We start from the raw sequence: 67,247 nt of genomic DNA, 5'->3' as shown, positions 1-67,247 counted from the left end.
GGGCTTGTCCTGGCTCCGGCCAAGATTGTCTCCAGAGGAGGCAACCCCTGGGTGGCCGTCCTCTACACCTGGGGCCTCGCACAGGTAACATCTCCCCCCCCCCCAACTAGGCCCTAAGAACGAAGCACAAGAGGTGGAAATGGTTGTCTTTGGTGTTCCTCTCTAGCTGGGCCTCCAAATGTGGCAACTTTAAGACTTCTGGACTTCCACTCAGAATTCCCCAGCCAGCACAAGCGAGATGGGAATTTTGGAGATTGAAGTCCACAAGTCTCAAAATCACATTTGGAGACTCCTGCTCTGTACAAGGAATCCTCGACTTACGACTGCGATTGGGCCCCAAATTTCTGTTGCTCAAGTGAAACGTTTGTTAAGTGAATCTTGCCCTGTTTTACAACCTTTCTTGTCACCATTGCTAAGCGAAACACTGCGGTTGTTTAGTTAGGAAGAGTGAATCCGGCTTCCCCATTGATTTTACTTGTCAGGGGGTCGGTCGCAAAAGGGGATCAAATGACCCCAGGACACAGCGACCGTCATGAGACAGTGGCAGCCAAAGTTTGATCACGTGACCCTGGGGATGCTACGACGGCCTTGAGTGTGGAAAAACGGTCATAAGTGATTCTTTTCAGTGTAACTGAATGGTCACTAAATGGACATTTGTAAGCCTAGTAAGAGCTGCAGACAGGATCTTGCCAGACTAAAGCAACTCCCTGCATAACTGGAGAGAGAGGGAGACTCCTGTGAGCTGCCAGGGAGCTTGCCTTCCTCCTGCCCCCCCCAGGCACTCCGATCTCCACTGCCTCTTTGCCCTCGGGGAAAGCAGCCCCTCCCCAAACTGTCTTCCCTCCCCTGGTCCACATCGGGTGACTCCGGGGGTCCTCAAGGCAGAAGAGACCCTCATTATGCACCAGTCCCTTGTCCAGTTCTTTGCTCCAATGGCTTGCCCCCTTCTGGCCCTAAGCAGGGGACGGTGCCAGAGGGCACAGGAGGGCCTGGGCAGAGCTGTGAAGGATGGAAGATGGGCACCTACCTGCCGGCTGGGGGAGGGGCTGGGGGGGCTTTTCCGGGTCCCTCCCCCGCCTTTAAGGAGCTCTGCCTTCCTCAGCTGGTGCTCCTGGTGGGGAAACTCAACACCATCGCTGGCATAGTCACCGTCTTCTACCTGGTCGCTTATGCTGCCGTGGACCTGGCCTGCCTGGCACTCGAGTGGGCCTCGGCCCCCAACTTCCGGTGGGTGCAGCTTCCCAAGAGGGAGAAGGGGGAGGGGAGGCTGTGGGTTCAGGTGCGCCCTCAAGTCCCAGAAGGGATATGGGGTGGGCCTTGCCAGCCACATCCATCTCTCTCTCCCCCTCCTCCCCCTCTTTTTTTCTTTCTTTCTCCCTTTCTTTCTTTCCTTCCTTCCTTTTTCTTCCTTCCTTCTTTTCTCTTTCCTTTCTTTTTTTCTTTCCTTTCTTTCTCTCCCTCTATTTTCTTTTTTTCTTTTTCTCCTTCCCTCCTTCCTTTCCTTTCTTTTCCTTCTTTCTTCTTTTTTCTTTCTTCTTCTTTTTTCTTTCTTTCTTTCCCTCCTTCCCTCCCTCTCCCTCTCCCTCTCTCTCCCTTTTGTCTCCGCAGCCCCACCTTCCAGCTCTTCTCCTGGCACACCTGTCTTCTGGGCATCCTCTCCTGCCTGGTGATGATGTTCCTGATCAGCCCGGCGGGGGCCTCGGGGAGCCTGGGGCTGATGATGCTCCTGCTGGGCTTCATCCACCTGCGCTCGGCCGCCTCTTCCTGGGGCTACATCAGCCAGGCGCTCATCTTCCACCAGGTGCCGGGCAGGGGCTGGGCTGGGCTGGGCTGGGCTGGGCTGGGCTGGGCTGGGCTGGGGGAACAGGACCCAGAAGGGGCTGCTCCAGGGTCAGGCGGGAGTCTGTCTGTCTCGTCCGGCCGGTGGATCCTTTCGGGGCAAGGCCGGCTGAGCAGGACGAGGGGTCTTCCGTGGGAGGGGAAGGGGCTGTGCCGATGCGTACATCATGAGGGGCTCTACGGTTCAAGGGTTGGGGCAAGCGTGGGTGGCCCAACTCACAGCCACGATTGTAAGTCTGTCACTCAGCCGGATTTGACGAACTTTTTTCCCCGTGGTTGTTAGGTGAATCCCTGGTTGTTAAGTGAAAAAACGCCATTAAGCCCATCCGGCTTCCCCCGTGGAAGCCGCCTTGGAAGGCCAAGCATGACTTGGTCATGTGACCCCGGGACGCTCCCACCGCCGTAAATCCGCGTTGGTGGCCCAAATTCTGATCCGGCGTCCAAGGGGATCCTGCCGTGGGCATTGCTTTTTATTTTTATTTTATTTTCCCCCCTTTCCAATTCATTCACAAACGTACGTTCTTATAATAATTGCTACTTAACCTTTGTCTATTCATCATTAATCTCTATCATTATTTTCTTACAAATATATAGAATACATTTCAGGTCACTTTCTTGCCACCCTGTGCCTCCATCTTATTTTGCAACAACCTTTGCTCCTTCCCTCTTCTTGGCCTCCCTTCTCTGCCTTCTTCTTTCCTCTCCTCTCCTCCCTCCTTTCTTCTTCCCCACTCTTTCCCCCCTCCTCCTCTCTCCCCCTCCTCTCTTCCCCTCTTAATTCCCCTCCCTCCCTCCTCCCTCTGCTTTCTCTCTTCCTTCCTTTCCCTCCTCATCCCCCCCCCCTCCCGTTGCTCTTACTTACTTACTGTCTCTGGTGGGCTCTCTAATGGGGGGGCCTTTCAGCAATCCCAACTTTATATTTTCATAGAAATAATTTCCTCTATTACATTTTAGTTCAGGTGATATTAATTCCACTTATGTCATTTTTCCACTTGTTTACTTGCATTTTAGTGTTTTCTTATTTCCCTTCCTCCTAATTTGCTGCTGTCATTTTGAATGGTCACTAAACGAGGAGTTGTATGTCGAAGGCTACCTGTAATGCACAGGATGGGGGCAAAGCAGGCATCCTAAAAGCAGGACGGGATCTCCTTCGGGCGGCCGTGTACAGGGAGTCCTCATTTAGTGACTGTTTGAAGTTACCAGGGCACTGAAAAAGGGACCTATGACCATTTTTCACACTTATGACCATTACAGCATCTCCATCTTACATGATCAAAATTCAGACGCTCGGCAAATGACTCATATTTATGACGGTTTCCCTGCCCCGGGGACCTTCTGACGAGCAAAGCCAATGGGCAGCCTGGATTCACTTAACAACCGTGCTCCTAACCACCACAACGGAAGGTTGATTCACTTAACTATTGTGGCAAGAAAGGTCACTAAATGAGGACCCAGATGGTTGGAGGCAATAGGCTGACTCCGTAAACCGCTTAGAGAGGGATGTGACGTGCTGTGAAGCGGCATATAAGTCAACGGGCAATTGGTAAGCGGAACAAACTCACTTAACGATGGTCTCACTTAGCAACGTAAATGTTGAGCTCCGTTGTGGTTGTAAGTCAAGGACCGCCTGTGGAGAAGAAGGCAGTGTGGACACTCCGAGCTGAAGACCGGGGGGGAAATGTCTCCTGTGGGGCTAACGGTGTGTGTGTGTCTCTTCCCTTCTTCCTCCTCCTTACCCTCCACCCCCCAAAAAAAGGTCCGGAAGTACCTGCTGCTCCTTGACATCCGGAAGGACCACGTCAAATTCTGGCGCCCGCAGATCTTGCTGATGGTGGCCAACCCTCGTGGGGGATCCCAGCTGATGAGGTTCATCAACCATCTGAAGAAAGGGGGGCTCTTCGTCCTGGGCCACGTGGAGATCGGGGACCTGGGTAGGAGCATGGGGGGGGGTCCCTGCAGACTCCCGGGGACTCCTCTTCCATGGGAGGCCATGGATCCTGGGGGGGGTACGTGGGGGGGGGGTTGCAGGGTTTGGAAAGACTGAACCCCAGAAGCATGGGAGGAAGGGGCATCTTTCTCCCCCCCGGCCTATGCCCCTGCCCTGCCGTCGGTGCCACCTTTGCTGCCTCTCCCACAGATACGATGCCCTCGGACCCCATCCAGGCTCACTACAATTTCTGGCTCAGCCTGGTGGACAAACTGAGCATCAAGGCCTTCGTGGACCTCACCTTGTCGCCCTCCGTCCGGCAGGGGACGCAACACCTGCTCCGGATTACGGGCCTGGGTGAGGAGGGGGCTGGAGGGTTGTGCCTGGAGAGGAGGGCCTCTGGGGGCAGCCTTTGGCGCCGAGGAGCCTGACGTTTCTTTGATTCTGCTATTTTGATAGGCCTTTGGGAGGTCGGCCTTGATTGCCCCTGGGTGCCCCTGAGAAAGAAGCATAAAGAGGCCCCTTGAAGTCCCGCCTTGTGCTCCCCCCCCCCAGGTGGCCCTGCCCCTTCCCACCCACAGATCACAGCCAGGTGTTTTGGGGGAATCAAACCAAATCAATCTACTTATTCCTTCGTTCATATCCTTTATTATTTCTACGAATGAACCAAGGTGGCAAACAGACCCATATTCCTCCATCCTCTTATCTTACCATCACAGCCACCCTGCCAGCTTTGATGCCTAAGGTGGGACTAGAACTCACCGTCTCCTAGTGATTGGCCCCAAGTCAGCCAGCTGCCTTTCCTGCTTAAGCGGCACTAGAATTCCCAGGCTCCTGGCGCTTTGCCTGATCACCCAGCCAGCTTTTGTGCCTAAGGTGGGACTACAACTCACAGTCTCCTAGTTTTTAACCCAGCACCTTCACCACTGGGCCAAACTCTGCCACAGGATGGCTTCTTGCACCCCCGTTCCTTCATTTGGGAGCCACTCTCGGGACCTCCAGAAGGGGAAGAGGAAAAACCAGTGGTTGCACTAAGGGGGGTGCGGGGTGGGGACCTCCTCCGTTGACGTGGTGAGAGTGCTCCCCCCTGCCACACTAAGCCAGGCTGCCCTCATTCCATAGACCAATATATGGGTGTGGCGGGAGGGGGGGAGTTAACTGAGACTATGAATCCCGGTCGGGGTGCTGTGCCTGGATCTGCCCAGGTGGGGGGTGGGGACCCCGGTTGGTTCTCCCTTTTAGAACCCGCTCGGGCCGCCTGAGTCGACGTGGTTTGTGTGCTTCCTTCCTGTCTGCAGGTGGGATGAAGCCCAACACGCTGGTCCTCGGTTTCTATGACGACTGCGTGCCAGAGGATTACTTCCTGCAGGACCCGGCCTTCAGCCAAGCCCGGGAGAACGATGAGTTTGGGGTGGACCTGGCGGCCCTGCAAGCCCACTTCCCCCCCGTGCGGGTGACGGCCAACCAGCGGGCCCTGAAGCCCTCCGAGTACGTGGCCATCATCTCGGACGCGGTGAAGATGCAGAAGAATGTGTGCCTGGCCCGCTACTTCCACCTGCTGGATAAGGACCTGCTCTCCTCTTCGGCGTCCAAGAAGCGCCTGGAAGGCCGCTACATCGACGTCTGGCCCCTCAACCTCCTGCGCCCCAACACACCCACCTACGTGGACATCTGCAGCCTCTTCCTCCTCCAGATGGCCTGCATCCTCACCATGGTCAGCTCCTGGAAAGGAGCCCGCCTGCGTCTCTTCATCTGCGTGGAGTCGGGGGACGGGGGCTGGGTGAGCAAGGAGGAGAAGCTGCGGGAGTTGCTGACCAAGCTGAGGATTAAGGCCACCATCAAGATCGTGACCTGGGACCAGGTGGCCAGCTGCCAGAGCCACCCGCACGCTGGGGGGCCGAGCCCTGTTGAGGTTCAGGCTCCCCCGGAGGATCTCCCCAAAGAGAAGCGCTCGGGGGAAACGTTCCTGAACGCGGCCACTTTCCGTGTGACGGACGAGTATTTGGCTTCGGTCAATGAGCTTCTGCGGAAGCAAGGCGGTCAGACGGCCGTGCGGTTCCTCTACCTGCCGCGTCCCCCCGCAGACACCTCTCAGTACGAGCGCTACCTGGAGCAGCTGGAGATTCTCACCACCGACCTGGGGCCCACCCTGCTGATCCACGGGCTCACCCCCGTCACGTGCACCGAACTGTAAGTGGCCGGCAGCAGGCCCTGCATTCGTGGCCGGCCACGACCCTAAACGCCTTGTCGCCAATGAACAAAACGTGCCTTTGTCTCTGGAGTGGGGGTGTGGAGAAAGGAGGAGAAAGCCGGGCCGAGCACGGCTGCGTTGAAGACGTGGGGGGAGAAGGGGACATTTGGGGCAGCTGAGAAGGCCTGCCGAATCAGGAGAGGAGGAACAAGGACTGCGATCTGCAGGACACAAATGTCTTCCACTATTTCGGGACACTTTTCGTCTTAATGGGTCTGAGGGTCCCAGCCGGGAGATCTTCCTGTAGTACCCCTGGAGGCACGAGGGCTTCTTCTCAGCTCTCCCCCAGATTTCCAGAGCCGGAAATAATTTCCTCGTCCGTTTCCTTGTGCAAAAAGGCCTAGAGGACAAGCGGGCACCGATATTCGGGTGAAGGAAACATCTTCCAACACCTTTGGATTTCAAGGCAATTCGTCCTCAACCAGAGGTCTCTGCGCTGGCTTGACCAAGACTGCCCGCCTCCCCAGGTGTGGAATTACAACGCCCATCCATCATCGTGGGCCACTCGAGGGTGGCTGTGTTGGCGGGAACGATGGGATTTGCAATGTGGCTATACCAAGAAGTGCATTCTGCGTCATTGGGGAACCGTTCGGATGGGGAACGTTGTGTGAAGCTTCCGATTTGAGTTTGAGGTGGGTCGTTTCTGGGCGTGTTTTGAACCCATGACAGCCCTGCCTCTGGCTCGCACACCTTTGTGTTCCGAATGGTTGAAACAACCCCTTTCAGAGGCCTTGATCGAAAGCAGTCCAGATTGAGCGAGCGTCCTTTTCGGCAGCCACTCCTCCTTCAGCTGGAGCAGAACAGGTGGTTTGAGAGGGGAACCTCTTTGCACCCCAGTTCTCCCCCTCCCCCATGGTGGTCAAGCTCCTTTGCCCCTCCCCAACCCTGGCTGGGGTCTCCACCCATGCCATTAGCACAGCGGATTAGAAATGAAAACACACTTAACAAAAAGGGAGTTTTTAACTTCTTTCCTGCAAGCGATGCTTCTACTAACCACTAACTGGCCCCAGAATCAGCTGCCTCCCAAGCCAGGGATGGGGGGGGGGGTGAGGGGGGCACCTGGGAAAACCGGGTGCGGGGATGGAAAGGGGGAGGGTCGGCGGGGGAGTCCCAGCACCAACAGGGAGGGGAGGGGGAGAGAGCAGCTGCTCCTGCGGAAGAAACCCAGGCAATAAAAGCGAAATTCTTGAAGCGGAGCGTGTCTGCCTTTAAACTGCGGCGTTTTCAGGTTCCCCCTGCCAGGGGTCCATACGCCATGGAGGATCAGCGAGGAAGGGAACGAGGGCCTCAACAGGGGGCTTCCTCCCAGCACCCTCCGGAGCAGTGGTGGGTTCCGGATCCCATCACAAGCGGCACACTGCAATGGGGCCGGGCATGCATTGCGTGCACTGCGTGTCCATGCGTATCCACTGCCCACGATGCTCCAGCTGCTCGGTGAAGCGTCGCACAGGCACCGTACACTCTGTGCGCAAATGGCCCAGTTGGGCCAAATACAGGTAAGGGCAGCGGAGGGCGGGTGGAGCACCGTCCTGGAACAGTACCTGGTGCTCCCAGCAGGCACAGGTACAACCGTCCTGGGGCATACTCGTCCTACCCAGCACTGCTCCGGAGGCAGGGGGCTGCCTTATCCACCATTCTTCCCGGTGAGGGCTCCGGTTCCCTTCCACAGCATCCTCGGATGCATAGCTTTCTGGAAGGGGCATCCCACTTTCGCCCGCCAGTCCTTCACAGCAGGTACCCACCCTGGGACCTTCCCTGGTCCTGCAGGTCCTCACGTTGCCACCGGTTGAGCCATTGAAAACCACGAGCCTTAGACTATGGACTATCAAGGGGGCCTTCCTGGTGGCTGTCACTTCAGGCAGGAGGCTTTCGGGAGGAAAACCGGGATTTAGCCTCTCAAAACCACCCCTACCTGGGCTCAGCCTGAGGAGATTAGAGGGTGAGGGGATGCAACCCCCCCTGTCTCCCCCTGGAGATTTAGGATCACATGGATCCTTCATTTTTATAGGTCGCCCAGCTCTGGGGGGGGGGGGGGGATGAGCATGGGGATCTCATCCAGGGAGGAGGGCCGGGATGGGGATGGGAAAACGTGGTGGGGCTGCAGCACCGGAGCCGATCCCGATGTAAGAGGGGACACTGGTTGCTCGCCAGCCCCGGCATCCCTGCAGGGCTACAAGGAGCCTGTCCTGGGGGGCGCATTGGCCGCGCAACAGGCAGGGCGCTGCCTTCCCACAGCCCAGTGGAGCGCCCGACCACCCGCAGAGGCTCCGGTGGGGCGGCTGAGGCGCAGGAGGAGCCCAGTTTGGGGTGGGGCTGGCGGACTGGACAGCTCCCATGATGATGCAGCCCCTGAGGAGGCATCAGCGGCGAGACCAGTGGGGGGGCCTGGGACTACTGGGATGGCCGGCAGGAATCGCCCAATAGGCTGCTTTTCAAGACCCCTGTTCGAGTTTGGCAAATTTCAAAGCGGGCGGACTTCAATTCCCAGAATCCTTTCCGGCTGGGGAATTCTGGGAAGTTCACCAGTCTTCATTTATTCTTTCTTTCTTAAAAACTGCCAGGGTTAAAAAAAACAACAACAACGCCTTAGGTTCATGCATAATTCAAGCGATGGCTTGAGATCGAAGGACGTGCTGTCAGGGAATGATGGGACCTGGAGTTCTAAATAGTGGAAGAGGTACAGCCAAGAAGGAGCCCGGACGTTGCACAGTAACTAAGGCTAGAGCGTCACTCTTTACTTTCGTAACTCTAGGACCTCCGCCAGGTCGCTTTTGCCATAGAGGCGGAATATATAGAGCGGCGCTCCCTGGCGGGGCGGAGGGATGGCCGCCTGACACGGCGCCGGGTCCGAATACAAGTGCGATTCTCCGACATTCGACACGCAGGTATTAATTCACACAAGGACGCCGCGCTGCGTGGGTGCAAAGAACGGGCCCGTGGGGGGTGGACACACGTGTCCTTTCGGGCTGGGCTCCTTCCAAGATGGCCGGCTTCCACATGCGGTGGCGGCCGGAAGCGCCCCTCTATGCCTAAAGACAGAAGGAAAGGCTGGACGCTCTAGGAGCACGGCCCGGTCTCCATAGCCAGGCGGAAGCTCCCTGCCCGTCAGTTCCGGCCTGCAGGTGTGCCTTGCCAGGTGAGTCCAGGTAGCGCGGGGAAGCCGGGCAGCCCGCAGGAAGGAGCCGCCTCTCCGGATGCGCCCGGGGCCTGGTCTGCGGGAGCGCCCCAATCCCTGGCTCCCCCTCCCATCATCCCGGGCCACCCAGAGTGAAGGGAGATGTAGTCCAGCTGTCTGGATGGAGAAGGTTCCCCCTCCTCCTCCCCCAAATCTGACTTTCCCTCGAGGGGCCTGGAAGAAAATCAAGCAGGATCTCCTGCTTGAGCAGAGGGCTCGACTGGAAGACCTCCAAGGTCCCTTCACATGCTAAAAGGCTGCAGTAGCTCAGAAGCCCCCCCTCACTTTTGGGGTGCAGTCTTCCCCTCCCTCCCAAATCCCCCTGCACCCCCCTAAAGAGCCTTTCCCAGCCCCCCTCCCAAACCTGATATTTATTTATTATCTAAAATAAAATAATAAATAAATATATTGGCCGCCTACCTTATCCCCAGGGTGACTCTTGAGTGGGCTTACATTTGTACGGTGGCATCAGCTTTATCTTTTTAATAATAAAAGTATACAAAAGTTCATATAAAACACTAGAAATGCAAATGCGGGTGGATCTTGACTTACGACAGTCCATTTAGTGACCGTTCCAAGTGACAACGGGGACCTATCTTTGCAGCATCCTCCCCTCCATGGTCGTGTCTGTGACAGTCACAGCCGTCCCTCTGGGGGGGTCAGGCGATCCCCTTTTGCCACTTTCTGGTGAGCAAAGTCCAATGGGGAAGCCGGATTCACTTAATGACCGTGTGACTTGACTTAAGCACCAAAGTGATTCACTTTACAACTGTGGCAAGAAAGATTGTAAAATGGGACAGCAACGTTCCCTTCACAAATGTTTCCCTTAGCAACAGAATTTTGGGGCTCAATGGTGGTCGTAATTCAAGGACTGCCTGTACTCAAGGCTAAGGAAAAGATGGGAAGGGAGGGAGTAGGGTGAGCAGAAGGGGAGGGCGGGAGTCTGGTAAGATATCAACCACCCCAATGTGAAACCCCATCCCACCCCCCTTGCAGCCCCAATCCAGCCCCCGGAGTTGGAGTCTTTAAGCCCTCCAGGAAGGTAAAGGAGGGGGGGGTGTAGAGCTGACATCCCTCGGGGGTGGGGGAGTTTTTCCAAAGAGACACCTTATTAAATTTGTATGCCGGCAGCCTGATCCTCCTTGGTTTTCATTTATGGAATTTATGCAACATCTTGTCTCGCTGTCCAAGAAGACTTTGGGCAGGTTTGGGTTTGTTTTTCCTGGATTTATCTTTGGGGATGTAATGTGGGGCCAGGATTGGACAGAGGTGGGGGTGTGGCTGCCTCCCCCGGATTCCTTGAATCAGCTGCCAGCGTGAAGCCCTGCGAAGTACAGCAGATGAGCCTGCCCCAAACTCCAGGATGGTCTTGGACCCAGTGTTTGTCCACACTTAATGGGCTGCTGCAGCCCTTGGGACGAGCACCCGAGTGTCTCTTTGGTCAGCTGGACCTCTCACCCAGCCGCTGGGTGTCTGAATGCTTATTTTGGGTGTGGCCATGCTTGAGTGAGAATTCAAGTCGTCTCGTCCCCCCCCCCCCCCCCAGTGCAAAGATAACTATCCCAAAGGTGGATTTTCAAGAGGCAACTGGACTTTCTGGTTTTTTTCTTGAAGACCTTTTGCTTCTCATCCAAGAAGCTTCTTCAGCTCTCTCTGGATAGTAGGTAAGGGGAGTCAGAGCTGAAGAAGCTTCTTGGATGAGAAGCAAAAGGTCTTCAAGAAAAAACCAGTTGCCTCTTGAAAAAGTGCCTTTGGGACAACCAGGACCAGGAGGACGGAGAATCTCCAGAGACAAAAAGGTAACTTCTTTTTTTCCTCTTCGGATGACTCAGTCTTCCCTTCCCTTCTCAAAAGCTTCTCTTTCAAAACATGGTTTCTATGATGCCACCCGTCATTCTGAGCTAATGGAAAAATGGGGGCAGCCACGACAGGAGTTTTCAGGCCGCTGAAAAGATACAGGGAGGTTTCCGGTTTTGTTCCTGGAGTCAAAATTGGCCCCACGGGCTGGGTGTTGCAAGCAAGTAAGTTGCAACGCACAGGTACAGTATAGGTGGTACCTTGCTCAACAGTAGTAACTGTGAAAGGGATCTTGGAGTCCTAGTGGACAACCATTTAAATAGGAGCCAGCCGTGTGCAGCAGCTGCCAAAAAAGCCAACACAGTTCTAGGCTGCATCAACAGAGGGAGAGAATCAAGATCACGTGAAGGGTTAATACCACTTTATAAGGCCTTGGTAAGGCCACACTTGGAATATTTGCATCCAGTTTTGGTCGCCACGATGTAGAAAAGATGTGGAGACTCTAGAAAGAGTGCAGAGAAGAGCAACAAAGAGGATTAGGGGCCTGGAGACTAAAACATATGAAGAACGGTTGCAGGAACTGGGTATGTCTAGCTTAAGAGAAAGAAGGACTAGGGGAGACAGGATAGCAGTCTTCCGATATCTCAGGGGCTGCCCCAAAGAAGAGGGAGTCAAGCTATTCTCCAAGGCACCTGAGGGGTAGAGCAAGAAGCAATGGGTGGAAACTAATCAAGGAGAGAAGCAACTTAGAACTGAGGAGAAATTTCCTGACAGTTAGAACAATTAATCAGTGGAACAGAAGTTGCCTCCAGAAGTTGTGAATGCCCCAACACTGGAAGTCTTTAAGAAGGTGTTGGATAGCCATTTGTCTGAAATGGTACAGGGTTTCCTGCCTAGGCAGGGGGTTGGACTAGAAGACCTCCAAGGTCCCTTCCAACTCTGCTGTTGTATTGGTGGAGTAGGAGAGTTGGCTTAGATGTTGTGTCACACGATCCCCTTTTGCGACCTTCTGACAAGCGAAGTCAATGGGGAAGCCAGATTCACCTGTCAGCCCTGGGACTCACTTAACAACTCCAGTGATTCATTTAACAACCGTAGCAAGAGAGGTCGTGAAACGGGGCAAAATTAACAGCAGAAATCTTGGGGACACTTGTGGTCGTAAGTCAAGGACTCCCTGTACTGGAAGGCGCCGCCACCCCTCTGTCCTTTGTCCTCTTTCAGGCCGTCCAGCTTCAGGCATGGCATTGCTGTCCACCGTCCACCTGGGCCTTCCCCCTCCCGGCCGGTCGCATCGCTTGGCCCTCGTCTCCGGGCCCTACCACTACCACCACTACGGCTGTGACGGGGTGGACGACCGAGGGTGGGGATGCGGCTACCGGACCCTCCAGACGATGTGCTCCTGGCTGTTGGCAGCTGGGGGAGAGGAAGCCGCCCACCGCCCGGTTCCCTCCCTGAAGGAGATCCAGGATTCCCTGGTGAAGATGGGCGACAAGCCTCCCTCCTTCTCAGGCTCCCGGGACTGGATTGGCACCGTGGAAGCCGCGCTCTGCATGGGTCGTTTTTATGACGTGCCGGGGAAACTGCTCCACGTCCGCCTCGGCCGAGACCTGGAAGGGGAGCTGGAGACGTTGTATGCCCACTTTCAGGGAGGTGGGGGCCCCGTGATGATGGGGGGAGGCCGGGACCACTCCTCCAAGGGGCTGCTGGGGGTCTGCTCTGGCCCCGAGGGGCACCACCTGCTCGTCCTGGACCCTCACTTCTACGGCAGGGCAGGATCGCTGAGCCGGCAGGAAGCCCAGGAGAAGAGTTGGGTTTCCTGGCGGGCGCTCAGCTCCTTTGAGGAGACCTCCTTCTACAACCTGTGTTTGCCCCAGTTCAGGGCCAGGCGCCCCCCCGTGTGAAGGAGGCGTCCACGCGGAAGGCCTGGGAGCCCTTCATTCCCGGCGGTTTGAGCCACTTCCCAGGGACTGGCTGTAGGTGGGCATCCCATGCTTGGCACATGCTGGGGGCCTCGACAGGGGAGGAAAGGCCCGAGCGGCAGCTCCTGCGTCAACCAGGATGGGGTCCAGCCCCAGGGAGCCCTTCCGGGGAGCTTCCCTGCCTACGCCCTGCAGCTTGGAGACCGATAGAGACAGCCACGTTCTGGGTGGCTTCCTGTTGCTGGGGCTGGCCTGAACCTGCCTTCCCTCCCTGGCCAGTGATGTAGGAAGAGGGAAGGACACAGCCAAGCACTCCAGTGTAGGAAACAGTTTTATTATGTATAATAAAGGACCGAACAAAGAGGAAACAGCTTGTCCGGACCCCGAATAATGATCATAAACAGGGGTTTATACCCCACATGACGTATATACTTGCTGATGGTTACATTTGACATATATGGTATGATAAGGAACTGAAAGCGCTTGGTACATATCTTAATTACCGTAAGGGGACAGAAAGGAAAAAGGGAGGGGGCCATATGCATCCGATGGATTATATCAACTATAATGTTTAAAGGGAGGAAAAGGAGAACAAGCTAGCAAACAGGATACATTTGTCTGGGTCAGCTTGCCTCATTGCAGATAAAAATAATCATTCATGTCAGCAATTCTTACAAGAAAGGAAATAAGGCTCTGGACTTGACCAGACTTTTTCGGGCCTGCAGCCTTCAGCCTGGCTGTTAGACCTAAACCAAAGTTTTAGCCTATCTCATCAGCACCCCAAAGACGCTCCGTTAAAGACCAGAGGACGAAAATGGGTTCATTTTAAACTGACTGGGATTTGAGGAGAGTCCGGGCTGTGTGGAACCGGCTGGTTTGGTTACTTGGGGGTTTAATTGCTTTTAAGTGCAGGAGCTGCCCCCCCCCCCAGGTGGCCTCTCCCGAGAGGAGCTTCCTTTTTGCTAGAGCAAGGGGGCCCAAACTTGCCAGTTTTAAGGCTTGTGGGCTTCAGCTCCCAGAATTCCCCAGGCCGGAAAGGTTTACCAGAATTCAGCATGGATCGGACGAGGAGAAATGTGGCTACGCTGCCTCTGTTCCACTTTCTTAATAAACGGTGGGAACGGGGTATACATAATATATCCTCAGCAAAGGGGGGGGGGAGAAGAGCTGGCTGGGGAATTCTGGGAGTTGAAGTCCAAAAGTCTTAAAAATTTGCTCAATTTGGAGACCCCCTGCACTAGAGAAAGGGGTGTGGCTTCGGAGGGAGAGAAAAGGGGGAGGGGGGTCTGCAGGCAAGAGCAGCCAAGGTGGCTCTTAACAATGAAAACTTTCCTACCTAAATTTAAAAAAACAATGACGAAGCAGAAATTCCCTTTACTGTTACTAAAAAGTGAAAAAGAACACGTTATTCTTGGACCGCTGCCATAACTGTGTGACCGATTGAGACACATATATCATATATCACGGTCAACCTGATGTGACAGTCACTGGAATGCCATTGGCCTGTACAATTGGTGAATTGTTTTTTGTAGGGATGAGGAATGTCGTCTGAGCAGGAGAGAAAATTTCCAGCATTCCAGGGGGCAGGGAGGGGACACTCGGGGAGGGGAGGGGAGAGGTGTGGGATAAATTGGAGAAGGTAACAAGAAATGGGGGCTGGTCCCTCCCTCTTTAGCCAGTCAGCCCCACTGCAGCATCTCCAATGTCACTCGGTTGATATTCGGTGGCTCGGCAACAGAGTCGTCTTTGCGATGGTTGTGGTGTCCCGGACGTCTAACCACCTTTTGTGACCTGATGAGGAAGCCCAACAAGGAAGCTAGATTTGCTTAACCGTGTTGTTAACAGCTTGCAGTGATTCACTTAACAACCGTGGCACGGAAGGTCGTAAAATGGGCCAAAAACTCACTTAACAGCCGTCTCACTCAGCCACAGAGATGTTCGGCTTGGAGGTTGTAAGTCAAGGACTAGCTGTGGTTTTCCTAGCTGGCTCTACCTGTCAAGACCTTCCGATTGTTCCCAGCTGAGTCGTTTCCACCCCTAGAGACTGAATCTTGCCAGGCTGAAGACTGATTGGCATCTAGAATGGACTTTGGCAGCTGTTTTTCCCCCTGTGATTTGTGTCCCCCCCCCGTCCCTCCCGTCCACCTTCTCAGTTTTAAGTCTTTCCTTCCTGAAGTTCCCCATCCATGAGCCAATCCTGTTTGGCTTCAGGAGCCGCTCTTAGAAAGGGATTTCGGGAACAGGTGTGGGGGTCTTCCCCAGCATTATCGGGAGAAACACAATTTGACACATGGTCTGTATTAGTATTAATCACTTACTTATTTAAGGAAGTCCGCCTTCTCGCCCAACAGTTCCAAAAACCGCTTTTTATTGGGTCAACGGGCCGCCTCCATTTTGTTTTTGGAACCTGCTGGCTGGCCATTTGCAGTGTTAAGGTGCTGCTATTTTGCCACCGAGGGGAAAGATTCGCTTTTATGACCCACAGTGGCACCCCTCCACCTGCTTTGCCAGGGCCCGGGCCAACTCCCACCATGCCTGTTGTAGAGAAGGGCTGCCAGGGCTTCCCTTCGGCTAGGTGGTTGTGTGCTGGGGATTGCCCACTTGTGAAGTTAGGGAGGCCTTCCTTAATTGGAAGACATCGGCCGCGTATAAAGGGGCTCTCTATAAAATGTTTTATAGGTGGCAATTTACTCCTGGTGAGATTGGCCAAAGTGCTCCCCAACAGACCTCCAAATGGCTGGAAATGCAACCACCAACAAGGAACCTCCTGCCACATGTGGTGCTGGGCATGTCCCAAAGCCAGGGAGTTCTGGAAAGAAAATTCAAAACTGGTTGGAGGAAATTAACGGGACAAAAAAATGATATGAAATCAGAGCTGTTCCTTCTAGGAATAATAAAAGGAAATGTAAGTAAAGAAATTCAATATATTATGCTTCATGTTATTATTGCAGGTAGAATTACATTCGCCCAAAATTGGAAACAAAAACGTCCCCTCAAATTATAAAAACGGTGCTAGAGTGCACTGAAATGGATAAATTAACGATGGAACTAAGAGACAGAGAGGAAACAGAGTATTATAAGACATGGAATAGGTGGTATAATTGGCTTGAAAAGAGATGTAAAATTAATGCATGAGGAATACATACCGTATAATAAAAGGAAATGATGTATAGAGAGTAAATAGAGATGTAAATATTGCATATAATATATAAATATGCATGAAATAAGGAGGTATGTGTATAAAACAATAGGTCTTAAGAATGGAAAATTTGAAATCAAGAAAGAAAAATACCGATAATGAAAAGCTGTAAAAGTATAATTGTGATTTTAATGTTTTAAAAATGTTGAATAATTTAAACAAAAAGATTAATGGGAGCTCTAGCTCCCCATTAGCTCATCTTGAGAGCCAGGAAGGTTGATCAAGCCCAGGAAGCTAATCGGAGATCAAACTAGATTTTGAAAACTAGATTTTTAATAGGAGTCGGGGGGGGGGCACTCTGTTTTCCCTGGCAGAAGGTGGCAGGGGGCTGTTGCAGCTGAAAACGGAGCTCGGGAGCCCATTTTTGCTAGCAGGGTGCTCAGGCCGTCACAGGCGCCCCTGACACGAGTGATGTCGAGGTGGCCATGCCCCCTGGCCGCCCCCCCCCCCCAGATCAAACACAACCCTGGAACGGCCTTCAATTAAATCGAGTTTGAGACTCCTGCTTTAGATCTACGGCAGTGATGGCTAACCTTTTTTGGATTGTGTGCCAAAAGCCAGGGGAGCGTAGGGGGGTCATGCACGGGCGTGCCCACACCCATAATGCTATGCGTGCGACCCCAGTGTGAATGCGCATGCAAACAGCACTCCCCCCACTGCTTTTGGTGCACTTTTCTCACCCTCCCCAGGCTCCAGAGGCTTTCTAGGAGCCTGGGGGCCCTCCCCACCCCCCAAGGCCCTCCAGAGGCTTCAGGAGCTTCCCTGAAGGCTCCGGAGGGCAAAAAACTGCCCTACGGCCACACCCATTCCCAAACTTCTGGGTTGCCCGTAGGGCCATTTTCCGCCCTCCGGAGGCTTCAGGAGCCAAAGTCTTAGCTGGCGCATGCGGGAGCTGACAGAGCAATGCCTCGCTTGCCTTAACAAATGGCTCTGTTTGCCACGTGTGCCATAGGTTCATCATCACGGATCTAGGGGGAAGGGGCATCAGACCACCTCCCGGCCCCTCTGCCAGGTGTCAGGAGCTCCTTCCAGTGGGGGGGGGAGTTCCTCTCAGGATGGGGGGGGGCTCTGCAGACCAGGTGTTCCTAAGATAAACCCGCCATCTCAAAGTCGTGTCAGGCATAATTCTTTGTGTAACACAAGTCCCACACCCAGATGAAGCGATAGGGGTGTTCAAACCTTCCAGGATGTCCTGCTCACACAACAGAGAAGGGGGCCGTTTTGGAAAAAGACTGGGCGCCCAGGATATTGAATCGCCAATCGGAAGGTTTCAGGCAATCTCCCAAGATCTTAGCACACAAGCGGGGTTTTTTAACCACGGCTAATTGGCGTATGTAACTGATAAGCCGACTCCGCATGTAACCTGCGCCTGCCTAATGACCCATCGGCCCCTTCCCCCTCCCGACTTAAAATGCCACCTCAGCCCCAGGCAGCTGCAGCCGCCCACGAAAGCTGCTGTCCTTTGAACCAGGTATCTGAGTTGGAAGGAGCAGGCAGGGCTCCTTGGCGCTCTCTGACCTTGGTTGTTTTCTTGCAGACGTCTCATGACCCAACTAGGGAACATCATCAGTGCCGGAAGGGAGTGGGGTTTTGGGAAGAAGGGGAGGAGGTCTGTGGGGTCCTTGGTGCTCTCTGAGCTGGCTGGTTTGTTGCAGACGTCTCATGACCCATCTAGGTAACATCATCAGTGCTGGCATTAATGGTTTCTAGCACTGATGACGTTATCCAGAAACATCTGCAAGAAACAGCCAGCTCAGGGAGCCCCGAGGAGCCCTGGTTTCAACCCTGAGGAGCTGCAAAGATTCTCCTTCCCTGGAGCTCCTAGGGGCTGACCTGGCTTTATTTGACCCTCTGGGGCTAAGGGCCGTCTGTCCCACATGGGCGCCCCAAGGCTGAGGAACTGAATGGGGGGCGGTCTGCGTGGTCAGGTGGGATGGAAGGTTTTGATGGAAAGGGAGATAGAATGGGACGGCAGAGTTGGAAGGGACCTCGGAGGTCTTCTAGTCCAACCCCCTGCTTAGGCAGGAAACCCTACACCGCTTCAAAGGGCTCTCCAACCTCTTCTTAAACGCTTCCAGAGTGGGAGCATGTTGGACTTGGTCTCTGCAGCTCTTCCCCTCAACAGAGACGGTGGGCTGCGATCCACCGAGGCTCCCCGTGGGGGCTGCTTCTCTTGCGGACGGAGCGAAAGAGCGCTGCGTTACCTGGAAGGTGTTGGAGCTGTTGAGTCTTTGAGCCCCTGCTGGGAGAAGCCTTGACGGAAGGCGGACCCCAGGCTGGAGACTTGAAGGTGACGGGTGGTCTTCAGACCTGGCTGGACGGCTATTCTGGGAGTGGGTGGGTGGTCCGTGCCAGCCAAGCGGGAGCGCTGCGCTGGCAACGCAGCCAAGTTAGGCGCAAAGAGCCTGGAACAGCGGAGCGCAGCCAGAAGCTGGGGTTGGGGTCGAACGAGGCCGGGGATCCCCCCAGAGAGGGGGAATCCGGGCTGCTCCCCAAGGGGAACGGCTGGGACGATCCCGGAGCCAACGGTTTCTTTCCGGGGACGCAGCGCCGCTCATCCACCCGGCTGCGCCTCCACGCGAAGACGCGGCTGGGGCGGCTTATGCAGAAGAGTCCCCCCCCCGCCCGCTTGGACCTCGGACCCCCCCCCACTTTGCTTGGGACTGGGGAAGGGAGAGTGAGCCCCAGGATCTGAGAGGCGGAGGGGAGGGGGGCAGAGAGTCCCGGGACTGGCAGCGCCCCTCGGGTCTAGGAGGCAGCTAGGTGCCCAGATTTTCCTTCTCCCGCTCTTCCTTTCTTCCTCCTCTCCATCTTCATCTTCCTTCCTCCTCCTCCTCCTCCTCCGACCCCCACCCCGGAGGGCCGCAGGGGAGAAAGGCCGTCCGAAGCACGCGCTGCCCCCAATGGCCGGCTCTTCTTCCCCGGGTGAGCCACTTGCGGGGCTCCCGCTGCCCAGCCGCCCTTCTGCGGGAGCCGCTCGCTCGGAGAAAGGCGCCGTCGGAGTTCCCGAAGAGCACCTGAGCCTCCGCCCCGGGCTTTTCCCGCCCCTCGGGGCACCCAGACCCCAGCCCGGCTCCCTTTCTGGAGGGCAGGGAGGGAAAGGCTGGCGCCGGTTGGTCAAAGGGGAGCGTCGCCCAGCCTCCTCCTGGGGAAGGGTCGGAAGGCGAAGGAAGGAGGCGCTCAGGAGGAGGAGGAGGAGGAGGAGGAAGAGTGGGCTGGAGACCTAGACAAGGCAGCCGGAGAAGGAGCCCTGCCTCCTCCTCGAAGGTCCCAGGTAGGTGAAGCCAGGGTCTCGGAAGGGAAGGAAGCAGAAGGAGGAGGGAGGGAGGGAGGGGGAGGAGACCCCTGACCCTTGCAGCCCAGGGGGGCCTCAGGGTCTCTCCTCAAAGAGAGCTTCTTCTCCCTTTGCGCAGGTTCTCAGTTGCCCATGGCCCCCTCCGCCCTCCCCCAGGTCACCAGGCGCAGAGCCTGCCAGCTTTGGGGGCTGACCCTGGGGACCCTGACCTCCCTCCTCCTGTTCCTGAGCTGGCCCAAGGAGCAGCTGGCCCCCAGCGCCCCTGCCCCCTCCACCGCCACCCACAGAGAGACCATCACCCTGGGCGATGGCACCCTCACCTTCCGCCTCAACCGAAGCCTCTACGAAGCCCACTTCCCTCACCTGCAGCTCTACCGGTGCCAGGAGGTGATTGCCCGGGATGGCTTGTGCCAGGGACCCTCCGCCCTCCCCCTGCTGCTCCTGGCCATCAAATCCCACCCGGCTTCCACCGGCAGGAGGGCCACCCTGCGACGCACCTGGGCCCAGGCGGCGGAGGTGGGGGGCTTCCGGCTGCAGCCCCTTTTCCTCCTGGCGGCCACCTCCAACCAGAAGCAGCTGGAGCTGGTGGCGCAGGAGAGCCGCGCCTTTGGAGACATCCTGATGTGGGATTTCGTGGAGTCCCATCACAACCTGTCCCTCAAGGAGCGCTGCTTCCTCCAGTGGGTGCACGGGCACTGCCAGCGGGCGGCCTTCATCTTCAAAGGTAAGTGGGCAAGGTGCCACCCCAGTGGGGCTCTGCTGGCACGATGCCCTGAGCTCCGTCTATCTGGAAGCAGATTCCCGCCACTTCCTGCAACTTGGCTGTAGACTAATTGGGTGTCTGAACCCAGAAAGGATTAACCTGGATCTCTTTTCCTTGGAAGAGAACTCATTCCTGGTGAGCAAACAGGAAAGGGGTGAATTTTAGGTCAATTGGAATACAGGTGGAGGGGGGGGATGAAACACCCAACCCAGCGCTAGGGAGCAGGTCTGAAGGTAAGAGAGGGTTGACTATGGGAAGGCCTGGGATAAGGCTGCCCTGCAAGGGAGGGTCTCCTATTGTGTCATCTCATCCTTGGGGTAGGCCTTCCCTTCCTCAGCTGTGGGCCTTTGAGGTGAGAGGGGTGGGTGGGGGGAGGCACATTAGTCTCCAAAAGTGAGCAGCCCCCTTTCGGAGAGAGAAAGCTGACGGAAAGCAGGTGTGCTGCAGAGCTCAAAGAATGTAGACCAAGGAAGGGACCTCAGAGGTCTTCTAGTCCAACCCCCTGCTCAGGCAGGAGACCCCGTACCCTTTCAGGCAGGTGGCAGTCCAGCCTCTTCTTGAAAATCTCTGAAGATGGAGGGCCCACAGTTTCTGGTGGCAAGTCATTCCAAAGTTTAATTGTCTTCACTGTTAGGAAGTTTCTTCTTAATTCCAGGTTGCTTCTTTCCTTGATTAGTTTCCATCAGTTGTTTCTTTTCTTTCCCTTCTGGCTCCCCAAAACCAAGAGAAAGGGAGGACACTTAAGAAGGAAAGGGAAAACGGCCCCCTAGCCAAGGCAGAGGGCAGCCAGGTGACTGAAGGGCCCTAAACTTCTGCTCTGGGTGGTCTTCCCTTTGTTCTTTCTTATCCAGGGCTGTTTGGCTTCTTATCTTTTCAATATTTACATTTAAATTGATATGAATTAAGAGAGAAGGAATTATGATAATACCAAATAATTAGGTTGCTAGAACATCAAATAGGAACAAATAGGCTGAAAGGTATGACGTTGTGATCACTTACAGACATAAGGCGTCTGCCAGTCTTTATCAAAGCAGATTTCCACCTGGGCAGGAAAAAAACAAAGGTCTAAGGGACAGATTAGGTGAGACCTGGCTCCAAAACAGGAACTGGGAGGTGGACCTTGGAGTCCTAAAGCAGGAGCAGCCAAAAGATAGCAACGGCATCTTTGATGGTATAAACAGAGGCAGAGAATCAAAACCAGGCAAGGGGTTATTACCACTTTGTAAAGCCTTAGTAAGGCCACACCTGGAATCCTGCATCCAGTTTTGGTCACCAAATTCTTGCCCGGCCTTCAGGTGCTTTGTGGTGGCCCCTCAAATATTGGAGCACTGATATCATGACCAGGGAGATACGATAGCACTGTTCCAATATTTGAGGGAGGGGCTGCCCCCAGAGAGGAGGGGGTCCAGCTGTTTGCCAAAGCACCTGAAGGCCAGACAAGGAATAATGGATGGAAACTGATCAGGATAGGTTCAGCCTGGAAATAAGGAGATGTTTTCTGAACAATCAACCCATGGAGCAGAAGTTGCCTGCAGAGGTTTTGGGAGCTTCATCCCTGGAGGCTTTCAAGAAGAGACTGGACTGCCATCGGTCAGAAATGGGGTAGGGTCTCCTGCTTGGGTGGGGGGTTGGACTAGATGATCTTCAGGGTCCCTTCCAGCTCTGTTATTCTGTTCTTCCTTCCTTCCTTCCTTCCTTCCTTCCTTCTTTCTTTTTTCTTTTCTTTTAGAAATGGGGTAGGGTCTCCTGCTTGGGTGGGGGTTTGGACTAGATGATCTCCAGGGTCCCTTCAAACTGTTATTCTGTCCTTCCTTCCTTCCTTCTTTCTTTTTTCTTTTCTTTTAGAAATGGGGTAGGGTCTCCTGCTTGGGTAGGGATTGGACTAGATGACCTCCAAGGTCCCTTCCAGCTCTGTTATTGTAATATTATGTTGTTCAGAAATTGTGGGAGCTTCATCCCTGGAGGATTTCAAGAAGAGATTGGACTGCCATCTGTCTGAAATGGGGTAGGGTCTCCTGCTTGGGTGGGGGTGGGGGTTGGACTAGATGACCTAAAAGGTCCCATCCAACTCTGTTATTCTATTATTCTGACTGCTTTCATGTCTCCCCTGGTCCTTCTTTTCATTAAACTAGACACACCCAATTCCTGCAATCTTTGTGTGTTTAACCTCCAGGCCCTTAAATCATTCTTGCTTTCTTTTGTTTGCATTATTTTCCCTCTTCTTTCCTAATCTCACCTCTTCCCTCTGCAATCTAAGCTATAAACTCTCCCTCACACTTTGGCCTTTTGTCCGTACTTCAATGCACATCCCACATGCTCACTGGGTGCTTCCATTTCACCCCCACCCCTGCACAGACACGCCCTTCTTGGTAAGTCAACGTGGGGCACATTTGCTTCCCGAGGGACGCTTCCTCTGCCTGGCTGACTGGCGGCTGAAGCCGGACCCAAATCCTGAGATCAACGGAGAAGTGGAACTTTTATTTGAATTCTTCACACTGACCGTTCCCCCATCTGGCACTGGGGAGCAGGGGGGAGAGCTACCTGCTGGGAGGGGGGGGTGAGAAAGCCAAGGTGGTGGATGCACCTGGTGGATCAAGCCCCGCCCCTTTTCACCTGCAAGAGCATTCGGGGGGGGGGGGGACAGGCTCCCATTTTGACCTTCTGACCTCCCCACTTGGCCGGTTTTGGTCCCAGAGCCCGAAAGCTCCACCTTGAGGCCATTCCTTTGGGAAGGCTGACCAGCTGGACAGTGAGGACCAGCGCAGGAGCAATCTGCCCCCCCCCACGGAACGAAATGCCACGTTGCTTTTCAGGGGACGACGACCTCTTTGTGAACCCCAAGGTGCTGACCGATTACCTCCGCCAGACGTCCAACGCCTCCCACTTCATCCACGGCCAAATCCGGGTCCACTCGGCAGTCGTGAGGGGGGGCAAGTACGCCGTCTCGAGGGATTTCTACCCCATGGACCAGTACCCCAACTTTGCCTCCGGAGGGGGGTTCATCATGTCGCATGAGGGGCTGGCTGCCCTCTACCGAGCCTCGCTGGAGCTGCCCGTCTTCCCCCTGGACGACGTCTACCTGGCCTTCCTGACGCTGGCGGCCAAGATCCCCCACCGGCACGACCAGGCCTTCCGCGTCTGGGGCATCCCCAAGGACGAGCTCTCGGCCTACCAGCACTCCATCTCCATCCACGGGGTCAGCCTGGAGAGGATGGAGGAAGTCTGGAAGCAGCTGGGGAGCCCCACAAAGGACTCTGACGCCCGCAGACAGAACGGGCCTCCCGCCCGGCTGGTGGATGGAACGGGTAGTCAGTAGCCTCCGGGCGGGGCGGAGAAGCACCTTGACCAGAAGGCTGGTCCACTTCAGGCAGGTGGTTCTGGTGAGGTAGAATGGCACTAATGCTATAAAAACAATATAAAATGCTTTAGTGCTGAGACCCCGAACTGCTTGCGTGTGAAGGAAGCTTCTGGAAAGTGCAGGGAACCTGCCTAAACTCTGCTTGCAGGAAGAAGAACATGCTTAATGCAGCCTATAGGTGAATATTCTATGTACTAAAATAAATCCTGTAACTGACCGTGAGGCTTGTGCAAAGGGATGTGGACCAAAAGTAACAGGTGGCGTAAGGTAAAGGCCCACCCGTGTAACCCACCCACCCAGATGGAATATGCTGTAGAAACAGCTTCTCCTTTCTTGCATCCCTGCTTTAACTGTCTTAACCTGCGGTACTTAGATGAAAGTGGTTAGAGGGCAATGCCTTGGACAAGCTAAGACGCGTTGAAGCTATATCAGTTAACACTTGAGCGTAGGCCAGGGTTCAGAATTTGTCATGCGAATGCTCTGAACCTGTGCGCACAATAAACCTGTGTTCTCCAACCTTTGGTGGTCTTGTCTCCTGAACTGGTAAAGTGGGTCTTCCTCTACCCTCCTGGGACTCTGCCACATGAGCAGGACAGGAGTGGCCGTGAGTCTGCTTCCTCCGCCCCCCTCCCCCCAGGAATTAGAAAACACATCACTGTGACGAAGCGGATGTAAAAATTAGCCATACTGTCAGCCTTGCCCCCAACTTAGACTGCTAGGAAAGGAAGACCCTCCTTGACTCCATATGATTGAAGTGATAGGGTTTTTTTTAATTATTAAAGTTAAGTGATTGCAGCAAAAGTAAAGCCGGATCTGAATATTCACCTGCAACGGTTACACTTTTTCAACATCCCCGTCCCCCACGATCAGTTCTTCAGTGTCCAATAGGATGCCTTTTTGATGCTTTGGGAACTCCTTGGATGTCTGGCGCCTGTCGATGTAGTTTTGCATTCTGTTCCCAGGCGGTTGGAGACCCCTGTTTTTTGTCAACGTTTGTCTTCTCCCTTCCATGCTCGCACATTTCCCTCCCCAATTCCTGCCCGCCTCTCCTGTGTCTTATGGCAGGATGCCAGCCTGGCGGAGAAGCAGGAACTGACACATGCAGGTGTGAGGCTGTGCTGGGCATTCCCCACTTTCTCCCTTTCTGTGCCCTCCCGATCTGGGTTCCTGCTTTGGGAAGGGACCGCGAGGCAGATCAGCCTGTTCGGCTGCAGTTTTTAGAACGGAGAACTCCCCCTGCTCCGGGTGACGGAGGTGCCCTTCATGGCAAGGAGGAAGGTGGAGAGGGCAGCTCAGCTCTCGGAGGGTATTTTGGGAGGGTGACCCCTGGCCCTCCCCTGTGACCCCTGTCCCGGCTGCCATGGGCACACCGGGGCCCCCAGAGGATCTGCTTGGGAAGGGGGAGGAAGGAAAGCGCCCCATCCTCAGGAGATGCCATGGGGGCACTTGGGAGGGAGGGAAAGGGGTTTATTGTGGGGGGGGAATGGGGCAGACCCACCTGCCTTGGCTCACCTCCCACAACAGAGAGCCTGTGAGAGCCGGCAGGAATCCGGGTGGGGGGTGGGGTGCTGGACGTGGCCTGTGTCCATAGAGTGTGTGGTGAGTGGGATCCTCTTGCAAAGGGGAGGTGTGGTGTTTACAACCCCCTCCCCTCCAAATTGGGTCATCCCAGGTTCCTGGAGTTGGACCCTTCCCAGCCCCGGGAGGTTGAGGCAGCCTGGCCTGACTCATCCAGGGGTCTTTCCTCTTCACCCCCCTCCCCCCCTTCCCCTGGACCCCCCATCAGGAGTCAATTCCATCAGGGATTTCAGGCTGGCTCTGGACAATGCCCGTCACATCCCCCCCCCAAGTTCCCCCACCTGCTTCCTGCTAGTCTGATGAGAATGAGAGCCAGTCGTGTGCCTCCCCCCCCCCTCCCCAAGCTCCGGGGCTCCCCCACCTCCAGCCTAGCCCCCTTTCCAGAGCAGCCCCATAGGAATGCAGCCCACCTGGTGGAAACAGCCAGGATCCTGGCAACTTTTCAATTGGGGGTCTTATCCAAGGGGGGGGGGTCTAACCTCCCAGGTGGGCACTGGAACTGCTCAGTGCAGGGGGGGGGCAAAGTGAGCCAGACAGAGCCGGGGGGGGGGGAGGTGGGGGGTCTGGTGCTTTCTGAAGCCCGTATTTGGTCTGGGGGCTTGGGGTTTCACCTTGCAGCCCACTCTAAGTGAGATCAGACCCCCGACTGAAGGGACTGTCTGCCCCCCCCGCCCCCGGCTGCATTGCATCTCTGCTCCCCCCCCCCCCTGTGCTGGATGATGGGCAGCAGAGTCCCCTGCAGGGGTGGGGCTGGGATGCCAAGGCCAGCGCCTGCCTGCGGCCATCTTGGTGGCGGTGGGGGAGGGGGGGGGAGGGCTCCCTGGGGAAACCCTCCCCCAAGATGGCTCCCGGGAGGTGCTGCAGGAGGCTGCTGCCCAGGAAGTGGGTGCACTTTGGTGGGGAGAAGGGCTGGCTTCCCCGGGACAAAGGGGGAGAAGGGCTGGCCAGCCATGGGGCCCAAGGTCTGAGGCCTTGCAAACCCCCTTCACACACACACACACACACACTCACACACACACACACACACACACACATACACCCAAGCCAGGCCTGGGGGGGGAGGGCAGCTCCAATTGGGTGCTTGCAAAGGCCCCCACCCTCATCCCCCCACCCTCGCCCCATGCAATTTGCGGGAGGGTTGGAGGACTCTGGCAGGGAGAAGGCCGGCTCCCTTTTTTTGGGCCGGGGGGGGGGGGGGATGGTTTCCTTTGCACATCAAGCTGCCTCCTTGTCTCTCTTGAGAAAAGGGCTGGGGAAAAATCCCTCCTAGGAAAATCTCTGGGGCCGGATTGCTGCCTGTGGGGCTGGCAGGGGTGAGCCCTCCCTTCAGCCGGCCATCCATCAGTGGCTAGGATTGCAAAAGTCACAATTATTTGCTTTAGATTACAGTGATTCAATTGCTGATAACTAAAGTAAAAACTTCCCCGGCCTTTGAGTTTGGCCAGAGATTAAATGGATTAGATTTGGCAATGGAGGGAGGAGTTGCACCTGGGTGTAGCCTTTGGGTATTTTTAATTTTGGAGTGTTATTGTCCCTCTCTGTTTTTATCACCCCCTCCGCCCACCCCCCACCCCCCCGATTTTCTTTGCTCGGGGTGGGTGGGGAGGGGGAACAGGCTACGGACATTGTGAAATGAAAATTAAAAAGCTTTGACATTTTTAACCGTTGCTTGGGAAATAATTGGAAATGTCAACTTGCTTGATCCTGGTTTGTACAGGACCTGCCATGCGCCAAAGTCATAAAACATTATGAAAGTTTCTCATTTGATCATTTTCCAAAGGGAACCAGTTCCAATCCGTTTCCTTTTAAACAGCCTAATGCAGGGGTGTCCAAACTTGGGAACTTTAAGACTTGTGGACTTCAACTCCCAGAATTCCCCAGAATTCTGGGAGTTGAAGTCCACAAGTCTTAAAGTTCCCAAGTTTGGACACCCCTGGCCTAATGCGTAAATGTGGTTTTAAGGTTTGAGGTTTGTTGCTTCCTTTGGAGGGTGTTGAGGGGTCCGGGCAGGGCCTGGTCTGTGTGTATGTATGTGTGTGTGTGTGTGGGGGGGGGCTTGGCCTTCCCAGCTGCCATCGCTGCCTCTGATGGGCACTGTGGTGCCCACCGTTTCCTGAGACCTTGCGTGCCCTAAGTGCCCCTGGGCGCTGGGTGTGGGTGGCAGCACCAATTTCTGGCTTCTTGGGCCCCATTCGTGCTAACAGTCTTGCCTTAATTCCGCCTCGTTTCCTAGGCTCAGCCATGTCTCCATCCGGTGGGTGACACTGGGGCTGGCAGCCGTCCTCCTGCTCACGTCTGCCCTGAGGAAGTGGCAGGCCCCCCAGGCAACACCTGAGCCCATCCCAGCCCTGGCCGATGACACCTTCACCTTCTACCTCAACCACAGCGTCTACCGAAGCCTCTACCCTCACCTGCAGCTCTACCGGTGCCAGGAGGTGATTGCCCCGGACGGCTTGTGCCAGGGACCCTCCGGAGTCCCCTTGCTGCTCCTGGCCATCAAATCCCATCTGGCTTCCACAGGCAGCAGGGCCACCCTGCGACGCACCTGGGCCCAGGCGGCGGAGGTGGGGGGCTTCCGGCTGCAGCCCCTTTTCCTCCTGGGGGCCACATCCAAGCAGAAGCAGCTGGAGCTGGTGGCGCAGGAGAGCCGCATGTTCGGCGACATCCTGATGTGGACCTTCGTGGAGTCCCATAGCAACCTGTCCCTCAAGGAGCGCTGCTTCCTCCAGTGGGTGCACGGGCACTGCCAGCGGGCGGCCTTCGTCTTCAAAGGTAAGCTGCCCAGGGCAGAGTGGGCTTCCCTGCTTGCCCTCCAGAAGACCCTGCAGGGAAGGTGAACGGCTCCTTAGGACCTTTTGGAGATGGCCCCAGTTTAGTTCTGCTCAGTGTCCACCGAGGTTGAGGGGGAAAACCCATTGGAGGTCCATCTTTCAGGCATTTTCCCGTAGTCCAGGGGTGTCCAAGCTTCCCAACTTTGTGGACTTCAACTCCAGAATTCCCCAGCCAGTAAAGGTTCCCACCACAATATGGATAGGAGAAGAACAAATGTGGCTAAAGTACATTATTGTATTTTTTTATTTAAGTTTCGTAATAGATAGTGGGAATGCAGTAGATGTAATACATCTTGTTTTCAGTAAAAGCTGGCTGGAGAATTTTGGGAGTCAAAGTCTACCGTTCTTAAAGTTGCCAAGGCTGGACACTCCTGCCACAGTCCTTGCAGCCCCCTCAGGGGGCACAGACCATCCCCTCCTTGCCCCCAAATGGGGCGAGGACAGACGCCAGGGCCCTCTGCTTTCTCTCCTTTGCACATCCAGAAGAGGCCGAGACGTGGCCGCCAACTGCAGTGGTCTCTCCTTGTAGGGGAGGACGACGTTTTTGTGAATCCTGTGGCCCTGACGAAATTCCTCCGGCAAACGCCCAACGCCTCCCACTTCATCCACGGCCACATCCACTACCACCCTGCCGTGAAGAGGATTGGGCGGGACGCCATTCCCTTCCTGCTCTTCCCCCTGGCCCACTACCCCCACTTCGCCTTGGAAAAGGGCTTCCTGGTGCCCGGCGCTGCCCTGCCTGCCCTCTACCAGGCCTCCCTTTGGCTGCCCACCTTCCCTCTCAGTGGTGCCTACTGGGGCTTCCTTGCCTTGGCCGTCCAGCTGCCCCACAAACACAGCGGAGACTTCCGGGCCTGGGAGAAGATGCAGGACCACCTCACCTTCTACCAGAAGTCCCTGGTGGTCCACGGGGTCCCCATGGAGAGGATGGAGGCAGTCTGGCAGGAGCTCCGGGGCTCCGCGTGGGGGTGGCCCAAGTGAACGCAGGAGCCGCTGTGCCCAACACACACCGCCCTTCACCCGGGACGGATTTGGTCAACTGGAGCTGGGAAAGGCAATGCCCCCCATTGGCACTGGCTTCCTTCAACCAGAGAGGGCCAAGACTCACATTTCTCAAAGCCCATTCCCCATATTCTGTTATTAAAAATGTCTCCCAAGCAGGAGGGTCTGTGTGAATGCTTGCAGGTCCGTGCGGTCTCTGGAGCAGAGGCGTCCAATCTTGGCAACTTTTAAGACTTGTGGACTTCAACCCCCACAATTGCCCCAGCCAGCAGTGCCAGAGGGGAGGAGGCCAAGATGCCCGTGGTGAAATAACCATCAATTCATTGATAAAAGGGGGGGGGGGGAACAAAAGGTTGCATAGGGAGAAACGAGTGTTTCTGAGCTCCTACAGAGGTCGGTCAGTGCAGGAAAAGCAACTTTTTTTATTTTATTTTTATTTTCGAATAAACACAAATACAACACAAAGAATCCTCTTTCTTTACATACTATAGAAAGTGTGTCAATTGGTTACAAAAAGCTTTCCTGCATCTCCTATAATACATATCAAATCATATATTTTAAATCAAATATATTTATAGATATTACTATCCTGATACCTCAATTTTCATTTGACCACAATTGTTTTAACATTCTTTTGTAAAAAATATTCCAAAGTTTAAAGCATAATCACATAATGGCATTTCGTTAGGTATTTCCAATATCATCCAATAACATTAAATCCTTATAACCTAATCAAATAAAATAAAATAAAACCTATTCTAAATAAAAATCAATAATATTTAGTAACCAAGTTTCTAGTCCTCTTTTCCAAATCACTGTTTACAATTTATATCAAATTTCCTTTTATTAAGCCAATACATATATATACGTTATCATTATCAAACATTTTTTTTACTATGTCCATTATCATAACATTTTTTTGACCTAATACTCAAAGTTTAACTATACAATACAATACAATAGCAGAGTTGGAAGGGACCTTGGAGGTCTTCTAGTCCAACCCCCTGCCTAGGCAGGAAACCTATACCGTTTTAGACAAATGGTTATCCAACATCTTCTTAAAGACTTCCAGTGTTGGGGCATTCACAACTTCTGGAGGCAACTTCTGTTCCACTGATTAATTGTTCTGTCAGGAAATTTGTCCTCAGTTCTAAGTTGCTTCTCTCCTTGATTAGTTTCCACCCATTGCTTCTTGTCCTGCCCTCAGGTGCCTTGGAGAATAGCTTGACTCCCTCTTCTTTATGGCAACCCCTGAGATATTGGAACACTGCTATCATGTCTCCCCTAGTCCTTCTTTCTCTTAAGCTAAACATACCCAGTTCCTGCAACCGTTCCTCATATGTTTTAGCCTCCAGTCCCCTAATCCTCTTTCTTGCTCTTCTCTGCACTCTTTCTAGAGTCTCCACATCTTTTCTACATCGTGGCGACCAAAACTGAATGCAGTATTCCAAGTGTGGCCTTACTAAGGCATTATAAAGTGGCATTAACCCTTCACGTGATCTTGATTCTCTCCCTCTGTTGATGCAGCCTAGATCTTTGTTGGCTTTTTTGGCAGCTGCTGCACACGGCTGGCTCATATTTAAATGGTTGTCCACTAGGACTCCAAGATCCCTTTCACAGTTACTACTACTGAGCAAGGTGCCACCTATACTGTACCTGTGCATTTCATTTTTGTTGCCTAAATGTAGAACCTTACTCTTTTCACCATTGAATTCATTTTATTAGATAGTGCCCAATGTTCAAGTTTGTCAAGATCCTTCTGTATCTTCAGCCTGTCTTCTGGAGTGTTGGCTATTCCTGCCAGCTTGGTGTCATCTGCAAATTTGATGAGTTCCCCATTTATTCCCTCATCCAAATCATTGATGAAGATGTTGAAGAGTCCTGGGCCCAAAACAGAGCCTTGGGGGACTCCACTGCATACTTCCCTCCATGTAGATGCAGTTCCATTGAGGACTACACGTTGAGTGCGGTTGGTCAGCCAGTTACGAATCCATCTGGTGGTGATGCTGTCCAACCCACATTCTTCTACTTTATCTAGTAGTAGGTTATGGTCTACCTTATCAAAAGCCTTACTGAAGTCCAAGTAAACTATATCGACGGCATTCCTCTGGTCCACTAGTTTTGTCCCTTTGTCAAAGAATGCAATAAGATTAGTCTGGCACGATCTGTTTTTGACAAACCCATGTTGGCTTTTGGCTATTACTTTGTTTACTTCTAGGTGTTTGCTAATTCGTTGCTTGAGTATCTTTTCCAGAATCTTTCCTGGTATTGAGGTCAGGCTGATAGGTCTGTTTTACCTCTTTGTGTAAAGACAGATGCAAAACACGAGTTAAATAGTTCTGCTTTCTCCCTGTTGCTTGTCACCTTCTTGCCACTTTCTCCCAGCAATGGACCAATTGTTTCCTTAACCTTTTTCTTGTTTTTAACATGTTGGAAGAAGCTTTTTTTGTTATTTTTTTACTTTCGTGGCAAGCCTTTCTTCATTGTGAGCCTTAGCTTTCCTCACTTCATCTTTACAGGCTCGGGCTATTTGCTGATATTCTGCCTTAGTTAAGTCCCCCTCTTTCCACTTTTTATACTTATCTTTTTTAAAAAAATAATTTTGTATTTATTTATTTTTCTTTAAAAATAAGACAACACATACAGAACAAAAGCAAGGAGAAAAAACAACTTTCCTCAATTTCATCAAGCATGTCGTTTGATTACAAGTTTTTGTGCAACAGTTTTTACAATTAAAAATAAAGTCACTGGTTATCCACTAAACATAAATAAATATTTCATTGAGCATTATATGTTCAGATTACCATTAATATTCTTTCATTTGTGACGGCCCTTATTTGCTTGAATCCATAATTATCTATTAAGTAACAATAAGTCTTTATAGAATTATAATATCGCCTATCTCTAGAGAGTAAAAACAAAGATTAAAACAAAAGATTCCCATTAATTCATATTGCACATTTATACTTTCAATTAACCATAATGTCATCAATCATCCACAATTCCAAATATAATTTTCCATTGTTAATTATCAATCCATATAGTCATTAAGTATTTCAATTCATATGCGTATCCATTGTTCATTACATCATCATTAGTCCATTTAGTATAGCAGAAATCTTTATAGTATAGAATGATACAATACAATACAATACAATACAATAGTAGAGTTGGAAGGGACCTTGGAGGTCTTCTAGTCCAACCCCCTGCCTAGGCAGGAAACCCTATACCGTTCCAGACAAATGGCTATCCAACATCTTCTTAAAGACTTCCAGTGTTGGGGCATTCACAACTTCTGGAGGCAACTTCTGTTCCACTGATTAATTGTTCTAACTGTCAGGAAGTTTCTCCTCAGTTCTAAGTTGCTTCTCTCCTTGATTAGTTTCCACCCATTGCTTCTTGTTCTGTCCACAGGTGCCTTGGAGAATAGCTTGACTCCCTCTTCTTTGTGGCAACCCCTGAGATATTGGAACACTGCTATCATGTCTCCCCTAGTCCTGATCACTACCTACAATTATACCTAGAAATTCAAATCATCCCATTCTTATATATTAGGTTCATTATTGTTCTTCATATATCGTGTAAATAAGTACTCTATTGCATAATAAAAACAAAGTTAAAAAAAACTTTCATAGCAGTAAATATAACTTTCTATTATTGCATAAGAAAACAATTTCATTTCCAGGTTTTTTTATCTAACCATTGGTAAAACAAATCCCATACTCTATAAAATTGCTCATCCTCTAGTTCTCTAATTTCAAATGTAGGCTTACTCATTTCAGCACATTCCATTATTTTCCGAATAATTTCCTCCTGTATTGGTAATTTCTCATTTTTCCAATTTTTGGCAAATACAATTCTAGCAGCTGTTAAAACATTTATAATCAGATATTTCAAGTCCTTGTTGTATGTTTCTGGTATTATTCCCAATAAGAAGAGTTCTGATTTTAAGTCTATGTGTTTATATATCATTTTCTCCAGCCACGTGTGGATTTTAGTCCAGTATCTTTTAGCTTCAGTACAAGTCCACTACATGTGGTAATATGTGCCCGGCATCTGATGACATTTCCAGCATTTTTCAGATTTATTCTTAAACATTCTTGCTATTCTTGTTGGGGATAAGTGCCACCTGTAAAAACATCTTCCATATATATATATATCTTCCAACATAACCGCACTCAACGTGTAGTCCTCAATGGAACTGCATCTACATGGAGGGAAGTATGCAGTGGAGTACCCCAAGGCTCTGTTTTAGGCCCAGTACTCTTCAACATCTTCATCAATGATTTGGATGAGGGAATAAATGGGGAACTCATCAAATTTGCAGATGACACCAAGCTGGCAGGAATAGCCAACACTCCAGAAGATAGGCTTAAGATACAGAAGGATCTTGACAAACTTGAACATTGGGCACTATCTAATAAAATGAAATTCAATGGTGAAAAGAGTAAGGTTCTACATTTAGGCAACAAAAATGGAATGCACAGGTACAATATAGGTGGTACCTTGCTCAACAGTAGTAACTCTGAAAGGGATCTTGGAGTCCTAGTGGACAACCATTTAAATATGAGCCAGCAGTGTGCAGCAGCTGTCAAAAAAGCCAACACAGTTCTAGGCTGCATCAACAGAGGGATAGAATCAAGATCACGTGAAGGGTTAATACCACTTTATAATGCCTTGGTAAGGCCACACTTGGAATACTGCATTCAGTTCTGGTCGCCACAATGTAAAAAAGATGTGGAGACTCTAGAAAGAGTGCAGAGAAGAGCAACAAAGAGGATTAGGGGACTGGAGACTAAAACATATGAGGAACGGTTGCAGGAACTGGGTATGTCTAGCTTAAGAGAAAGAAGGACTAGGGGAGACATGATAGCAGTCTTCCAATATCTCAGGGGTTGCCACAAAGAAGAGGGAGTCAAGCTATTCTCCAAGGCACCCGAGGACAGAACAAGAAGCAATGGGTGGAAACTAATCAAGGAGAGAAGCAACTTAGAACTGAGGAGAAACTTCCTGACAGTTAGAACAATTAATCAGTGGAACAGCTTGCCTCCAGAAGTTGTGAATGCCCCAACACTGGAAGTCTTTAAGAAGATGTTGGATAGCCATTTGTCTGGAACGGTATAGGGTTTCCTGCCTAGGCAGGGGGTTGGACTAGAAGACCTCCAAGGTCCCTTCCAACTCTACTATTGTATTGTATTATTGTATTATTGTATCTTAAACCAATTCTCTTTATATGCAGTTGACATTGTCATTTTATAATTTTGAGTCCACAGTTTTTGCCATTTTTCTAAATCAATCCCATGCCCAAGTTTTTCCTCCAAGCTAACATAGTTTCTTTGACTTGTTCTTCCTGTAATTTCGCCTCTAATAGGTAAGCATAGAGTTTTTTAATTACTTTTTCATCGTTACCTGTTAAGATTTTATCTAGTTCAGTCATTTTATCATAAAAACCCTCCTTTTTTCGATCTTCATTGTATCTAGAATGTATTTGTACATATGAATACCAATTAACTTCAATACCTTCCTGTTTCAATTCTTGTATAGATTTAGTTCACCCTCTTTATTTAGTAATTCAGCGTATCTAACTGTTTGTTCCTTTTTATATATTACTGAGTATGAAAAAGCTTCAATGGTTGATATCCAGACTGGAATTTTTAAGTAATGCAACCTCTTAACCTTCTCCCAATTTAATAGCAAAGCCTCTCTTATATAATGCCTTCTAAAATAACCATGTCCTTTAGTTCCCTTATACCATAAAAATGCATGCCATCCCAACAACAAGTCGTGACCCCCTAGATTCAAAAGCCTAACATTTCTTAGCATTATCCATTCCTTGATCCACATCAGATTAGCTGCCTGATAATACAGCTCCCAGTCAGGTAAGCCCAACCCTCCTCTTGATTTGGCATCTTGCAGCAATTTATTATTTATTTATTTATTTATTTAATTTGACTTCTTAGTCGCCCCCTCTCCCCCCAGGGACTCGGGGCGACGTACAATAGCAACAATCACAACAATATAATATGGAGGAGGTAGAAAATAAATAAATAAATTACAGTACTTTGAAACAATTAAAACCCCAATGACAGTTAAAATTTAAAAATTAAAATTAACAATTAAAAATGCCCAAGAGGTTTATTTATGTTTTATTCTTGCTTTCCCCCCCTGCCATATAAATTTCAACACCATTTTATTTAAATCTTCAAAATAGCCTTTCCCCAACCTAATTGGGATAAATAAGTATAGGATTCTGGGTAGGATGTTCATTTTAATTGTTGAGATTCTCCCAATCATTGATAGTTGAAGATTTTCCCATTTCACCAAATCTGCTGCAATTTGTTGCTTCAATCTAAGATAATTGTCTTCTTTAAGGGTACTGCATCTAGCTGTTAGAGAAATCCCCAAATATTTAACCTTCTTTGTAATTTGCATTTCCAAAATTTCCACCAATTCTTCTTTTTGTTTTGATGGTATATTTTTTGTCAAAATCTTTGTTTTATCTTTGTTTATTTTCAAGCCTGCCACTTTTCCATACTATCAATTTAGGTGTAGATTCAAGTGGCTCCTCAAGAATGAAGACTAAATCATCTGCAAATGCTTGCAACTTATATTCTTCTTTTTTAATAGTCATTCTCTTTATTTCTTCCTCTTCTCTGATCCTTCTATTTAAGACTTCTAACGTTAAGACAAAAAGTACCGTGTTTCCCCGAAAATAAGACATGCCCTGCTAATAAGCCCAATCGGGCTTTTCAGAGCATGTGCCATAATAAACCCTCCCCTGAAAATAAGCCTGCCCCAAATATTTAAGCGCATGCGCAACCAGTCCCCGCCATTAACACTGTACAGCTTCCGGGGCAAAAAGAGGGCTCACCGCAAAAACAGGGGCAGGCCAGCAATGTGATCACCCCCCCCCCTGCCTGTTCCTTCTCGTGCAAAAAAACACCGCCCACCCCAACGGCAAAGGCAGCCTGCCTGGTTCCCTTCCTCGCGTTCCTTGCCATTGTGCTCAGGGAAGCGGCTGGTGAAAAAAAAACTTCTCACAAGTTCAATCAAACATCTTGAAATCGCGAGATGGGTTTTTTTTTTTACCAGGGGCTTCCCTGAATACAATGTCGAGGAATGCAACAAAGCTAGAAAGATAAGAGGCGCACCCCGCGGCCCAACACCGCCCACTTTGCCCCAATGGTAAAGGCAGCCTGCCTGGTTCCTTTCCCCGCCGTCCCTTTAACGAGGGGCGGCAGGTGGTGGTGGGAAGAAGCAAGGCACGCCTCCTACCTTTCCAGCTCCGTTCCGTTCCTCGCCCTTTCGCCGTTTGAATCCCCTTGTAAAAAAAGCCTCATGAGTTCAACTCGCGAGATTTTTTTTACAAGGGGATTCAAAGAGGGAAAGGGCGAGGAACGCAACAGAGCTGTAAGTCTCTGGTAGCGCTAGGACACGTGTTGCGCTTCTCCCCCCCCACACACCTCTCACCCCTCACTAAAGGGACGGCAGGAGAGGGAACCAGGCAGGCTGCCTTTACTGTTGGGGTGAGGTGGGCGGTGTTGGGCTGCGATGCGCACCTCTTTCCAGCTTCATCGCATTCCTCGCCCTTTCGCCCATTGAATCCCCTTGTAAAAAAAATCTCATTAGTTCAACTTGCGAGGTTTTTTTACAAGGGGATTCAATGGGCGAAAGGGCGAGGAACGCGACGAAGCTGGAAAGATAAGAGGTGTACTCATGAGGTTTTTTTTACAAGGGGATTCAATCGGCGAAAGGGCGAGGAACGGAACGGAGCTGGAAAGTTAAGAGGCATGCCTCGCTTCTCCCCACCACCTGCCACCCTCGTTAAAGGGATGGCGGGGAAGGGAACCAGGCAGGCTGCCTTTACCATTGGGGCGAGGTGGGTGGTGTTGGGCCGCAAAGCGTGCCTCTTACCTTTCCAGCTCCGTCGCGTTCCTCACCATTGTATTCAGGGAAGCCCCTGGTAAAAAAAAAACCTTCTCGCGATTTCAAGATGTTTGATTGAACTCGCGAGAAGTTTTTTTTTTTACCAGCCACTTCCCTAAATACAATGGGGAGGAACGCGACGGAGCTGGAAAGGTAAAAGGCGCACCTTGCTTCTCACCTGCCCCAGAAATAATAAGCCCTCCCCTATAATAAGCCCAAGGCCATATTTCGTGGGGCAAAAGAAAATAAGACCCTGTCTTATTTTCGGGGAAACACGGTAGCTGTGATAGTGGGCAGCCTTGTCTGGTACCTCTTTTTATTTCAATAGGATCTGTCAGTTCTCCATTTATCATTATCTTAGCTGTTTGCTTGTGATATACCGTTTGTATAGCTTGAATAAAATTATTGCCAAAGTTCATTTGTTCCATTTGTTGTATCATAAATAGCCAGTTCACATTATCAAAGGCTTTCTGCACATCAAGGAACATCAAAGCCATTTGCTTTTCCAGGTGGGCCTCATAATATTCCAAGGTATCCAAAATTATTGTTATATTATCTCTAATTTGTCTCTTTGGTAGAAAACCATTTTGGTCCGGGTGGATAAACCCATTTAAATATTTTTTCAATCTCTCAGCCAGTATAGATGCAAATAATTTATAATGTGAGTTCAACAAGGAAATAGGTCTATAGTTCTTAATTTGCGTATGGTCTTCCCCCTCTTTAGGTAGCAATGTAAAGTATGCTTCCAGTCATGAGTTAGGTATTTTACTTTCAATCATTACTTCGTTCATAACTTCTAACAGGGGAAGGGCCAAGGATTCCTCTAGTGTTCTATAAAATTCCACAGGTAGACCATCCGGTCCCGGGGCCCTCCCATTATTTTGTCTTTTGAGACCTTCAGTTAATTCCATCATTGTTATTTTACCTTCTAATATAGTTCTAATATCATTTGGTATTTGGGGGAGATTGGCATTTTGTAAATATTGTTTCACTTCTTCCTCTTTTATATTCTCTTGTTCATACAATTTAGCATAATAGTCCTGTATAATTTTCTTCTTTTCCATATTCCCTTAGTGCATTTGGCCTTGTTCATCTCCTAGTTGTTGTATTTTCTTGGCCTCTCTCTCCTTTCTCAATTTATATGCCAACCATCTACCTGGTTTATTTGCATTTTCAAAATAATTCTGCTTAGCTCCTCTAATTTTTTGTGCCAGTTCCTCCTTTTCCAATAAGTCCATTTTGTGTTTAATTGTATCCATTTTTATTTTAATGTCTTTCTTTTGTGGAAATTTCTGTAGTTCTTTTTCCAGTATTCTATAGTCTTTTTCTAAGTCCTTAGATATTTGTCTTTTCTTTGAATTTCTCATTCTTGCATAGTCTATTATCAGACCTCTAGAAAAGGCCTTCATTAGGTTCTGCAAGGACGTATTTTCTTTTTTATTTTCTTTAAAGAAGAAAGTCAATTATTTTCCCATTTTCTTTACGGAATCTTTCTCTTTCAATATCATGTTGTTTACAGTCCATCTAGATCTTGTTCTTTGCAGTCTCCATCTTATTGTCATTGGATTGTGGTCCGCCCAAGTGCTTGGTTCAATTCCCACCTCTTGTGCACTGCCAAATAAATCCGTTGAAGCCGAAATCATATCAATTTTAGAGAATGATAAGTGTCTATTTGGATAGAAGGTATATTGTTTTTTGGTAGGATTTCTTTCTCTCCAGACATCTTTTAAATTTATTTCATCCATCATCCTAAAGAAGGATTTCGGGAGTGTTTTTCTATTTCATTTTATTGTTTTGTGAGTTTTATAATCCATGTTCTGAATTGTAATGCCATTAAAGTCTCCCATCATGCAAATATCAGCATAGTCTAAGTCAGAAATTTTCTTTTTTGTCTTTCAATTTGTCAGAGAGTTCTTTATGCAGCCATGATACTGGTTTCTTTTGGGAGCTGTTATTTTTCTTCATTGGTATTGTGCTACACTGGGCTTTTGTTTTTCAAAATTTCCCAAGCTTCTTGAGTTGTTTTCCCCTTGAGGATTCTCATCCATGGAATTCTTCCTAAGCTCTCTCTAAGTTTATTGAAATTAGCTCTCTTAAAGTCCAAGACTCTAGTTTGACTTTGTTCTACTACTTGTGTTTGCATAATGTTGAATTCCAATATTGCATGGTCACTTGCCCCCAGGGTTCCTATGGCTTCAACACCTTCTATCATTTCCTCTCTGTTAGTGAGAATTAAGTCCAATATGGCCGATCCCCTTGTTTCCTTCTCTACTTTTTGGGAAACAAAGTTGTCTGCTAGGTTTGTTAGGAACCTGTTGGATCTTCCACTTGGTGCAGAGTTTGTTTCCCAGTTGATGTCAGGGTAGTTAAAATCCCCCACTACTATTGTGGTGTGCTTCCTACATACCTTAGTTAGCTGACTAGCAAAAAGTTCATCTACTTCCTCTGCTTGGTTGGGTGGCCTGTAGCATAGACCTATGGCAATGTCATTTCCCCCACAACCTTTACTATTGACCCAAATGCATTCAAGATAGTTCTCATCATTGTTGTGCTCTATTTCTTATATATATAGTGCAACTCCACCTCCTCTTTTATTTGGTCTATTTCTTTTAAATAATTTAACTCCTTCTACCTGTATGTTTCATTTGTGGCTTTCTTTAATGGCAACAATATCGTATCTGCCCTCTTTTATTTGAATTTCTAATTCGCCCTGTTTATTCCTCATACTCTGGGCATTGGTGTATAGACATTTGAGTCCATTTTGATTGACCCTGTGTTTACTGTCTACATATCCTGTGTTAGGCCTGACTGCCCCTATTTTCTTGCCACTTGTTTGATTCATGCACATGGTATGGCACTCACTATTAAGTGCTTGGTTTTGCTTGACAGCGGGAGTGATAATCTTACCCGCACAAACATCTGTGTTACATGCACTGATAACCCTATGAGTTTTAGATTGCTGGGGTCAGAAATGTTCTGTATCAATTAATTCTCTGTCCCCGCTCTTCAGTTTAAATGTTTATCCAGAAAATCTGTGAATTTAATGCCAAGTAACTCAGTCCCTTTCTTGGATGGGTGCAAACCATCTCTTTTGTACAGTTTTTCATTGGACCAGCTGCAGGCATCATGACTAATAAAACCAAAGCCTTCCCTTTTACACCACTCCTTTGGCCACACATTAAACTCTGCTACACGCTGGCCCTTCCCTTTTTCTTCCTTCTATACTGGTAAAACCTTTATTTTCTGGGACTCCAACTCCGTCATTCTTTATTGTAGGAGATAGTAGTAATTATCAAATTGCTTAAGACCTCTAGACTTCAATTCCCAGAATTCCCCAGCTGGCATGCTCTAGGCCTGTGACGGGGCACCTGTGGCACCTGGATCCCTGTTGGTGGTAGGCCAGCCATCATCTCCGGTGTCCGTGTGCACCAGGCCTTCCCGAGGCTGGGGGTGGCCGTTTTGCCCTCCCCACGCTTCAGGAAAGCCCGGGGAGGGGTTGTGTGCGCATGCGCAGGGAGGATTGAATTGGTGTTGGCACACACACAAACACACAACTGTGGCACTCCGTGAGAAAAAGGTTTGCCCTCACGGCTGTAGACCAGAGGCAGGGAGCAATGGCCCCTTATCACGGGTGGGCTTCAGCATGGCTCGGGCGTTCTGGGAGTTGAAGCCCACCCGTCATAAAGGGGCCATCGTTCCCCCCTCCCCTGCTCCAGACCCTGTTCAACATTGCAAGCCAACATTCAAATGCTCCAATGTGGACCAGGGAGGGAGGGCAAATGCCTGCCCATACCCTAAAAATGAGACGCAGAGCCCCCTCCCCAGCTCAGTGTCCCAACTCCTCAGCGGCCCCCAATCCCAAACACCCTCAGTGGAGTGGGGGGAGGGGGAGCAGGGTGCCCGGGAGGCCTTCGTTCGCACAGATACCCCATAACGGTGAGCAAACATGGGAAGAGCCTGGGAAACGGAGAGGCTTTTATTGAAATCCAAATACAGCTAAACGCGTAAAACCGGCGGACGGATCTCAAAGACACGGATCCTGACCTGGCTTCACACACACACACACACACACAGAGACACACACACAGACACAGACAGAGATGGAGGGGCGAGCAGGATGACGGGGTTGTTTTTAAAAAAAAGCAAGGGGAGGGGGACGGGGGGATGTGAAGCCGAGGCGGTGGGGCTCAGAAGAAGTCTACGTCCTCAGGGGCGTCCAAGTCTCGGTACTCTACGATGGCGCGGGGGTCTCCTCGGACCATCCTGAAGAGAGGGAGAGAAGAAGAGAGCTGGAAGGGGGGAACTTGGAGGTCTTCTAGTCCAACCCCCTGCTCAAACAGGAGACTCTATACCACTCTGAACAAACGGTTGTCCAGCCTCTTCTTAAAACCTCCAATGATGGAGCACCCACACTTTCTGGTGGCAAGCTGTTCCCCTGGTCAACTGTTCTCACCGTTAGGAAGTTTCTCCTTAATTCCAGGCTGCTTCTCTCCTGGAGCTTTGGAACTTAGAATCTGAGCCCCCTCTTCTTCTTTGGGGCAGCCCCTCAAATACTGGAAGGCTGCTATCGCGTCCCCCCAAAGTCCTTCTTTTCTCTGGATGGGCCAAACCCAAACCCTGCAATCCTCCTTCCCACGTTTTGCTCTCCAGACCCCGAATGGTTTTCGTTGCTCTTCTCTGCACTCTTCCCACAAGCGCAACATCACTTCTACTGCACTGTTCGGAGTATAAGGCGCACCTTCCCCCCCCCCAAAAGAGGGTGAAAATCTGGGTGCGCCTTGTACACTGAATGCAGCATTCCTGGCCTCCCGAAACCCCTGCCCCCTTCACCAAAAGGGCCCTGCAGAGGCTTTGGGAGGCCTGCAAAGTGCTCCTGGGGGCTGGGGAGGGAAGAAAATGAGTGAAAAACGGGCTGGTTTTTGCTTGTTTTTGCCCCCCCCCCCGCAGCCCCCAGGAGCTCTTTGCAGGCCTCCCAAAGCCTCTGCAGGGCCTGTTTTTCACAAAAAGGTGAGGCGTGCAGAAGGTTTGGGAGGCCTGCAGAGTGCAAAACCTTTTTTTTTTTAATTTACCTCTTCAAAATCTTGGTGCGTCTTATACTCCGAAAAATACGGTATATTGTGGTGAGCAGAATTGGGTGCAGCCTTGCAAGGCCTTATAAAGCGGAATTAATACTTCACCTGATCCTGATTGTGTCCCTCTGTTAATGCAGCCTTAGGACTGCGTGGCCACAGGCGAGCTGCCCATTGCCCCCCCCCCCACTCCCACCCCCAGGGTTGGGACCCAGCCCTGCCTCTCGCACAGGTGACGGGGAGGCTTCCCTGCAGCTACCTGTTTCGCGGTTTATTCAGGTATCCAGCCTGCCCTCGGAAGGTGTCATAGTTGCCCCGGCCGGCGGCATAGGGAGCCGGGGGGTACGGAGGGCCACCTGGGAAGAGAGGAGGAGAAACGGTGGCCTCGCTTGAATTAACCACAGAAGAACGGCCCCCTGTTGAAAAGTTTGAGGACCCCTGGACTAGACAATCTGCAGTCCAGGGGGCCGATTCACGGTCCCTCACCCCGTTGAGGGGCCGGACCAGCTGGGTGGGCGTGGCTAGGTGGCCATGTGACTGGGTGGGTGTGGCCCCGTTAGCCATCCATTTTCCCTTTGTCCTTGCTGTACTTGTGCTCAAGGCAGGGGATCTATTTACTTAAAAGAACCCCCCCCCAAAGGGAAAAAGGCACAAACTTTCTTGCCACTTGCCTAACTTCATTAAAAGCAGCAGCTTCAGGCTCCTCCTCAAAAGAGGCCATTAAAAAAAGAATAAAACCAACAGGATTCCCTTCAAAATAACTCCTGATCCTATGATGTTTCACGTGTCCCCACAATAAACCAGACTGAGAACTGGACCGATTAAGACTGCAACTAAAACCCCCAAGTGGGCATGGAGGGACGCTGAGAGAAGCAGGCGGAAGAAGGCGAGAAGCAACACAAACACACACACACACACACACACACACACACACGGCCTCCAATGGTGAAGGAAGGAGGGATAATGGGACCCTCAGACCGTTGGGGGCCGGGCTTTAGTTTGAAAAAAAAACCCATGAACAAATTTCTACAAGCACCGCACACGTATCTTCATTGGCCCATGAAATAACACAACATCTAAAGGGAAGAACAATCGCAACCAACGTAAATATACTACTAGTCCGATGGGAAGGGTGGGGCTGCTTATTTGGGACGACAGGGCCAAAGGTCTTTTAAGCCCGGAGGAGAATTCACAAACCGACTGGCTTTTTGCCTCACTTGTGGATGTGTATTTGCACACATGACCATCTCCCCAAATTGTTCAGCAACCAATATATATGGGTGTGCTTTGCCTATGGGGGGAATAAAAGCAGTGGGGGGGGGGGATCCTCCTTCAGGCATTCCTCTGGGGCTGCATCTGCGTCCCTCCCTCCCTCCCTCCCTCCCTTCCGCCCAGGAGGGGAGCTGCCCCACCTACCTCCGTATCCCAGGATGGGCGGGCGTGGCTGTCCGTAGGGCATCAGTCCCTGGGGGGCCTGCGGTGGGTAGGGCAACCCGGGTGCCAGGCCTGAGGAGGGCAAAGGGAGGCGTTTGGCCCTTGCCAGGGGAGCAGCAGCAAAGCCGCCGCTTAGGACCAGGAAGTGCCGAGGGGACGGAGGAGCCCGCTGGGCGTTTTCTCACCCGCCTCCACCTGTGGCGAGAGAGGGGCTGGGTGTGTGTGTGTGTGTGTCTCGCCCTCTCCCAGAACTCCGGCAGGGACCCCGAGGCTCTCCTTCCACCCACCCCCGACTCACCCTGCCCGGGGACGGGTGGCTGGTTCAGCTTGAACTCGGGCAGTGCCGGCCGCTTGGCGTCCATCAGGAAGTTGTTGAAGAAGGAGACCTCCTTCTTCACCTCCTCAATCTTCTCCGCGTGCTTGTTGAAGATGTGCTTGCGCACAAACTCCGGGCCCTGCAGGGGGGGGTGGGGGGAGAGGGAGGGGGGGTGTCAGGAGAGCCCGGGTGGGAGGGGGAGCCTGACCTTGCCTGCCAGACAAGGGGGCCGGTGGCTAGGGGGAGGGGGGGGGCTGCTGGTCACCTTGAACTTCTTCCCGCTGAGCGGGCACTGCCACTTGTCCTTGCCCAGCTCCAGGGTGTTGGAGGTGACGAAGTTCTCCACTTCCTGCTCGGGGTCCTTCTTGCCCATCTTGAGGGCTTCCTCCTCCGACAGGGACTCCCGGATGCTGAAGAGGGGCAGCAGCTTCTCCTCGAAGGCCTTCTGCCACTCGGCCACTGGAAGGGCAAGGAGTCCGTCCCAGGGGGCCCCACCTCTGCCCCCCCCCAAAGCCCCCAAAGCCACCGGCACGACCCACGGGGCGGAGGGGCTCCTCCGGGGGCAGACCAGGGTCTTGGGCTGGCAGGAAACACGACGACACCCGGCTTCTGGGCTCCCCTCCCCACCTTGGGGCAGAGCGAGGCAGGGCCAGTCCTCGACCTACAACTCTTCCCTCAGTGACGGTTCAAAGCTACAAGGGCACTGAAAAAAGTGACTTATGGCCACTTTTCACACTTACGACCCCTGCGGCTTCCCCACGGTCACCTGACCAAAATAGGGACACTTGGCAACCTGTTCATATTTACGACGGTCGCAGTGTCCCAGAGTCACGTGATCTGCTTTGCCGTCAACGGGGAAGCCATCCACTTAACAACCTAAGAACCGCCGTGATTCACTCATCAACCGTGGCAAGACAGGTCCTCAAACGGGGCAAAACTCACTTAGCAGCCGTCTCGCTCAGCAACGGAAACTTTGGGCTCCATTGTGGTCCTCAGTCCTTGACCTACAGCCGCCTGTTCAGCGACCATTCGTGGTCACAACAGCGCTGAGGAAAGGGGCCTCCTATACCGTCCTTGCAACTCCTGTGGCCTCTCCAGGCCCAGGAGGGAAGCCCGGGCACTGCCCGCCTGGCAGGCCTTGACTTCGGTTGCAGTGTCCCCGGGGGTCAAGGGGTCGCTGTTCCTAGCAAGCCAAGTCAATGGGGGTTGGGGGGGTTGCCTGATTCACTTACTGACTGAAACTACGAAATCAGGTGCAGCTCCCTTCACAACTGCCCTGCTTGGCCCCAGAGACTCTGGTCTCAGCGTTGGTTGTAAGGTGAGGACACCCCCCGGTGCTTCCTTCAATGGCAGCAGCGAAAGAGGAGGGCAGGGAATGTGGGGGGTGGCGGACAGGCCCCGTACCTTCACGGTGGGTGACGCGGTTGGGGGGAATGGGCCCACGCACATGGATGATCCCGCACCGGTTGGGCATCTCGTCCTCGTTGAGGTACTCGGAGGTGTTGTAGTAGTCGACCGAGTGGACGATGCGCAGGTAGAGTAGCAGCTTGTCCAGGACCTGTGTGGCACAAATGGGGAGAGGCTCAGCCCGCCTGGCACCCCTGGGGGGGGGGGAGGCACCTTGGGACCCGCCTCCCTGGACGCAGGGCTCACCTTCACCAGCTTCTCATCCCTCTCCACCGTGATCTCGGCCGGGTTTCCCTCTTTGGGAGTCTCTTCCGAGGGCTCCCCGCTTCGGCCCAGCAGCTCCTCCTCTTCTGCGCTGACCTCCTCGATCAGGTAGTCCGTGATGTTCTTCAGGATGGGGTTCTGGGAGGGCAGATTCTGGGGGAGGGGGGGATGCCAGGTGAGGGGCAGCCCCACCCTCGCCCGCGCCTCTGCCTGGCTGCCACCGCGGCTGCCTCCCCTGGCCAGAGTCAACGGCATTACGCAGGGGGCTCTTGGCTAAGAACCGTCCGTTGGGTGACTGTTTCAAGTTACAAAGGTGCTAGGAATAGTGACCAATGACCACTTCTTCACACTTACGACCGCTATAATGTCCCTGGGGTCATGGGCTCCAAATATGGACACTTGCTTGGCAACCGGTTCATATTTATGACCGTCGCAGCGTCCCTGGGGTCAAAGGGTCGCTGGATTCACTGAACAACCGTGTGACTACCTTAAAGATGGCAGCGAGTCACTCAACGACGGCGGCAAAGAAAGGTCGTAAAACCGCAGCGCCTTCCCCGAGACTCACCGACACTTCGGAGGGCAGCTGGGCCTCGCCGGCCCCCCACAGCTGGGTCCGGTCGTCCATGGCGTGGATGAGCTTGGCCGCCAGCTTGATGTCGTTGCGCAGGATCTGCTTGTGCTGCGTCATTCCGTTGATGTTGCGCACGCGGCGAGTCAGGTCCCGATTGACGCCAGGGCTCAGCTCACAGTCGCGCAGCTGGAGGGGGGGAGGCAGGTCAGGCAGCCGGCATTCTCCCCAGACCCACGCGGGAGGCCCTGCCGGCCCCCCCCGGCCCCCCTCTGCCCACCAGAGAAGTGAGTGATTCTCAAGGGCCCCCCCCCCATCTCTACCCGAATATTCTGGAGATTCCAACAGATTTCCTTGATGTTGACGGTGCGGTCGAAGGTCAACCAGCCCCTCCGGAAGAACCTGGGGACGGGAGAAGGGCCGGTCAGAGGCTCTGGCAAAGCCCACCCCCACCCCTCATTTGCAAGGGGCTGCAGCGCCCCTCCCCTGCCAGAACAGCACCCCAGCTCCAGAAAGAGGGGCCCTCTGGGGGTGCTGTTTGGTGAGGGAAGGGGCTGCGGACCCAGGCCCTGGCAGGAACCCAGCCAACCCTCCCTGCAGCTGAGCCCTCCTCCCTGCCCCCTGGGGCTTCTGGGTTTAGGAAAGGACCAAGAGAAAAAGTATTTCCCTCCCTTCCTTCCTCTTCCTCTCTTCCTCCTTTCCTTTTTCTTTCTTTCCTTCCTAACTTTCCCTCCCCCCCTTCCCATTATTCTCTTCCTTTCCTTCCTTCCTCTTTCTCTTCCTTCCTTCTTTCCTTTCTCTTTTCCTCCTTTCCTTTCTTTCTTTCCTTCTTGCCTTTCCCCCTCCCTTCCCATTACTCTCTTCCTTCTTTTCTTCCTTCGTTCTTTTCCCTCCCTCCCATAAAATTAACTGGCTGCCCATTTGACTCTGGGCAACTCTGGGTGGGGCACAATCGTTATTTTATCCCTGTTGTGAGCCTTCCTCACCTGGGGGGGTGGGACTGGGGGGGGTTCTTTTCTAAAACAAGGGGAAAGAGCTGCCACTGAGCAGGCCGCACCTCCTCCCGCCAGGCCGTGTGTGTGTGTGTGTGTGTGTGTGTGTGTGTGTGTGTGTGTCTGCTTCAATAAAGCTCACCCCAAACTTAAAAACCAGGGTGGGGCTGGGGGGGGGGGTCCCGCGTGCCCTTACCTCCGTTCCGGCTGAGGGTCCGAAAGAGCCACTCTCATGAATCCAGGGTACCTTTTGCAGAACTGAGGAAGCGGAAAGGGTTGGTGTTGTGTGTGTGTGTGTGTGTGTGTGTTGAGATGGATAGGCAATCCATCTGCCCCCCCACCCCCCCCTTCTCCCCCGGGGCCGCACTCACCGCCACGATCTCTGCCTGGGGGATGTTGGGGGCGATGTTGCGCACGAAGAGGGAGCAGGTCTTGTGCAGAGCGCGCGGCTTGGGCTCCCCAAGCTCCTTCTCCTTGCCTTTGGGGGAGCCCTCCCCGTCCTTCGGGCCGGCCGGCTCCTCCTTGGGCTTCTTGTCTGCAGCTGCACAGGAGGCAGATGAGGCCGGGCCTCCCCCTCCAGGGCCTGCTGGGACCCCTCAGACCCTCCCCCTGGGGGCCCCTCCCCTCTCACCTTTCTCCTCTCCTTGGGGGCGCCCGCTCTCGGAATCGCTGTCGGACTCCGAAACGCTCCCCTCGTCGTAGCTGTCGTTCCCGCTGCGCTTCCGCTTCCGCTTGTGGGTGGTCTGGAAGAGAGGAGGCAGGAGAGGGTCCCACACGCTTCCTTTGGGCTGAAGGCCTATCCCCCCCCCCCCACTGTCTCATTGGCCTGGAACTCTGGGGAGGGAGGGAGGGAGGGAGGGAGGGAGGGAGGGAGGGAGGGAAGGGTTGCATGTGTCCCCACATTCCCATTACTCCCCCCCCCCGCCCCAAAAGAGCTGGAAATTAGGAAGCCTACAGGTGTTCCCCAGCTGGCTGAAGCCCCCTCTCCTGTCACTTCAGACCGGGGTGTGTGTGTGTGTGTGTGTGTGTCTCCTGGGACACAAGGTTATTCTTCTCCCCCCCAGATGTCACCCCATTTAGCTGGCCTCCCTCTTCTTGTGTCCACACACAGAGTTGACCAGAGGGCGATCTGGTGGGGGCGGAGGGACCCCCCCTTGTCACCCACCTTCTTTGCCTCCTTCTCGGGCTCCTCTTTCTTCTCCCCCCTTTTCTCCTCCTCCTCCTTCTTGCCTTTTTCCTCCGGCGCTTCCTCCTCGGCAGTCTGCAAAAGAGGCCTGGTCAGTCAGAGCCCGGCCTGCTCCTCAGTCGGGGAAGGCGGTAGGAGGCCTTGGCCCCGTTAAAGTATTCATGACCGGGAGAGACATGGGAACAAGGTCAGCCAATGAACGGGCATAGCAACTAAGTCAGCCAATGGGAGCTTAAACAGATCGGAGTCTGTGCAGGGAATTGAAACAGAAACTTAAGGAATCTGCTGCTCTGAGAAGTAAACTGAAGCAGTCTGCCTGGCTTGTCCGCCAAAAGGAAGCCAACTGCTTGGGTTTCCCTGTGACTCTCCTGCCTTGTGTTTCCTTGGAAGAACCTCCTGTTGGGATTGTACACTGAGTCACCTATCCTTCTGTATATGAAGCAGTTAAGGAATCCGGCTGCATCATTTGGCTGCGTGTGCTTCCTGGTTTTCAATGGATGCAACAAACTCTCTCTCTCTCTCTCTCTCTCTCTCTCTCTCAGCATCTCCTCCCCTCCCCCGTTTCCCACCTTGGCCTTCTTGGCCTCCTCTTTCTTCTCCTCCTTCTCGGAGGAGACTCTCCGCTCCTGCTCCGGCAGCCGGTTCTCCTCCTTCTTCCCTGGCTCAGCCTTCTCTGGGCGCTCCTCTTCCTCCTCCTGGTCCAAGACCTTCAAGTCGTGCTCTGTCCCGCCTTCCATCTTGATGACAGCTGGGGAGGCCAAAGCCTTGAATTGGACGGAGGACCCGCAGAGCCGCCAGTCCTCCGTGGCAGCGGGAGACCCGTCCCTCCAAGCCCCAGGGGGCCAAGGAGCCCAGCTCTGCCCCGTCCCTCCCCAGGCGTCCCCTGCCACGGAGGACTCCGCCCACTTTCCCAGTGTGCAGGATGGCCCTTCAAGGGCAGGAGAACCACAAACAAGGGCCGCTGTGGCTGCCTCCTCCGGGGCTTCAAGCCACCCGGGGACAGGCTGCCTCTGGGCACCTACCGGCGTCCAGGACCTTGATGATGGCATTGGCCTTGTCGATGTCCAGCTGCAGGCCCTCAAACCAGCCGTTGTCCATCAGGTAGAGAAAGACACTGAGCCGGTTCTGGAGAGCATTCTGGGCCTCCTGCTTCCTCCGTCCGGCTTCTTCCGGGTGGTATTTGGACCGGAACCTGAACGGGGTCCAAGCGAGGAGGGAAGGGAGCGGAAACAGACAGAGAAGAAGGCAGAGGGAGACACGCCTTAGCCGGAGGGGAACGGAGCGCGCTGCCCCTCAGGCACCGTCCACACATGCAAAGCTGGGGAAGGAAGTGGCAGGGAGAAGAAGGGGGCCTTGTAAGGGACGGACGGACGGACGGGTGGGAGGGACCTGAAGACCTTAAAAGAACCAGCCAGAGGCGGGCTGTATACTGGACACTCAAAAATCCTGGTTAACAGCAGCCCAGCTGTTTTGTGCAGATCTTGGGGGCTCTCCTGCCAACGGGGGCAGCCGAGGTGCCACCTCCTCCTCCTCCTCCTCCTGCTGAACCTTCAACGCAGCTCCCTTGCTGCCTCTCCTAATCAGCTCAGGGGCTCCACCTGGGCGCCTACCAGATGCTTGAGAATGCCAATGCCCATCGTCCCCACCCTATACCTGGCATCTGGGCAGGGGGGGGGGAAGAGGATGAGCGTGGGCGCTTCCCATCATATGGTGGGGGGCAAAGGCAGACTTTGAGGGAGGGGCAAGGAAGTGCATCGCACCCCATCCCTGGCCCACAAAACATCGCTCGGGTCCCCTCTGGATTTCAGCCCCACTGTGACACTTCCATTCGCTTAGAGCAGGGGGTCTGCCACGTCAACGCCTTTGGACTTCAACTCCCAGAATTCCCCATTCCGGGAGGTCCAAAGGCCTCCAAGTTGCCAAGGGGTTCTAAATGCTTGCTTGCAAGGCCCGACCGCTCCCCACTCCCAGCCCTGGTCTTGCCCCCAGACATGGCCCACCCTCCGGAAGCCTGCCTCTTGGGCCTTCCCCAGAAGGATCAGCAGAACCTTCCTGGCGCGCCTTGGTCAGAGAGCTGCCGCCTTGTGTGGGGAGTTTGCACCCTCTGCTGGTTGGGCTGGGGATAGGCCCTCTGCTAGCCCCGGGTGCCAAACCTGATGGGGAGGCGCCGGTGGGAGGGCTGTGAAAGGGGGGGGGGGAACGGAGTGGACACAACCAAAGCCAAAGCAGGCCTTCTCTATAACGTGACCAGGCCAACCGGAAACGAGCCCTTAGAAATGTTAGTTTCCTTTCTCTCAGCTCTGATTTAAGAAGACAGAACACGTCATACATACACGGAGGGAGCCACACTGCGAGCCTTCCAAGCGAAGAGAGTTTTCTTCGGCGGATTTTAAGAAAAACCGCCCGGATTTAGGAACATTGGAATCTCTCTCTCTCTCTCTCTCTCTCTCGTGCTGGGGTGCAGGACTTGAAAAAGAGGAGCCGCCTGCACGATCCTGAGCTGTCTACCTCCTATGGATTCACATTCAGCTACTCACTGCATTGTGCACAGTGAAGGCCCTGGCTGGCTAAGCTACGGAGGAAAAAAAAATCCACCACTACCAGCCGAGAGAGGAAGGAAAAAATGGAAAAAAAAAATGAAAAAGAAAACCAGATTCAAGGCTCTTGGGTGTGTTTGGATTTATTTATGGATTCTCCCGGTTGAGGACGGCTGAATTTTGGAGTCTCCTGCGAGAGGTTCGTGGGAGGAGGGGAGAAAAGGCCGTGTTATTACAGTTAACATCCAAAACAAAAGGAAATCAAAAAAATAAATAAAAGCTAGGAAGGAAATCAAAAGTGGTTAAAGCGAAGAGACATCAGCTACAGCCCACAGAATATGGGGAGAAAAGACAACCCGCCTCCATCCTTCTCTTGAGCCACGGCCGGGGCAAAGGACCCTCTCATTTGGGGGGGAAGGGGGCAGGCCTTGCCTCATCCCCATAAAGACCCCTTTGCTCCCTCCTGCCGCAGACACCGGGGTGGGCTTCCATGCCTCCCAGCACGCGAGCTTCTCCCGGGGCTGGGAAAACCTGGGATTCTGGGCTGTTGTTTTCCAGCCTTTGCAGCTGCCCCCCCCCCGCGTCCCCTCCCCAAATGACCCCAGCAGTTTCCGAGGAGAAAACCCGCAGCCGAGGTCAGCCACTCTTCCGTGCTTCAGGCTGGAAAACAAGGAGCCTCTTTTCCATTTTCCCCCTGGAAGGTTGGCAGGACCAGCCTGTCCTATTTTAACTGAATCTTTTTAGTGTGGGGCACTCAGTGGGGAGGGGGGGCAGGTCTGAGCACCTCCCTTCTCTCCCCCCTCCCCAAAAAAGGGATTGACAGGCAGGCAAGGCAACCATAGGCAGCTATTCCCCCTGGTTCCCCCCCCCCAGCTATGAATATGCCCCCTTGGAGAGGATGCCCTCCTACGAAGGGACACCCAGGATTCTGGGGATGTCCAGGCAAATTACACAGCAGCCCTAAAACAAGATATCGGCAGTCCTCGACTTACAACCGTTCAAAGTTCTGACTTGCAAGCCTTTTTTCACACTTACGACCATTGCTGCATCCCCACGGGATCAAAATTCAGACGTTTGGCAACTGATTCATATTTACGACAGTCGTAGCGTTCCATGTGTGTGTGTGTCACACCATCCCGTTTTGCGACCTTCCGATAAGCAAAGTCAACGGAGGAAGCCAGATTCACTCAACAAGTGTGTTACTCAGTGGCGAGGGAGGTCGTAAAATGAAGCAAAGCTCGCTTAACCGATGCCTAGTTGAGTAACATCGGGCCCAAGTGCAGTCGTAAGTCGGGGGCTGCCTGATCTATCAAGCCAGCTTGGTGTTGTGGTTAAGGCGGCCAACCAGGATCTGGGAGAGGGTGAGGAGGAGCCAGGAGGGGCAACCCAGGAAAGCCCAGGAGGTCAGTAGCGGCTCCTGCCCAACTGTTCTGGTTGCCAAGAAAAGGGGGTGGAAAAGATTAAAATCTATCTATATTTTGGCCGCTGAAAAGAGCTGGGAAGCAGAGACGGAGCCTCTGGGGCGGAAACAGCGGCCTTCTCTCCCAGGCAGCCCTGAAAGGGGGTAGAGATGGAGGGGGGCCCCAGAGGCTGCAGAGGGGAGGAGAGGGAGGGTCTCGTTTCCCCTCCTTGGCTTGGTGGGTTCTGTTGTTTCATTTCCCGTCTCCTTTCCTTGCCTTCCTCTCCATTGGTGGAGGCTGCCCGGAGGGGCCAATAAACCTCCTGAATTCTCTCCAGTGGCATCAAAGGGAGAGGAAACGGCTGGAGGGGATTGGCCAACCGTGACCTCCGGCACTGCTGCACCCGTTTCCCCAAAAGCAGGAAGGAGAGAGAGACCGGCTGCCCCCCCCCACTTCCTCCGCTCTCTCCCGGGGAGGAGGCCCTGGGCCCTTCCACCTGCCCCCCCCCCGGGGTCAGATGCGCTGCTGCTGCTGCTGCTGCTTCTCAAGCCTTGGGCCCCTCCCTCCCTGACCTCCCACCGTCTTGGCATCCAACTGCTTCCCCCTAAACCTTCCCAGCTTTAGCGCATTCTCTGGTTTTGGCCGCCCAATTGAGAAACAGCCCATGCTGGTCAGGCGCTCTTTCTAGGCGCTGATGGGGAAGGGAGGGGCGAGGGCTCCTTCAGCTCACAAGGGCATTTGGGGCCACAGAGAGGACGTTGCTCTTCAGCCAAGGGGGGGGGGGGGCTCCCTCGGCTGGCTTATTTCGATGCAAAACCCGAGGACCCCAAATGGGTGAGAAAGCCCCCTCCCCTTCAGGCAACCCTCTGGAGGAGGAGAGGCTGCCAGGAGGGGAAGCGCTGAGGGGGCCTGGCTGCCCGGGGACCCTCCTGCTTTTCGTCTGAGGACCTGGGGCTGCACAGGCAGACCTCGACTTACAAACGTCCACTTAGTGGCCATTCAAAGTTACCGCTTTGTGAGGAGTTGGGATCGTTTTTGCACTTAAAAATGTTACAGCAAACGCCTCCCTGCCCCCCCCCACCCCCGGGGTCACCCGATCAAAAGTTTGAACACTTGGCAACTGACTCGTATTTATGACGGTCACAATTGTCCTGGGGTCACATAATCCCCATTTGCGACCTTCCGACAGGCAGAGTCCACAGGGAAGCCAGATTCGCTTAACGACTGGGTTACTAACTTAACAAATGTAGTGATTGGCTTAATTGTGGCAAGGAAGGTCGTAAAATGGGGGGAAACTCAAGAAATGTTTCACTTAGCGACAGAATTGCAGTTGTAAGTCGAGGGCTGCCGGTGTATTGTTCAGCCAGGATTGCTGTGGCACTGAAGGCCAGGAAATAAACAAACAAACATTTAAAAAAAAAACTATTGCTGAAATGTCTAAACCCAGAAACCACCAGCAATGCCTGACCCACCCACCCGCTTCTCTCCTGGGGTTTTTACATTTGGAAACCCACCCGCCCGCCCGTGAGGCCCTCCTCCCTGCCCTCCGAGGCGGGCAGCCCAGCCCACGAGAGACGTACCACTCTTCCTCCTTGTGGGCCAGGAAGAAATTTTGCATCTGCTGGCGGCGGAAATCCAGCTTGTAGTCGTTGTAGCGCTTCACGGCCTCCGTCTCGTCCACGGAGTCATCCAAGGACAGGAGGAACTCCTTGAAATTCTTCATGACGGGCGGAGCGATGCCCAGGTCCACTTCTGCGATATTCCCCAACCTGGAGGGAGGAGGAAGAGGAGGGATTAGCCGGCAGCCACCACTTCCTTCCCGCTGTTTTATGCCTCAAGAATACCCAGGTAGCGTTCCTGCTAGAAAATTCTAACAGGAACAAAAGAAAGATTAATAAAGAAACCGTCTAATTACTTATTGGGCATAAAATTGGAAGAGGAACAAGTAAAAGAGATAATGATAGCATGAGAGAAAATACGATATTATTGGATAAATGGCAGAAATTGTGGGACAGGAACTACAAATTAACAACGTCAACTGCATATCAAGAGAATTCGTATGATGTTTTACAGATGGCATCTACCACCGGCAATGGTTGGAGAGAGAAAAAAGGAGTTTGGAAATGAAGAAAGCTAAAAAATAAGTAGATAATACACTTAGAGATATAAATAAGATGAAAACTGTTAGTATGTGTATGACAAGAATAATGATGTTTAATGTTGGTATGATACTGTTGCTAGGAGCTATTAAGAAGAAAAATGGAGAGTTTTATAACGTTTAAATGCTCAATATATTATAATACTAAACTTAGGGAAATAATGTTAATATGTGAAAGTTGTGGCAAAAGAGGAACGATGTTGCATAGAGATGTTTGCACCCAGACTAACACACTGCTTAAGGAAAGATAGAATATTTATTTTGGAACTAAAAAATAGTAAAACTTTAAAAAAAAGAATACACAGGGAGTTGAAAGCAGGCAGAGTGAAGATGGAGAGCATCAAAGCAAGAGAAACGTTGAGAAAATGAAAACAGTACCTGTGAGTCAAGAGTTACTCTCCAACGCTGTCAACTTTAAGACTTGGGGACCGTCTCCTGGTGATTGGTCTAAAGGCACCCAGTCAGCTTTCCTGCTTATTGCGGGACTAGAACTCACCATCACCTGGTGATTGGCTCAAAGTCAGTTCTAGGAATTGAATTTGGAATTCTAGGAGTTGGAAGTCCACAAGTCTTAAAATTGTAGGCTTGACCACTATAGAAACCATTGTTTCTACTAATAATGGAATGGAATGGAATGCAGAAAAGAAGAATATAGACTAGACTTCAGAATTGGAATGGAATGGGCTACAACGGAATATTTTGCTTAAAGGAAGAAAGCACGCAAAATAAAGAGTAAAAATGCAAGCTCAAGAAACGCTTAAAAGCAAGAAGAACTGAAGATGGAGAGAGAGCCATCTTCCTCGTTTGATGACAGAAGCTCGCCAGCCACGCCATGACCTTTCCCAGTGGCATCTCGGCTGCCACAGGGAAAGTCAAGAGGGCAGCTCTGAACTGTTTACTAGGGAAACTGAAGCTGTAGCAGCCGAAAGGGCAAAAGAAAAAGAGTTCAGCTGCAGAATACCCCAAGGGATTTTCAGAAACTCCCCTCTCAAACAGCATTTGCACTGCCTCCTCCTCCTCCTCCTCCTGAAGAATCATGCAGATGAGCAAGAGAGGAGACATGGCTTTTGGCCTCAAAGCATAGGTGATTCGCAATCAAAATTGCCTCCTTTTTTTTCCCTTCTCAGGAAAGTCCTTTAAATCAACCCTGATCTGTTTGTGGGCTTACACAGCTTTCCTACCTGGGACTGCCTTTGGCATTTCAGAACTAACCAAACACCCAGGGGTTCAGCAATTAAAGCACCAGGCCAGAAACCAGGAGATGGTGAGTTCTAGTCCTGCCTTCGGCATGAAAGCCAGCCAGGTGACTCTGGGCCGATCCCTCTCTCTCAGCCCAATCCACCTCACAGGGGTGTTATGGAGAAAACAGGAGGAGGCAGGCTTGTTGGATATTTATTTATTTATTTATTTATTACTTGAACTTATTAGTCGCCCCCTCTCCCCACAGGGACTCGGGGCGACGTACAAAAGTATTATATAGCGTACAGAGGAGGTAAGAATAAATAAATAAGTTACAATACCTAAAAAAGTTAAAACCCCAGTGAAATTAACCCTTAAAAACTAAAATTACCAATTAAAAATGCCCTGGGCTGGAGAGGTTGTAGTATTATGCCAGGTCAGCTAGTCGAAACAGGTAGGTTTTCAGCTTCATACGGAAGGAGCGAAGGTCGGTTGTTGTCCTGATGTCTGGGGGGAGGTCATTCCAAAGGGTGGGGCCCACTACAGAGAAGGCCCTACTCCTGGGCGTTGCCCTCTGGCACTCTCTGGAGGACAGCACCCGGAGTAGTCCCTCTCTGTGTGAGCGGACGGGTCGCAGGGATGTATGGGGCAGGACGCGATCCCGCAGGTAACTAGGCCCTGTGCCATGGAGCGCTTTGAAGGTGGTAACCAGCACCTTGAAGCGCACCCGGTAGGCCACAGGAAGCCAGTGCAGCTCGCACAGGATGGGTGTTATATGGGAGAACCTCGATCTCCCCATAATTACCCGCGCGGCTGCATTCTGGACCAACTGCAGTCTCCGGGTGCACCTCAAGGGGAGCCCCATGTAGAGAGCGTTACAGTAGTCCAGGCGAGACGTCACCAGCGCGTGAGTGACTGTGCGCAAGGCCTCCCGGTCCAAAAGGGGCCGCAATTGGCGCACCAGGCGAACCTGGTGGAACGCCCCCCTCGCCACGGCTGCCACGTGATCTTCCATAGACAGCCGGGCATCAAGGAGGACGCCCAAATTGCGCGCCCCTTCCACCGGGGCTAATTGATCGTCCCCGATGGCCAGCAATGGCATATGCTGGTTGAACCGGGAAGCCGGAAGCCACAGCCACTCTGTCTTGGAGGGGTTGAGCCTGAGCCTGTTGTCATCCATCCAGACCCGTACGGCTTCCAGACACCGGGACATCACTTCAACAGCCTCGTTGGGGTGGTTTGGGGTGGAAATGTACAGCTGAGTGTCATCAGCGTACAGATGGTATCCCACCACAAAACCACGGATGATCTCGCCCAGCGGCTTCATATATATGTTGAACAGGAGAGGCGAGAGGATCGACCCCTGTGGGACCCCACAGATAAGGGGCCTCACGGTCGACCTCTCCTCTCCTGCCAACACACATTGCGTCCGGCCAGAGAGGTAGGAGCGGAACCATCGTAATACGGTGCCCCCGACTCCCAACCCCTCCAGACGGCGCAATAGGATACCATGGTCGATGGTATCGAAGGCCGCCGAGAGGTCTAATAGGACAAGGATGGAGGAACAACCCCCATCCTTTGCCCTCCAGAGATCATCCACCAACGCGACCAAGGCTGTCTCCGTGCTGTGACCGGGTCGGAAGCCGGACTGGCGCGGGTCTAGATAATCAGCTTCCTCCAGGTGGCGCGGAAACTGCTGAGCCACCACACTCTCAACAACCTTCGCTAAGAAAGGAAGGTTGGAGACAGGACGGTAATTTGCTAGCTCCGTTGGGTCCAGAGAAGGCTTCTTGAGCAGGGGCCTCACCACCGCCTCTTTCAAGGCGGTTGGTAAAAGGCCCTCACCCAGCGAAGCGTTCACCAGCCCCAGTAGCCAGCCTCGTGAGGATATGTTTGTCACCTTGAGTTATTTGTTAAATAATAAAGGTGGGATACAGATAGATGATATAAGATAGATACATGATAGATAAATATAGATGATAAGAGTGATAGAGATAGATACATTAGATAGACAGGCAGACAAGACAGATAAATGATAGAGATAGATACATGATAGATAGAGATAAATATAGAGATACATGATAGTTAAATAGACAGATAGATAGATAAATGATATAGATACACAATAGATAGATAGATCGATAGATAGATAGATAGATAGATATAAATAAGAGATAGATACATGGTAGACAGACAGGCAGACAGATAATGAGAGGTGGGGGGAGAGGAGATACCCCCAAGAACCAGCTTACCTGGCTTGGATGGGGAGGATGTGGTGTTGGGTCACGTGCATTTCCGGGTGTGCCCAGGGCTGGGGAGGCCCATAGGAGGGGCCCGTGGAGACCCCGCTGTAAGGCATCTCATAGCCGGAATGGTAGGGATCTGCTGTGTGCTCATCCCTGCGGAAGGAAGGAAGGAGGAGATCCTTTCGCACATGCTCAGAAGGGGCCTCCCTCAGCTAAACCCCCAGAGCAGGAGGCTCAGGTCCCTGGGGGGAGACAGACCCCACGCCCGCCTGACACAAATTCTTCCTTATCGTAGGGCACTTCCACATCATATTTCAGGAAAACGGAACATGGGAATAAAATACTAAAACACAGAATATGAAATCTGAAATCTTAACAGGAAGATTCCACCTAAGTTGCAAAGATAATTTTTTACGAAAACCCACCAATCCCGTCTCATGCGCTTCTGTGGCGGGCTCAGCTCGTGACGCGGGGGGGAGAAGCGTTCCCGCCTGCTCCGGTCGTAATCCCGGTATTCCCCTCTGCTCCGGCGCTCCCGGCCTCGGTCCCATTCCCTAGCGGAAGGAAAGAGGTCAGCGTTTGCATCCTGCTGACCCGGCCTGCATTCCTGGCAGCAGGACTCATACAGAAGCCGTAAACACGACAAGAAAAGCTCCCCTGACAACCTCAGGAACCAAAGGCCTGTCCAAGGGAGTTCCTTTGGGTCGGCTGGCTGAAAGGGATTTGAATTCCCTGGGGTGGAGAGTGCAGGCAGAGGCTGTTTTCTAGCTCCCCTTTCTCAATTGTGGGAGCATCATCTATGCCCCCCACCTGGAGTAACACAATGGCTTAGCCCCTGCTAAACAGCCTTGTGGCGACTGGCAGGGCAAAGGACGGGTCCTTCCGTACGTACCCACGGGCAGAAGAAGCCTCAAGGTATTTTGGGCAGGCCCCTTTGCTTGCAAACCCTGCATATATTTCTATCTACTGTATTTTTCGGAGTATAAAATGCACCACCCCCCCACAAAAAAAAGAGGGTGAGAATTTGGATGCACCTTACATACCGAATGTAGCTCAGCTCCCCCACCGTTTCCCCCCCCCCCTTTGGCCTCTGCCTCCCAGCAATTTACCTCCTTGCAGCCAACGGGGAAAATGGGGCTTGCAGCGGCTGCAATAGGCAGTGATGGAGAACCTATGTGTGTGCGTGTGCCCACAGGCCTGTCCCTTGGCCATTTGGGAATCTGTTTTCAGGCAGTTTTGGGGTCAAAAACAGCCTCTTTCTTTTGGCCATTTTTGGGTGCCCCAGCGCCCACAAAGACCAGCTGGAAACTGGTCTTCCTGGGCGCTTTGTGGGGGCAGATTCCCCCCCCTCCCATTTCCCTCCCCAAAAGCTAGGTGCGTCTTATACTTGGGAGTGTCTTATACTCCGAAAAATACGGTACTTGAGTTTTTGGAGGTGTCTGTCTGTTTTCTTGCAGATATTTCATTGCTCAAGCCAGGTAATATCATTAATGCTAGAAGGGAGTGGGGTTTACGGGGAGAGGAGGACGGTGGGGTCCTTGGTGCTCACTGAGCTTGGTGGTTTTCTTGCAGACGTTTTAAGACCCAGCTAAGGAACATCATCAGCGCTAGAAGAGGGTGGGGATTACATTTCTAGTACTGATGATGTAACCTAGTGGGGTCATGAGATATCTGCAAGAAAACAGGCCAGCTCAGAAAGCACCGAGGACTCCCGATTTCAACCCTGAGCTGCAAATATTCTTCTTTATTAGTCCTACCTACTTTCCAAACTGAAGGCCAAGCCTGTCCAGTGGGCCCCAAAGAGCAAAGAGGAGCTTTCAGTCTGCTTGGCCCTTTCTCCACCCTTCTCTGTCCTCCGGGCATCACCTGTCACTCCAGTCGTCTCGGCGTCGGTCGTCTCGCTCTCGAGAGCGATCGTAGTCACTTCTCTCGCGTCGGAATTTGTCCCTGCGCCTGCGGTCGTATTCGTCATCGCTGTCTCCCATTGCGGTGGCTCAAGACCATCTGGAGGACAGAGGCGGAATGAAGCCGAGATCAGTCTGCCTGCAGGGGAAGCGGGTGGGCTGCCTGGAAGGGGCAGAAGGACCAAACCGCATCCAGTCTCCCTTAGCAACCAGGAAGCTCTTCAAGAACTTGGGGTGGGGGTGGAGGAAGGATCTCTGTTTGCAGGAATTTATTTGCTATTAAGTTTATAAGCTGCCCATCTCACTGTTGAGCGACTCTGGGAAGCTTACAATATCACAGGGATTAGTTGGTGGGTTACCCCTATAGAAACGGAGAGTGGTTATTAATTGACAAAACTAAAAAGTTGATATTATACCTTTATTAAGGATTTCACTGCACCAAAAAAAAAAGTCACTGCTCTTTCCTTCCTTTTCCCAGCTTCCCTCATTTTATTCCCTCTCTTTCCTTTCCTTTCCCATTTTTCTAACATCCTTACTTGTATTTTACGTTAAGAAAAAGGCCCTTTAATTATTATCTGCTGCCTATTTCAACTTGAGGCTACTCTACACAGCCACAACAATAAAAAGGAGAAAATAAAAAGGAAACTGAAACAAATTGAAAGTAAAATAGAAGAAAATAAACAAGAAAAAAGTAAATGAGAATACATTGATTATACAATGTACACATATAGACACACAATCCTTGACTTACGTCAATTGAGTCCAAAATTTCTGTGGTTAAGTGAATTTTGCCCCATTTTACAACTTTTCTTGCCCCAGCTTTTGAATCCCAAGTTGTCAAGTTAGTAACCTGGCTGTGAAGTGAATGTGGCTTCCCCAATGACTTTGCTCATCAGAAGGTCGCAAAAGGGGATCATGTGACCCACCCACCCACTCGGATGCTGCAACCGTCATAACACGAGTTAAGTTGTCAAGTGTCCCAATTGACAACTGGGGATGCAGCAAGTGGGAAAATCATATAAAGGTCACTTTCTTCAATGCCAGGGGAGAGCACACACACACACACGTGTAAAAGAAGAGACAGACGTTGTGATCTCCAAAACTTAAAATATATTACCCGCTTGAGAACACGTCTGAAGTAAAAAATGACAGAGCTAATTCTAGGTGTGAGGCGGGTGGATAGGCCCATCACATCCAATGCCAAATTGATCAATGATGTATAAAGGCAGATATCTCATCAATGGTAGTTTTTAACACTCTGACATGTTAGCAGAAGTTAATGAAAGCTAAGTGGGTAATATATTTCAAGTTCTGGAGATCGCAATGTCGGTCTCTTCTTTTAACACTACACCTGGTTAAATATATACATGTATGATACATAAGTTTTTCATTCCCCTGGCTCAGCTGATAAGGGGGGGAGAGCTTGTGGCTTAGAGGTTAATACAACTGCCTAATATGTAAAAACAGCCCAGGTTTGAATCCCAGTACGGGTATGGCTAGCTGATGAGAGCTAAATAGCTTGAAATAGATCTATACTAGTCTCCCTTCGTTTATCACCAAACAATTCTATACAGTCTATATACACACCCACCCACAATCAAACAATATACTTGGCCGAGCGCCAGCTCTCCCTCCCTCCCTCCCGCAGCAGCGTCCATTACTCGAGGCGGCGCCCACTGCCAGCCTAGCCCCCGAGGGGCCAAGCGGGCTGAAGGAAGGGAAGCGGGGCCAGAGCCGCGAGGAGGGCCAAGGCCCGCCGTCCCCGGGACCCCAGCAGGCACAGCCGAGCCGGCCACGGATGATGGGCCCGCGGGAGGGGCTCTTTCCCACATGGGGGGGGGGGGGGCGAAGGAAATGGCGGCGGGAGGCGACGCCGCCTCGCTCCTCACCGGCTACCCGAGGCGCCGCTGGCTGCAGGGTCCGAGAGCGGCCTCGGCAGCGCGGTCACCTCGCTGCCCGCGCCGGAAGCCCGCCGCCTCTGCAGGACGCACTTCCGGCCCCGCCTCCAGACGTAATTTTAACGCGCCGGAAGCCCCGCCGGAGGGAGGCGGGGCTAAGCGAACTTCTGGCGGTTCTCTAGTCCGCCAGGTCTTATCTTGTGCAATGCTTGGGGGAGGAGTGGAATTCCCATCATCCCCAGCCATGTGGGCCAAATCCAGGTGGTCGCCTGAATGTCGGCCCACTTAGGAGGAGAAAGAGAGAGTGTTGCTTAGATCATAGGTCTCCAAGCTTGGCCACTTTAAAACTTGGGGACTTCAACTCCCAGAATTCCTCAGTCAGCTTTAGAATTCTGGGAGTTGAAGTCCCCAAGTGGCCAAGCTTGGAGACACCTGGCTTAGAAGGACGATCTAGCCTCGTACAGCTCTATTTCCGCAAAACGCTTGGGCCAAGCGCGTTTCACCATAAAGGCGAGGGAAGCCTAGAGCAGCAACTGAGTTGACTAGCCCGCCAAAGCGGCGGCCGGAGAGCTAGGAAAGTGAAGAGTCATCTCCCCGACCCCTCAAGGTGTCACTGGCGGGGTTTCTGATCGCCTCTTCCTGCCCACGTGGAGGGAGGAGGGACTTCCTGGACTATTTTCAGTTTCTCCCCTTTTTTACAGTCTTGGCAAAACTTTTGCTTTCCTCCCTCTCGACCCCCCCCCCCCACCCGCCTTGCAACCTTAGAAAGCGGGAAATTCTGCTTCCTTTATGACGTCTTTAGGCCACAGCATTTGATTCATCTGCAAAAGTCTAGACAGGCGCATCTCTGGGATTGCACTTGGATGGGAGACCACCAAGAAATTCCAGGGCTGAGAGCCAGGAAAGTTGGGGGGGGGGGGAAGCCCCAGGAGGATGTCCCAAGAGAGACCCACTGGCAGTGCCCAGAGATGGAACTCCCACCGATGGAGGCTTTGGATTCTCCTTGGTCAAAAATCAGTCCAGAGACTTTTCATGGGACGCTTTGCAAGGAAAAAGGCTTGGGACCCTCACACCTTTCTCCCCTCAAGGTTACGCTCATCCTTCTTGGCTCTCCAAGGATTCGAACTCAGAGCAAGGACAAGCTCACCCCCGGCCCACCAACAGCCAACCCTATTGCACGAACGAAGGCAAATAGACAGGGTCCCATTATAAATGATTCAGGATCCAATCTGGGTCGGTCACTGGGACGAGAGGTTGGCTCTTCTGAAGTTTCACGCTCGTGCTGGAGCCCATCCTCGGGGAAACTTCTCTCTTTCTCTGTCCAGAATAAAACCTTATTCTTAATTTCCTTTTTAACTTTTGTAATATGTTTTTTTTTTAAATGTTGTACGCCGCCCTGAGTCCTTTGGGAGAAGGGCGGCATATAAATCCAATAAGCAAACAAACAAACCTTATTCCTTAGAGCAAGGGTCTCCAAGCTTGGGCCCTTTAAGACTGGTGGACCTTCCCCAGCCTCTCTAGTGGCCAAGGTTGGAGACCCCTGCCTTAGAGCCAAGATCATCTTCACAGTTTCCAGCTGTTCTTCTGAGGGGCTTGCAAGTTCCTGGACTGAAAGGGGGTTGGGCTGGCTCAGCAGAAGCCCCTCCCTCTTTAAGCCCTCTTCTCCTCTGGCTGAGCTGCTTCATGTGGGGAGCCAGAAGTGGAGGCAGCTGCTCTCTGGAAGTGCCATCCCAGCAGCTGTCTCATCCCCATGACCCAGCTGTTGGCGATGGGGGGGGTGTCTTTATGGGCTTCCCATGTTGGTGACCTAAAACAGACCCTTGACCTCTGGTTTGAGGGCAGGTACCAGGGGGACACTTGAGGGATCCTGGACACTCTCTTCTGGAAGCCCCCTGGGGGGGGCAGGAAATGCTGGGGGTTTGGGGGAGGGGGGCTTACAGCTGTTAGGAAAACAGCCCTTTCTTACAAAATGACATGAATTCAGCTTGTGGCAAACCGCCCAAGATGGTAATACTTTTATTCAGCAGCTCGACGGTAGAAGGCTAGGGAAAAAAGGAGTGGTGGGCTTAACAGACGGAGCAAAAGAAGCAGCTTCCAGAGCAGAGGCCCTCCCTCCCCCCCCCTGCAGAGGCCCCCAAAGACCCCCTTGCTCTCTCCTTGTCGGGAACCGCTTCAATTCCTCAGGAAGCCCCCCCAGGCCAGGCGGCCTCCCCGTCCCCCGTTGGGCCCGGGGGGAGGGGTTGTCACCCCGTCCTTCAGTTCATGGCCCCGAGGGACCCCGGGCTGGCTCTGGAGACCGGGGGGGGCGGGGGGGGCCGCCGGATCCAAGCAAGCAAAGGAAGACGACGCTCATGGCTGTAAACATTTCCAAAGGGGGGGAGGGTCCGGAAAACGCGACCCCCCCCCCATTCCGTCCAAGAGTCCCTGAGGGCTGCCGGTGCCAGGACCGCCGCTCCATCAGCCGCCCAGCCGGATGCTCTGGATCATCTGGAAGATGGCTGGCAGGGAGAAGCCGGAGGAGGGGAGGGGGCGTCAGGGCCAGCCCAGCAAGACCCTCCCCTTGCTCCCCCCTCCCCGGAGTCGCAAGGAGGGGGGCGGCCGAGCTCCTGGCCGCGTGCAGAGAGCCCGAGGCGCCCCTGGAAAGGCGGGGCAGCCTGGATGACCTCGAGGGGTCCCGCGGGGAGGGAGGGAAGGGGGTGCGCCGCCTACCTGACCCGCAGACCACGAAGACGAAGAGGGCCAGCAGCCACGGCCCCACCGGCGCCTTCTCCTCCTGCGGGGTCTGGGGAGACGGCGGGGGGGGGGGTTAGAAGCCGCCCCCTCTGCTCCCTCCCCTCCCCCCCCCCTGCCAGCTCCCCGCCCTCCCGCCCCCTCCCCGTACCGGGGCTCGGTGGGGGCCGCCGCGCTGCGTGATGCTCTTGCTGTGCCGCTCGTTGGCCACCTTCATGCGCTGCACGCCGGACATGGCGAGGGGGAAGCGGGGGCTGCGCGGCTGTCGTGGCGCCTCTGGCCGAGTCCCCCGCGCAGGCGCAGCGCTCCCCCCGCCCCCGGGGGGCACCGCCTTCCCCCCCCACCCGCCGCCCCTGCACCCAGCCCCGCCCGGCGACCCCCCCCGACCCCCGCCACGCAGTCGCTCCCGAGAGGCAGGGGAAGGGTCTGCAACTCTTTCCCCCCCAAAGACCCCCAAGGCTTCCCAGGCATCCCCCCTCCCAGTACTTCGTCCACTCCCCCCCGCCCCTTGGATCGCCCCCCCCCCCAAAAAAAGACTGGGAGCAGCACACAGCAAGAGCCTTTTAATTTCATCGCAACTGGAAGTGGGCCCGTCTGGATGGTGCTGGAGGGCCCCAGTCCTGAAAAAAGGGGGGGCTGCACAGGAAGGGCTTCCAGGAGAGGGAAAAGGGTATCTTGGGAAGAGGCGGGGGGGGGGGGAGCAGGGGATCTCCCCAAGTTCCACAAGCTTCTTTCGGATGCAATGGATTCAGCCAAAGAGGATGGACAGACAGACCCCCCCCATCTCCTCTGTCTCCCACCCCTGTGGAAAGCCCTTTTGGGGAGGGGGATTCTGGGAAGGGAGGCAGACGGCCATGGCAGCTCCATCCTGGCGGCTCCTGGAGGCCCCTTCGAGTCTTGGCTGGGGAGGCATCCTGCTTGGGAGGGGGAGAGGGGTCTCTACTCTGTGCCAACCAGAAGGGCCCAGTCAGGCGAGGGTCTCGGCAGGAGGCACCCTCGCCTGCATGCTGGTCTTCGGCTGCGGAGGCCACACCGGATCGAAGAGGAGCTCCTGAGCCAGTTGCTGGTACTCTGCCCACGGGGCCGCCTGCCGGCAGCAGGAATGCATCTCCCCCAGCTCCAGCTGTGGGGCAGAGAAGGGGTGGCAGCCTGAGAGCCTGGCTGGGCTTCAGGAAGGGCACAAGGGGGCAGCAGTCCTTGACGGATGCCAGTCCCTTGACGGATGCCAGGCTGAGGGGGCCACAGCCTCTGAGCCGCTCGCCCCTCCCGGCCTGCAGAGGGTCACCTGGGAGTCCCAGGGCCCCTCCCTCTCCTAGCCCCCCCACCCAAAAAAAACCCAGGGGGTTGTGCAAATCCGCAAACGTTGTGGGCTGCTACAATCCAATCAGGATCCCTTGGTCTGCCCCCTCCCTCCCTCCCACCCACCGGGTCTCTCTGGCTGCAAAGCATGAGGGTGGGGGCGCTTCAGGCAGATTGGGAGGGGGGAACTCCCTCCTCTCCCCCCCCCCACGCATATTCCAGGCCCCTGGGAGGGGATGCCTTTTTTTGGTCAGCTTGCAGCTCAGCAGCCGGATTCCCAAGCGGCAGGACCCCTGGCCCCCACCCCACAAGGGAAGGGCTCCACCTGTGGGAAGGCTGCCTGCCTGGGAGGGTCCTCCTTGCGCCTGCCATAGCAGAGCCCCTGCAGTCACACACGAAGCCCTGGGGGTCCAGGAGAGAGACTGGTCGGGGGTGGGTAGGCCTTCCCCACTCGGAGCCTCCCTCCTTGCCCCAAGCGAGGGGAGCTGGGGGTGGGGGGCTTGCCTCCAGGCAGAGGGCAGCACCCGGTTGCTGAATGCCAGGAGCAGCAGGGCCAGGCGCCACTCGAAGGGGATGCAGGGCAGCTGCGGAGGCAGCAGGCGGGAGAGTCACGGGTGAGCTGCCTGTGCCCTGTTGGGCTCCTGCCTGGGCGGGGCTGGTTCCTGCTCGCTTCGGGTCCCCCCCCCCTCCTGCCCAAAATATACAGGCAGTCCTCCACTTGCAAAGCTTCACTTAGTGACCATTCAAAGTTACAATGTCACTGAAGAAACTTGTGACATGAGCATTTTTCAGAATTACGGCCGTCGCAGCATCTCAAAATGTGGATGTTTATCAACTGACTCATGTATGACGGTGGCAGCGTCCGGGGGGGGGTCAGGTGATTCCCTTTTACGACCTTCTGACAAGCAATGTCAAGGGAGAAGCTGGGCTCGCTTAATGACCATGTTACTCCTTTAACAACTGCAGTGATTACAGCAGCTAGGCTGCTGATTGCGCAACATTGGAAGAAAGATTTTTTACCGACAATTGGTCAATGGACTCAGAAAGTGGCGGGGTTCGCCGAAATGGCAAAAATTTCAGCTTTTTTAAAAGATCAGAAGCAGGAGAATTATACACAAGAATGGGCAAAATGGATTGATTATATACAGAATAAGTATCAGACTAGGAGGTATTATGTAGTCTTTAGGTAAGAATGTTTAGACTGATAGATGATCAGAGTAAACAATACATGGGATGCTTGGAATCATTAGAGGTGTATAGTGGAAGTCAGGGGGGGGTTGAGTGGGAGGTGGGGGTGGGTTAGGGTGGAGGGTGGGGTAATATATATGTATAAATATACTAGAAGATGGGATTAATGAAATATTATTTTAAGAGAAATTTATATTATGATTTATATATGTTAAATTAGTTTAGAAGAAGGGATTGATGGGTTATTATTATTCCAAGAGAAATTTATATTGTGATTGTTGGGAAGAGAGGGGGTACAATATGTGTATGAGTAATCTACTTTTAGACAGGGGGAGGGGAGGGGGTAAAATAATTGGTATAATATTTGAATTTCCTTTCTTTAGGGGGGGCTGGGGGGAGGGGAGGGGTATAGTATCTGTATGGGATTTATACTGTATGGTGGGGGGCTTAAAGGGGGAAAATATGTTTGAATAAAACTTTTTCAATTAAAAAAAAAAACAACTTCAGTGATTCACTCCCTCTCTCTCTCTCTCTCTCTCTCTCTCTCTCTCTCCACTTTCTCCTTCTCTCTCTTTCTCCTCTCTAGCTCCTTCTGTCTCTCCCTCTCTCTGC

At 52.7% G+C, this 67,247-nt stretch overlaps 6 protein-coding genes across 9 annotated transcripts in view; 4 read left to right on the top strand and 2 right to left on the bottom strand.

Annotated features, from left to right (window-relative positions):
* The window catches only part of LOC309401733 (solute carrier family 12 member 9-like), an 11,537-nt gene extending 4,421 nt beyond the window's left edge, over nt 1–7,116 (top strand). For 2 of the 3 annotated variants that reach the window (XM_081970912.1, XM_081970913.1), the window contains exons 9-14: nt 2–84; nt 1,103–1,227; nt 1,609–1,801; nt 3,596–3,770; nt 3,977–4,123; nt 5,065–7,116. In XM_081970912.1, the coding sequence (XP_081827038.1) occupies nt 2–84; nt 1,103–1,227; nt 1,609–1,801; nt 3,596–3,770; nt 3,977–4,123; nt 5,065–5,960 (1,619 nt within the window). In that variant the 3' untranslated portion in view covers nt 5,961–7,116. The remainder of the gene's footprint in view (nt 1; nt 85–1,102; nt 1,228–1,608; nt 1,802–3,595; nt 3,771–3,976; nt 4,124–5,064) is intronic. The other variant, XR_014176791.1, reaches the window with a different exon arrangement.
* A 1,679-nt stretch (nt 7,117–8,795) lies between these two features.
* LOC309381841 (ufm1-specific protease 1-like) lies at nt 8,796–13,173 on the top strand. 2 transcript variants are annotated; one of them, XM_081933126.1, is made up of 2 exons: nt 8,796–8,902; nt 12,211–13,173. In XM_081933126.1, exon 2 carries the CDS (start codon nt 12,228–12,230, stop codon nt 12,888–12,890), a length of 663 nt encoding a protein of 220 aa, XP_081789252.1. In that variant the 5' UTR covers nt 8,796–8,902; nt 12,211–12,227; the 3' UTR covers nt 12,891–13,173. The 2 variants fall into 2 exon arrangements, with proteins under 2 accessions (XP_081789252.1, XP_081789253.1); XM_081933127.1 differs by lacking the exon at nt 8,796–8,902 and adding an exon at nt 9,027–9,153.
* A 6,074-nt stretch (nt 13,174–19,247) lies between these two features.
* On the top strand, nt 19,248–23,818 carry LOC309402130 (beta-1,3-galactosyltransferase 5-like). Its single transcript, XM_081971727.1, has 3 exons — nt 19,248–19,381; nt 19,521–20,126; nt 22,979–23,818. The coding sequence occupies exons 2-3, from the start codon at nt 19,535–19,537 to the stop codon at nt 23,479–23,481; spliced, it is 1,095 nt and encodes a 364-aa protein (XP_081827853.1). The 5' UTR covers nt 19,248–19,381; nt 19,521–19,534; the 3' UTR covers nt 23,482–23,818.
* A 763-nt stretch (nt 23,819–24,581) lies between these two features.
* On the top strand, nt 24,582–29,063 carry LOC309381822 (beta-1,3-galactosyltransferase 5-like; the record flags this gene model as incomplete). Its single annotated transcript, XM_081933106.1, has 3 exons — nt 24,582–24,829; nt 27,335–27,873; nt 28,462–29,063. 3 exons carry the CDS (start codon nt 24,582–24,584, stop codon nt 28,911–28,913), a joined length of 1,239 nt encoding a protein of 412 aa, XP_081789232.1. The 3' UTR covers nt 28,914–29,063.
* Nucleotides 29,064–40,823: 11,760 nt separating this feature from the next.
* On the bottom strand, nt 40,824–61,537 carry LOC309401647 (serrate RNA effector molecule homolog). The gene is made up of 20 exons (XM_081970739.1): nt 61,410–61,537; nt 59,483–59,620; nt 58,042–58,170; nt 57,623–57,769; nt 53,614–53,802; nt 49,119–49,288; nt 48,666–48,844; nt 48,076–48,171; nt 47,542–47,653; nt 47,282–47,451; nt 47,107–47,168; nt 46,242–46,320; nt 45,916–46,107; nt 45,333–45,503; nt 45,084–45,237; nt 43,945–44,138; nt 43,662–43,818; nt 43,346–43,435; nt 42,189–42,285; nt 40,824–41,123 (listed from the first exon to the last, which is right to left on the bottom strand). Exons 2-20 carry the CDS (start codon nt 59,599–59,601, stop codon nt 41,048–41,050), a joined length of 2,583 nt encoding a protein of 860 aa, XP_081826865.1. The 5' UTR covers nt 59,602–59,620; nt 61,410–61,537; the 3' UTR covers nt 40,824–41,047.
* Nucleotides 61,538–63,077: 1,540 nt separating this feature from the next.
* LOC309402129 (stress-associated endoplasmic reticulum protein 2-like) lies at nt 63,078–64,434 on the bottom strand. Its single transcript, XM_081971726.1, has 3 exons — nt 64,300–64,434; nt 64,128–64,200; nt 63,078–63,916 (listed from the first exon to the last, which is right to left on the bottom strand). The coding sequence occupies exons 1-3, from the start codon at nt 64,381–64,383 to the stop codon at nt 63,876–63,878; spliced, it is 198 nt and encodes a 65-aa protein (XP_081827852.1). The 5' UTR covers nt 64,384–64,434; the 3' UTR covers nt 63,078–63,875.
* Nucleotides 64,435–67,247: the final 2,813 nt, after the last annotated feature.

This window comes from Natrix helvetica (assembly GCF_964273705.1).
Source record: "Natrix helvetica genome assembly, chromosome: Z".
Taxonomy (NCBI): Eukaryota; Metazoa; Chordata; class Lepidosauria; order Squamata; family Natricidae; genus Natrix; species Natrix helvetica.
Note: the sequence above shows the minus strand (reverse complement) of the source record. Positions and strands in the feature narration are given on the sequence as shown.

Bases quoted from the DNA above. Each gene is read 5' to 3' on its own strand.
- LOC309381841 (XM_081933126.1), top strand. From the start codon at position 12,228: ATGGCATTGCTGTCCACCGTCCACCTGGGCCTTCCCCCTCCCGGCCGG.
- LOC309402130 (XM_081971727.1), top strand. From the start codon at position 19,535: ATGGCCCCCTCCGCCCTCCCCCAGGTCACCAGGCGCAGAGCCTGCCAG. The intron at 20,127-22,978 runs GTAAGTGGGCAA...GTTGCTTTTCAG, and splicing joins GGCGGCCTTCATCTTCAAAG to GGGACGACGACCTCTTTGTG.
- LOC309402129 (XM_081971726.1), bottom strand. From the start codon at position 64,383: ATGTCCGGCGTGCAGCGCATGAAGGTGGCCAACGAGCGGCACAGCAAG. The intron at 64,201-64,299 runs GTACGGGGAGGG...CCGTCTCCCCAG, and splicing joins GCGGCCCCCACCGAGCCCCG to ACCCCGCAGGAGGAGAAGGC. The intron at 63,917-64,127 runs GTAGGCGGCGCA...TCTCCCTGCCAG, and splicing joins CTTCGTGGTCTGCGGGTCAG to CCATCTTCCAGATGATCCAG.
- LOC309401647 (XM_081970739.1), bottom strand. From the start codon at position 59,601: ATGGGAGACAGCGATGACGAATACGACCGCAGGCGCAGGGACAAATTC. The intron at 48,172-48,665 runs GTGGGAAACGGG...CCTCTTTTGCAG, and splicing joins AGGAGGCCAAGAAGGCCAAG to ACTGCCGAGGAGGAAGCGCC. The intron at 41,124-42,188 runs GTAGCTGCAGGG...CCCTCTCTTCAG, and splicing joins CTGAATAAACCGCGAAACAG to GATGGTCCGAGGAGACCCCC.